At 38.5% G+C, this 72,089-nt stretch overlaps 2 long non-coding RNA genes across 2 annotated transcripts; both read left to right on the top strand.

Annotated features, from left to right (window-relative positions):
• Positions 1-15,779: 15,779 nt before the first annotated feature.
• LOC112843049 (uncharacterized) lies at positions 15,780-30,568 on the top strand. Its single transcript, XR_003215147.1, has 3 exons — positions 15,780-16,074; positions 21,236-21,240; positions 30,558-30,568. It is a non-coding gene; the product is annotated as an uncharacterized LOC112843049 (long non-coding RNA).
• Positions 30,569-68,784: 38,216 nt separating this feature from the next.
• Positions 68,785-69,810, top strand: LOC112846218 (uncharacterized). Its single transcript, XR_003219078.1, has 3 exons — positions 68,785-68,993; positions 69,208-69,267; positions 69,550-69,810. It is a non-coding gene; the product is annotated as an uncharacterized LOC112846218 (long non-coding RNA).
• Positions 69,811-72,089: the final 2,279 nt, after the last annotated feature.

The raw sequence follows: 72,089 nt of genomic DNA, 5'->3' as shown, positions 1-72,089 counted from the left end.
ACAAGCTTTTAAAAAAGATGTTACTGTCTTTACAGATGTGGCAAGAGACTGAAAACATGCTGTTGTTTGCACATATTTAATATTCAGATCTGCACAGAAGCTGCAGCAGCGTGCAGCCTGTTGCTTTTACAGTATAATACTTGTAATAAAAGTACAGTAACAGTAATTAGTGACTGATTAGCCCGGAACGTTTCTCTTGATTTCTTTAGTAAATTCATTCACCTGCACAGATTAGCTAAACGAACCCTGATAGCCGAGTGCTCATCTTAGCTAGCTAGGTCTCAGGACCTAGCAAAGGACGGTGGTTACGGAGTAGCTGACAAACACGTTTAACTTACCGAAAAAGTGCAGCGGGGCCTCGGGTCCTTCTGTCGGGTAGTCCAGTTAACTGAAGAACACCTCAGGCTGTCAGGTTAAAACACTCGGTCGTGTTTTCGTAGCGTAAACGCTGGCCCGCCTCTCAGAGCCTACGCTCTATCTGCTATTCCCGAACAGAGATACGCAACTTTCTCCGTGACTGCAGCTGTCAGTCAAAGCTGTAATGATGACGTTTCACCCAAATTTAACATCACCGCTGTAGGAATTAGAATCAAACTTATGGGAAAGGAGACCCCTTGGACATCAATCAGCATGATGAGAACTATTGATAACAAAAGAAAGAATCTTTGGAAAAAAATTATCTAAGGAGAAAAAATTTATTTCAGTCTGACCCCAGTCCCATCCGCTAACATAGAGGAGGCGGGGTTTATCACCTATACTGCAGCCAGACACCAGGGGGCGATAGAGACGTTTTGGCTTCATTTTTGGGGAGCTGTGGCGTCGTCCATGTTTTCTACAGTCAATGGTAAAAACAGGTGCACCTGTTTTGGCGGGAAAAAGTACACAGCCTCTCTGATTGGTGGATTCAAATTCAGCAGCTCCCAGGCTGTTTGGCTGCTGCTGCTGCTAGTGTGTGTGTGTGTGTGTGTGTGTGTGTGTGTGACAGAGAAAGAGAGGGCGAGAGAGAGTTTTTATGGGAGCATCTTATTGTATGATTTAAATTCAATATATTTAGACTGGTTGACTGAATTTGATCCTTTGTGTCTCTCTGTGTGCTTGTGTGTTTCCATATGTGTCCATATTTTGGATTGTGTGACTGTTATACTTTTTTTTGCTGATTTTTTTTTCATTCAACAATTACATTTGAGGGAGCCTTAGAATGTTCAGCATTTTTTCAGCTGTTCATTTTGCTTTTCCAATTTTTCTATTTAAGTTATTACTATTGTCCTAAGTCATAGCATTTCTGCTGCTTTTCAGTATTTGTGCTAAATACAGCATTTGTGATAAATCTTAGTATTATTGCTTAATCATATTATTTGAGCAAAATCATAGTATTTGAGCATATTCTTTCTATTTGTGCCATAGCATAGTATATTTGCTGAATTACAGCATTTCTGCTATGTTGTAGTATTTGTCCTAAATCACAGTATTTGTGCAATGTTTAGGTATTTTTGTTTAAATAAAGGATCTCCGTAATCTTGTACCATGTTTCCTAAAATCCTGTATTTCTGAAAAGTTATCTTGTTTCTGCTAAGTTACAATATTTATTCTAATTTCTGCTGCTAAGTTCTGCTATGTTATTGTATTTCTGCCAAGTATTATGTTTTCTTTACGTTATTGCAGTTCTGCTAAGTAATTACATTTTTGCTAAGTTCTTATGCTTCTGCAAAGTTATTACAATTTTTTTGCTATTTTTCAGCTTTTTCAGCTATTTTTAGGAGACAGCTTCAGCGTTACAGCATCCACACTGCATTTTCGCAGGAAATGCAAATTTTTCTAGTTATTATTATTCTAGTTGCCACTTTTTGTACTTTTTTTTGGCACTTAACTACTTCCACAATTTTCAGCCGATTTTTACCGTTCAAATTTTAAACTATTCTGCTATTTCTGCTAATGATGGCTATGACTTTTGGTATTTTTTGCTATTATACTTTTTAAAATATTAAGCTTTTTTCCTTTAATTTGTCCCATTGAAATGAATGGGAAACTTCCGCAATTCTGCTAAAACTTGCTTGTTTTTGAAACTTAACTACTTCCTCATACTTTCACCTAGAACAACCATTCAAACTTTAAAATGTTTTGAAATTATTGGGCTATTCATGTATGATTCAGCTTTTTCATATCTGTTACCGTTTTCATCTTATCCCTCTTTAAGTTTTGAGTTTCATTTTTGTGATTTTTCACAAAATACATGCGTTGTTATGGTTGCTATGCACTTGGCTTTCAGTGTGCCACTCTAAGTTTTGCACTCTTCTCTTCATGTCCGAACAACTTCTTGCTACTTGCTCAATTTTCACTGAACTTCCACAAATTATACATCAAAACATCAAAACGTAGGTATTTTTGCTGGCTTTCAGAAAATGTCACTATCATTGTTGTGGGATTTATAGAATTTTGGCAAATTTCCTCAGACCAACACAAAGTCTGGAAACTCTCCATAGAAAGTCAATGGAGAGCTTGTTCAAAATCACCGCTGGATTTCTCTAATGAGAGGCATTTTCGAATCGTCATATCTCCTGAACGCAGCGAAGTTAAGACATGAGGCTTGTGCCAATATATCTTCAGACACTCCTGACGCTCACAATTCAAGAATTTCTTTCTCACCTATTACCATTTGGCCATCAATTGGGTTTGTTTGAGGGTAGGAAATTCGTTCCTCGCTCAGATTTCTTCAGATTTCAAACTCTGGAAATGAACCACTTTTTTCTCTCGTCATATCTTTTTGATGGATTTCCACACAGACCTGAAAATTTCCATGACTGTTCACCAAAGCCTGCTGTCTCTTACGGTGAAAGAATGATATCGATACTCCAAATAGATTTAGAGTTAGAAAGCATTGTTTGAGGGCAAGTCAAGGCAGTTTTCGCTTTGCCTCTACTCAGTTATGGTGCATTACAAGTCAAATATCTTTAATAATTCATATTGTAATGATAAATCGTGAACACCTTAAGATTCCCCCATCTCTTCTGAACAAAACGGTGTAAGAATGACTGTTCTAGCCCCTACGGTTAGGAAATTATAGCCATATCTCCGCGACGGAGGTACAAAGAGCTATGAAAATCGCAGTGAAAGTTCACCAAAGTCCGCTGATTCACCCAGTACAAGAATTATGCTTTTATCCCACCTAGTTTTTGAGTTACACGACGTTTTGTAACACCAAAAAACGGCGTTTTTCGCCTCTCACCGCGATCTAATTCTGACTGGTGAAGTCTCTGTCTTTCAGACCGCCGCCCCCTTTCCAGGTGGCGCAATCAGTAATGACACGGCTCTGCAGCTCAAAGGTCGTGGGTTCAATCCCACCTTGGTCCACATGTTTTTTTTTTCACTACAAATTTATACACTATCACAGACCTGTAATTTATATTGCTAATTTATTACAATTTTGCAAAGTTTTATGATTTTAGCAGCTTTTCTAATATGAACCTCAGATTCTTGTTAACGCTCCATGGCAGAAACAAGTACACAGCCTGATGAAGCAGACAGAGGCAGTACCTCTGATTGGTGAATTTGAGCAGAACCGGGTTGTTCTTACATTTCATTTCTTTATTGATTTCACACATGGTTCAACAGTGTTTCTTTTTCTACATACAGAACCTTCTGCCTCTTTTCAGCAGAAATTCTGCTGATTCACCTCTTTTCTGCAAAATTTTCAGCCTTTTCATCTCTTATCAGCACAACTCTCAGCAGCTTCTGCTAATTTCAGCAGAATTGTCAGTCTGTCCACCTCTTCTTTGAGAGAATGAGTTTGGCTCAGTGAGATGAGTAGTTTCCTTGAGACCAGTAGGGTCAGGTTCAAATCCTGCTCGTGGCAGAATTTCTTTTCACCACTTTTCAGCAAAAATTTCTCAGTATTTACCCCTTTTCAGTAGAATATTTGGCTTTTCACCACTTTTCAGCAAAAAATTGTGCTTCTTCACCTGTTTTCAGCAGAATTTTCAGTTCTTCACCGCCATACAATTTTTTGCAACTTTTCATCTTTTTCAGCTATTTTCAGCAGACAGCTTCGGCGTTAAGGCATCCACACAGCATTTTCGCAGGAAATGCAAATTTTTCGAGTTATTATTATAGATTCCGTACGTTTTTTGTACTCCTACTCCTTCAAAACCATTCAACTTAGAAAAACCATTCAAACACCGTTAGATTCCTCTTCTTTAGGACATGACTGCTTCTATTTTTTCATTTATAACATTTATATTTTTAATTTTATTCAACTTTTTTCAACAAAAATTTCCATGTATTTCAATGGGGAGACCCTTCAAATCCTCATTCAACTTAGTCATTTTTAAACTGTATCTACTTCCACATACGTTAACATAGAACCACCATTCAAACTTTAAAACAAAGACAAGACATTCAATTATTCAACTTGTATTTATCTTTTCAATATCTGTTATACTTTTTCTTCAGTTCCAGTTTAAGTTTCATGATGTTTTTTCAGCCATTTCAGAGTTTATAATGGGTGTGTATGGGACGGAATGTTGGGGCTAGAGTGAGACAGCTCAACTGCTAGAGTGAGAGGAGCAAAAAAATTAATCTTAAAATCTTTTTTAAAACTGCTGCTGTGTCCGCAGTGTTTGTTCTACAGGTATGATTTTACCCTCAAAACGTAGCCATCGCTGTCCTCTTTCATCCAATGTGTTTACTATTGTACTAGGTGTTATGGTTCTTTCATAAATGTCACCAAAGCACAGCCTCCTCCCTCCAACTCCTCCATAGACTCTAATGTTAAAATGGCTCAGAAGGTTTATTTGAAAATCAGAAGAGCATGGTGTCTTTCCACAGTCACCACGTCCATATAATAAACTCCACAGGCATGAAAACTGAGAATTCAGTAGACTAGACATGGCTGTCGCTCACGGTGAAAGAATTTCGTCAATACGACTTGTACTTTTCATTTGGGAACGATTTGTTTCGGCCTGACTTTTCAGTTCATTTTAAGGAGCAAAAGTGAGGTGCATGTCTGTGCGTGTGTATGGAGCCTTTGGGTGCAGTCACTATAGTAACCAGGCTCACACCTGCCTGCCTAACGAGCTCTGTCTCGCACTGTGCCAAGATTAATCTTAAACACTTCTCTTTCAACTGCTACTGTGTCCGCGGCGTTTGCTCTACAGGTATGATTTTACCCTCAAAACGTAGCCATCGCTGTCCTCTTTCACCCAATGTGTTTATTATAGTAATAGGTGTTATGGTTCTTTCATAAATGTCACCGATGCACAGCCTCCTCCCTCCAACTCCTCCATAGACTCCAATGTTAAAATGGCTCAGAAGGTTCGTTTGAAAATCAGAAGAGCATGGTGTCTTTCCACTGTCACCACGTCCATATAATAAACTCCACAAGCATGAAAACTGAGAATTAGGTAGACTAGACATTGCTGTCGCTCACGGTGAAAGAATTTTGTCAATACGACTTGAACTTTTCATTTGGGAGCGATTTGTTTCGACCTGACTTTTCTGTTCATTTTAAGCAGCTAAAGTGAGGTGCATGTCTGTGCGTGTGTATGGAGCCATTGGGTGCAGTCACTATAGCAACCAGGCTCACACCTGCCTGCCTAACGAGCTCTCTCTCTCTCACTGTGCCAAGATTCATCTTAAACACTTCTCTTTCAACTGCTGCTGTGTCCACAGTGTTTGCTCTACAGCCATCATTTTACCCTCAAAACGTCGCCATCGTTGTTCTCTTTCCAACACCGTGTCTTTCAAAGCTCAGAGATGTAAAGTTTTTAAACTGTGTGGATCCAAGTGGAGGGATCACATTTTAGTCATTCAGTGATTCAAAGAATATGAACTTTTAATATTCATTCAGATGTTTTCTGACTCTAAATTTTCTTTTCTCATTACTTAGGTTTTTCTAATTTACATTTAAAACATTTTTAGCTATTTTCCAACTTCTTCTCTGTGCTTGTCAGCTTTTAGCAGTTCAGCACTTTTGTTTTCAGGTGAAAATTTCTGTATTTTTCATCTCATTCAACATTTTTAACTTAAAATTCAGCAATTAATTCTTTTCAGTGCATATATTCAGATTCAAGCATTCACACTGCAGTTTCTTCAGAAAATGCACTTTCTACTTATTATATTTTATTCTTCCGTACGTTTTTTGTAGTCCTACTCCTTCAAAACCGTTCAACTTAGAAAAACCATTCAAACACCGTTAGATTCCTCTTCTTTTGGACACGACTGCTTCTATTTTTCTCATTTTTAACATTTATATTTTTAATTTTATTCAACTTTTTTCAACAAAAATTTCCCATGTATTTCAATGGGGAGACCCTTCAAATCATCATTCAACTTACTCATTTTTAAACTCCTACTACTTCCACATACATTGACGTAGATCCACCATTCAAACTTTAAAACGAAGACAAGACATTCAACTATTCAACTTGTATTTATCTTTTCAATATCTATTATACTTTTTCTTCAGTTCCAGTTTAAGTTTCATGATGTTTTTTCAGCCGTTTCAGAGTTTATAATGGGTGTGTATGGGACGGAATGTTGGGGCTAGAGTGAGACAGCTCAACTGCCAGAGTGAGAGGAGCGAAAAAATTAATCTTAAAATCTTTTTTAAAACTGCTGCTGTGTCCGCAGCGTTTGCTCTACAGGTATGATTTTACCCTCAAAACGTAGCCATCGCTGTCCTCTTTCATCCAATGTGTTTACTATTGTCCTAGGTGTTATGGTTCTTTCATAAATGTCACCAAAGCACAGCCTCCTCCCTCCAACTCCTCCATAGACTCTAATGTTAAAATGGCTCAGAAGGTTCGTTTGAAAATCAGAAGAGCATGGTGTTTTTACACTGTCACCACGTCCATATAATAAACTCCAAAGGCATGAAAACTGAGAATTAGGTAGACTGGACATTGCTGCAGCTCACGGTGAAAGAATTTCGTCAATAGGACCTGTACTTTTCATTTGGGAGCGATTTGTTTCGACCTGACTTTTCTGTTCATTTTAAGCAGCAAAAGTGAGGTGCATGTCTGTGTGCGTGTGTATGGAGCCATTGGGTGCAGTCACTATAGCAACCAGGCTCACACCTGCCTGCCTAACGAGCTCTGTCTCTCAATGTGCCAAGATTCATCTTAAACACTTCTCTTTCAACTGCTGCTGTGTCCACAGTGTTTGCTCTACAGACATCATTTTACCCTCAAAACGTCGCCATCGTTGTTCTCTTTCCAACACCGTGTCTTTCAAAGCTCAGACATTTAAACTTTTTAAACTGTGTGGATCCAAGTGGAGGGATCACATTTTAGTCATTCAGTGATTCAAAGTATATCAACTTTTAATATTCATTCAGATGTTTTCTGACTCTAAATTTTCTTTTCTCATTACTTAGGTTTTTCTAATTTACATTTAAAACATTTTCAGACATTTTCCAACTTCTTCTCTGTGCTTGTCAGCTTTTAGCAGTTCAGCACTTTTGTTTTCAGGTGCAAATTTCTGTATTTTTCATCTCATTCAACATTTTTAACTTAAAATTCAGCAATTAATTCTTTTCAGTGCATATATTCAAATTCAAGCATTCACACTGCAGTTTCTTCAGAAAATGCACTTTCTAGTTATTATTATATTTTATTCTTCCGTACGTTTTTTGTAGTCCTACTCCTTCAAAACCGTTCAACTTAGAAAAACCATTCAAACACCATTAGATTCCTCTTCTTTTGGACACGACTGCTTCTATTTTTCTCATTTTTAACATTTATATTTTTAATTTTATTCAACTTTTTTCAACAAAAATTTCCTATGTATTTCAATGGGGAGACCCTTCAAATCATCATTCAACTTACTCATTTTTAAACTCCTACTACTTCCACATACATTGACGTAGATCCACCATTCAAACTTTAAAACGAAGACAAGACATTCAACTATTCAACTTGTATTTATCTTTTCAATATCTATTATACTTTTTCTTCAGTTCCAGTTTAAGTTTCATGATGTTTTTTCAGCCGTTTCAGAGTTTATAATGGGTGTGTATGGGACAGAATGTTGGGGCTAGAGTGAGACAGCTCAACTGCTAGAGTGAGAGGAGCGAAAAAATTAATCTGAAAATATTTTTTAAAACTCCTGCTGTGTCCACGGTGTTTGCTCTACAGGTATGATTTTACCCTCAAAACGTAGCCATCGCTGTCCTCTTTCATCCAGTGTGTTTACTATTGTACTAGGTGTTATGGTTCTTTCATAAATGTCACCAATGCACAGCCTCCTCCCTCCAACTCCTCCATAGACTCTAATGTTAAAATGGCTCAGAAGGTTCGTTTGAAAACCAGAAGTACAGGCTGTCTTTACACTGTCACCACGTCCATATAATAAACTCCACAAGCATGAAAACTGAGAATTAGGTAGACTGGACATTGCTGTCGCTCACGGTGAAAGAATTTTGTCAATAGGACCAGTACTGTTCATTTGGGAGCGATTTGTTTCGACCTGACTTTTCTGTTCATTTTAAGCAGCAAAAGTGAGGTGCATGTCTGTGAGCGTGTGTACTGAGCCATTGGGTGCAGTCACTATAGCAACCAGGCTCACACCTGCCTGCCTAACGAGCTCTGTCTGTCACTGTGCCAAGATTCATCTTAAACACTTATAGTTCAACTGCTGCTGTGTCCACAGTGTTTGCTCTACAGCCATCATTTTTACCCTCAAAACGTCGCCATCGTTCTTCTCTTTCCAACACCGTGTCTTTCAAAGCTCATAGATACAAACTTTTTAAACTGTGTTGATCGAAGTGGAGGGTTCACATTTTAGTCATTCAGTTATTCAACGAATATGAACTTTTAATATTCATTCAGAGGTTTTGTGACTCTAAATTTTCTTTTCTCATTTCGTAGGTTTTTCTAATTTTTTATTGAAAAACTTTTCAGCTATTTTCCAACTTCTTCTGTGTGATTGTCAGCTTTTAGCAGTTCAGCACTTTTGTTTTCAGGTTAAAAACTCTTTATTTTCCAGCTCATTCAACATTTTTAGCTTAATATTCAGTAATTAATTCATTTCAGTGCATACATTCAGATTCAAGCATTCACACTGCAGTTTCTTCAGAAAATGCACTTTCTATTTAGTGTGAATGCTTGTAAAAGCACTCACAGTATTGTTCTTCTAATCTTTATTAGTGTGAATGCTTGTAAAAGCATTCCCAGTATTGTTGTTGTAATCTTTATTATTAGTGTGAATGCTTGGAAAGCATTCACAGTATTGTTGTTGTAATCTTTATTATTATTAGTGTGAATGCTTGTAAAAGCATTCACAGTATAGTTGTTGTAATCTTTATTATTATTATTATTATTATTATTATTATATCAGATTCCGTACGTTTTTGTGTATCTATCTCCTTCAAAACCGTTCAACTTAGAAAAACCATTCAAACACCGTTAGATTCCTCTTCTTTGGGACATGACTGCTTGTATTTTTCTCATTTATAACATTTATATTTTTAAAATTATTCAACTTTTTTCAACAAAAATTTCCCATGTATTTCAATGGGAAGACCCTTCAAAATCTCCTTCAACTTACTCATTTTCAAGCTCTTATTACTTCCACATACGTTGACATAGAGCCTCCGTTCAAACTTTAAAAGGAAGACAAGACATTCAACTATTCAACTTGTATTTATCTTTTCAATATCTATTATACTTTTTCTTCAGTTCCAGTTTAAGTTTGATGATGATTTTTCAGCCATTTCAGAGTTTATAATGGGTGTGTATGGGACGGAATGTTGGGGCTAGAGTGAGACAGCTCAACTGCCAGAGTGAGAGGAGCGAAAAAATTAATCTTAAAATCTTTTTTAAAACTGCTGCTGTGTCCGCAGCGTTTGCTCTACAGGTATGATTTTACCCTCAAAACGTAGCCATCGCTGTCCTCTTTCATCCAATGTGTTTACTATTGTACTAGGTGTTATGGTTCTTTCATAAATGTCACCAAAGCACAGCCTCCTCCCTCCAACTCCTCCATAGACTCTAATGTTAAAATGGCTCAGAAGGTTCGTTTGAAAATCAGAAGAGCATGGTGTTTTTACACTGTCACCACGTCCATATAATAAACTCCACAGGCATGAAAACTGAGAATTAGGTAGACTGGACATTGCTGCCGCTCACGGTGAAAGAATTTTGTCAATAGGACCTGTACTTTTCATTTGGGAGCGATTTGTTTCGGCCTGACTTTTCTGTTCATTTTAAGCAGCAAAAGTGAGGTGCATGTCTGTGTGCCTGTGTATGGAGCCACTGGGTGCAGTCACTATAGCAACCAGGCTCACACCTGCCTGCCTAACGAGCTCTCTCTCACTCTGCCAATATTCATCTTAAACACTTCTCTTTCAACTGCTGCTGTGTCCACAGTGTTTGCTCTACAGCCATCATTTTACCCTCAAAACGAACCCATCGTTCTTCTCTTTCCAACAGCATGTCTTTCAAAGCTCAGAGATGTAAACCTTTAAAGCTGTGTGGATCCAAGTGGAGGGATTACACTTTAGTCATTCAGTGATTCAAAGAAAATGAACTTTTAATATTCATTCAAATGTTTTCTGACTCTAAATTTTCTTTTCTCATTTCTTAGGTTTTCCAAATTTATTTTAAAAACATTTTCAGCTATTTTCCAACTTCTTCTGTGTGAACATCAGCTTTCAAAAGTTCTGCACTTTTGTTTTCAGGTTAAAAACTCTGTATTTTCCAGCTCATTCAACATTTTTATTTTTAACTTAAAATTCAGCAATTAATTCATTTCAGTGCATACATTCAGATTCAAGCATTCACACTGCAGTTTCTTCAGAAAATGCACTTTCTTGTTAGTGTGAATGCTTGTAAAAGCATTCACAGTATTGTTCTTCTAATCTTTATTAGTGTGAATGCTTGTAAAAGCATTCACAGTATTGTTGTTGTAATCTTTATTATTATTATTATTATTATTATATATTCCGTACGTTTTTGTGCATCTATCTCCTTCAAAACCGTTCAACTTAGAAAAACCATTCAAACACCATTAGATTCCTCTTCTTTTGGACATGACGGCTTCTATTTTTCTCATTTATAACATTTATATTTTTAAAATTATTCAACTTTTTTCAACAAAATTTTCCCATGTATTTCAATGGGGAGACCCTTCAAATTCTCCTTCAACTTAGTCCTCTTAAAACTGTATCTACTTTCATATACATTGACGTAGAGCCACCATTCAAACTTTAAAACGAAGACAAGACATTCAACTATTCAACTTGTATTTATCTTTTCAATATCTATTATACTTTTTCTTCAGTTCCAGTTTAAGTTTCATGATGTTTTTTCAGCCGTTTCAGAGTTTATAATGGGTGTGTATGGGACGGAATGTTGGGGCTAGAGTGAGACAGCTGAACTGCTAGAGTGAGAGGAGCAAAAAAATTAATCTTAAAATATTTTTTAAAACTGCTGCTGTGTCCACGATGTTTGGTCTACAGGTATGATTTTACCCTCAAAACGTAGCCATCGCTGTCCTCTTTCATCCAATGTGTTTACTATTGTACTAGGTGTTATGGTTCTTTCATAAATGTCACCAAAGCACAGCCTCCTCCCTCCAACTCCTCCATAGACTCTAATGTTAAAATGGCTCAGAAGGTTCGTTTGAAAATCAGAAGAGCATGGTGTTTTTACACTGTCACCACGTCCATATAATAAACTCCACAGGCATGAAAACTGAGAATTAGGTAGACTGGACATTGCTGCCACTCACGGTGAAAGAATTTTGTCAATAGAACCTGTACTTTTCATTTGGGAGCGATTTGTTTCGGCCTGACTTTTCTGTTCATTTTAAGCAGCAAAAGTGAGGTGCATGTCTGGGTGCGTGTGTACTGAGCCATTGGGTGCAGTTACTATAGCAACCAGGCTCACACCCGCCTGCCTAACGAGCTCTGTCTCTCACTGTGCCAAGATTCATCTTAAACACTTCTCTTTCAACTGCTGCTGTGTCCACAGTGTTTGCTCTACAGCCATCATTTTACCCTCAAAAAGAAGCCATCGTTCTTCTCTTTCCAACAGCATGTCTTTCAAAGCTCAGAGATGTAAACCTTTAAAAGTGTGTGGATCCAAGTGTAGGGATTACACTTTAGTCATTCAGTGATTCAAAGAATATGAACTTTTAATATTCATTCAGGTGTTTTCTGACTCTAAATTTTCTGTTCTCATTTCTTAGGTTTTCCAAATTTTAATTTAAAATCTTTTCAGCTATTTTCCAACTTCTTCTGTGTGATCATCAGCTTTCAAAAGTTCTGCACTTTTGTTTTCAGTTTAATAAATCTGCATTTTCCAGCTCATTCAACATTTTTATTTTTAACTCAAAATTCAGCAATTAATTCATTTCAGTGCATACATTCAGATTCAAGCATTCACACTGCAGTTTCTTCAGAAAATGCACTTTCTACTTATTATTATTATTATTATATCATATTCCGTACGTTTTTGTGTATCTATCTCCTTCAAAACCGTTCAACTTAGAAAAACCATTCAAACACCGTTAGATTCCTCTTCTTTTGGACACGACTGCTTCTATTTTTCTCATTTTTAACATTTATATTTTTAAAATTATTCAACTTTTTTCAACAAAAATTTCCTATGTATTTCAGTGGCGAGACCCTTCAAATCCTCATTCAACTTACTCATTTTTAAACTCCTACTACTTCCACATACGTTGACATAGAGCCACCATTCAAACTTTAAAACGAAGACAAGACATTCAACTATTCAACTTGTATTTATCTTTTCAATATCTTTTATACTTTTTCTTCAGTTCCAGTTTTGGTTTCATGATGTTTTTTCAGCCGTTTCAGAGTTTATAATGGGTGTGTATGGGACGGAATGTTGGGGCTAGAGTGAGACAGCTGAACTGCTAGAGTGAGAGGAGCGAAAAAATTAATCTTAAAATCTTTTTTAAAACTGCTGCTGTGTCCACGGCGTTTGCTCTACAGGTATGATTTTACCCTCAAAACGTAGCCATCGCTGTGCTCTTTCATCCAATGTGTTTACTATTGTACTAGGTGTTATGGTTCTTTCATAAATGTCACCAAAGCACAGCCTCCTCCCTCCAACTCCTCCATAGACTCTAATGTTAAAATGGCTCAGAAGGTTCGTTTGAAAATCAGAAGAGCATGGTGTCTTTCCACTGTCACCACGTCCATATAATAAACTCCACAGGCATGAAAACTGAGAATTAGGTAGACTGGACATTGCTGTCGCTCACGGTGAAAGAATTTTGTCAATACGACCAGTACTTTTCATTTGGGAAGGATTTGTTTCGGGCTGACTTTTCTGTTCATTTTAAGCAGCAAAAGTGAGGTGCATGTCTGTGAGCGTGTGTATGGAGCCATTGGGTGCAGTCACTATAGCAACCAGGCTCACACCTGCCTGCCTACCGAGCTCTGTCTCTCACTGTGCCAAGATTCATCTTAAACACTTCTCTTTCAACTGCTGCTGTGTCCACAGTGTTTGCTGTACAGCCATCATTTTACCCTCAAAACGACGCCATCGTTCTTCTCTTTCCAACACTGTGTCTTTCAAAGCTCAGAGATGTAAACCTTTAAAAGTGTGTGGATCCAAGTGGAGGGATCACATTTTAGTCATTGAGTGATTCAAAGAATATCAGCTTTTAATATTCATTCAGATGTTTTCTGACTCTAAATTTTCTTTTCTCATTTCTTATGTTTTTCTAATTTACAATTAAAACATTTTCAGCTATTTTCCAACTTCTTCTCTGTGCTTGTCAGCTTTTAGCAGTTCAGCACTTTTGTTTTCAGGTGCAAATTTCTGTATTTTTCACCTCATTTAACATTTTTAACTTAAAATTCAGTAATTAATTCATTTCAGTGCATACATTCAGATTCAAGCATTCACACTGCAGTTTCTTCAGAAAATGCACTTTCTAGTTTATTCTATATTCTGTACGTTTTTTGTAGTCTATCTCCTTCAAAACCGTTCAACTTAGAAAAACCATTCAAACACCTTTAGATTCCTCTTCTTTTGGACATGACTGCTTGTATTTTTTTCATTTATAACATTTATATTTTTAAAATTATTCAAGTTTTTTCAACAAAAATTTCCCATGTATTTCAATGGAGAGACCCTTCAAATTCTCCTTCAACTTACTCATTTTTAAACTCCTACTACTTCCACATACATTGACGTAGAGAAACCATTCAAACTTTAAAACGAAGACAAGACATTCAACTATTCAACTTGTATTCATCTTTTCAATATCTATCATACTTTTTCTTCAGATCCAGTTTAAGTTTCATGATGTTTTTTCAGCCGTTTCACAGTTTATAATGGGTGTGTATGGGACGGAATGTTGGAGGTTAGAGTGAGGGCTTCAACTGCTAGAGTGAGAGGAGGGGGGGAATTAATCTTAAAATCTTTTCTTAAAACTGCTGCTGTGTCCGCAGCATTTGCTCTACAGGTCTGATTTTACCCTCAAAACGTAGCCATTGCCGTCCTCTTTCATCCAATGTGTTTACTATTGTACTAGGTGTTATGGTTCTTTCATAAATGTCACCAAAGCACAGCCTCCTCCCTCCAACTCCTCCATAGACTCTAATGTTAAAATGGCTCAGAAGGTTCGTTTGAAAATCAGAAGAGCATGGTGTTTTTACACTGTCACCACGTCCATATAATAAACTCCACAGGCATGAAAACTGAGAATTAGGTAGACTGGACATTGCTGCCACTCACGGTGAAAGAATTTCGTCAATAGGCCCTGTACTTTTCATTTGGGAACGATTTGTTTCGGCCTAACTTTTCTGTTCATTTTAAGCAGCAAAAGTGAGGTGCATGTCTGTGTGCGTGTGTATGGAGCCAATGGGTGCAGTCACTATAGCAACCAGGCTCACACCTGCCTGCCTAACGAGCTCTGTCTCTCACTGTGCCAAGATTCATCTTAAACACTTCTCTTTCAACTGCTGCTGTGTCCACAGTGTTTGCTCTACAGTGTGAAGGATAGAAATATTTTACTGCTATTATTTGCTGCTATTTTTATAATCATCATTAACATTTCAGTATTAATAGTGATGTTGCATTTAGATGCATTCAGATGTTCAAATATATGGTTATAGTCTTTATTACAGGTCCAAGAAGAACCACTTTAAACGGTTGAGTTGAATCTATAATTGTAAATGTTTTTAATGCTTCTATGATCTCAGTGTTTCTGTGTAGAGGGCAGAGACAGGAAAATACACTCTGTGCCAAAATGAGACAGGAAACGCGTCTGCAAGCCATGCTTTTGCAGAAGTGAAACTGTTCAGAAAGCAGATGCAAACTCTGCACGTACAGACAGACGAGACATACGCATACAGACACAAATAGTGAGAGGTCATGACACGTACGTAGTACACAGCACGCACGCGCCCCCGCACGTGTACGCACACACACATACACACCATAATAGATCTATTTTGGTAAGTGAGAAGTGAAGATGGGTTTTTGCTGCAAATGCAGAATTGTGCCGACGTACTTAGAGGAAGTGCAACAGATGTCCCAGGAGATAAGCGACAGCGAAGACGAGCTGAGGGGAAGCACCGACCCGAAGACAATGTTCTTTAAAACTATGTTAAAGGTTGTTGACAGAACATTTGTGGTTTTGAGTTGACGTATGCTGTATTAAATCTGCCTAGCAACAGAAAAGGGGGCTGTACTATCTTAACCCTATAAAACCGTTGTCTGAATATGGTAAAGACAGTTCAATACTGATTGGGTTGTTGAACTCACACATGTGTTCATTAAAATGCCGTCTAAATTGCACACGCCTGGATCTGTGGTTATTTATGGATTCCTCTCTCAACATTGAACCCTAACATTTGGGGGCTCGTTCCGGTGAGAGAGAGGGAGTGTTGGGGTAGATGGAGAGAACCGGGGTCCGTGGTAATTGGACGGGCAGACGGTAATCAGTGGTGAAAGTGAGCAGGCATTCCCCGGGGCATTTAAAGGTAAGACACTGCCTGTTGAAATATATTTCCAAAAGGTGTCACATTGGGCATGTCAAATTAAAAGCCTGGTCACTGTAATTACTGGTGAATGTCTGTTTTTTAATTTTGGTGAAGTTTTCATGAAGTTTACCGGTTGAAGTAATGATAATGAAGTATAAGTGACAGTACTGAGTAATGAGAATAAAGGAATGAAAAGAGAAAGCAGTTGGACTGCTAAGTGAACTCTTAGAATGATAGGGAATTTGGTCATTGTGTGGGGTGAAGCCCCGTTGGTCATTTGATCTACGTGTGATGGTCAGTTCGTGGGTTCAAGTCCCTTATGTCCACAACGGGAGATCTGCCTCAATCTTAATCCTGATCCGGGTGTAGATTGTTGTTTCAAATTATTATAAATTTTTCTAGGACGACAGCGGCGTCTGTTAAGAAGCGCATTTTCTCGGAGGTAACGCTCCCTCCTGGATAAAGACGTTTATCCTTGACCTAGCGGCGACTAATGGGATAGTACGGCACGACAAGCCGGGGAAAACTGGGGAATTTCCAAAATTGCTAGAGGTTCAAGTCCTCTATTTTTGCGCTTATTGGGTATGCTGGCAAATTAAGTTAGGTTTAGAAATCTGGACAGGACAGTCTGGGACCGCCCTGGTGAATTGAGCACAAAAAGTCTGGGACTGATCGGTTGGAGCCGTTATGTTATATTTATCGAAATTACATAGGAGTTGAAGAGGCCTAAAAAATCTGTGCAGTTGTAATTAATAAGACGTCTGTAATATAAAATATGAGATCTATGAGTAAGATCAGCCTCTGTGTCAGCAATGCACAGCCGGATGTGCACTGATGGTGTGTGTAAATGCAAATGAGCAGCGGTGATGCGCAGAGAGGGTGGTTTCAGTTTCGAGAGTATTGAGCTTTATGACTATTGTTTGCCAATTTTCCTGTAATTAAGAGGCTGGTTTTGCTCATCACGAGAGTATAAATACAGTTTGAATATATTAGTGTGGATGTATAGTAAATGACTGAATTTTGATAGATGTATATATCTTGAGCCATAAATGCTGGTGTGTTTTATTTTTTCAGTTATGTGTGTGTGGGGAGAAGCTGTGAGGACGATGAGAGGTTTCAGTTTTCTTTTTCTTTTTTCTTTTGACTTGCTCTTTCTGATCATGGAAGGCATGTTTAAAATACTCGTATGAAAGTGTATTTCGAGTGATTTTAACCGTGTGAATGCTGTCAGTATTTGATTTGAATGTCTCTGCCTGATTTGTCTGAGTGAGTGAAAAAGGGAGAAGTTTGAGAGAAAAGGCAGTGTGTGTGAGATTCATGGTGTCTGGAAGAGGTTAGAACGTTTAAAAAGTGTGTATGAAATAAAGGAGTATGAAATATATTTCTTTTGTGATGTAAAATAGGATGTTTAAAGTTTGCAAGTGCTTTAATTCAAGAAACGCGTGAGTGAGGTTATGAGAAATTGAGTTTATTTTTTCTGATGGAAAACATATAAGTGTATACGCTACAAACTGATCTAAAGAAGGGTGAAGGGTGATGTGTGTGGAGAAGTGTTAGTTGTTCTGATGTGTGAAAGAGCTCTATTTAAATGTGTGTGAGTGAAATGAAGGTGTATTGTTTTTTAGATCAAGATTTAGTAGAATTAAAGAGGGTTTTTAGACTATAAATACAAAGAGAGACAGACTCTGCAGAGAACAGGAAATAGTGAACAGGAACTCTGCATCCCCATAAAAGGAACTGAGTGTGTACAGAAAAAACACAGAGAGACAGATGAGTTACCTCTAGGCACATGAAGCAAATGAAGCCTTTAAGAAAAAATGAAGATGATACTAATTGTATGCTTTAGTGCAGGGGTCCCCAATCCCAGTCCATGAGGGCCGGTGTCCCTGCAGGTTTTAGATCTCACCTTGGGTCAACACACCTGAATCACATGATTAGTTCATTACCAGGCCTCTGGAGAACTGCAAGATGGTTATGTATCCATTTAAATCAGCTGTGATGGATCAAGGACACATCTAAAACCTGCAGGGACACCGGCCCTCGTGGACTGGGATTGGGGACCCCTGCTTTAGTGTGTCAATACAGGTGGACGTCTCTCAACTTTGGAACCTTGAGTGCAGCACCAGAACAATAGATTAATAGAATTGGGAGAAAATAAGCCAGGTTTTGGCTCGAAATTGTGCGGCTTGATCTCTCACTTTGTCCCTGAAACTGAGAAGAAGTTCAAAGGACAGTTAATCGCCTGATGAAGACCGACAGAACATCGTGGACTTGAATACAGCAGGCAAACGGCAGTGCCACTGATCCAGTAACACTGATGACGACTGATGACCAGCAGCAGCATGTAAGATTAATGCAACATGTACTGTGAAAATACAGGCTGGGCAGTTGAACAGTGGGATAAAGAATTGTGGAAGAGCACTGGACATTGAGTGATATTTTGCCATGCTGGGACTTAACCTAAAAGAAAGACTGTAAAGAAACAGAGAAGAAGACAACAGCTGAGTTGAGACTTTGTTTGCTGGAGCTTTGAAGCACGAACAGGACACTGTGAATGAAAAAGAGACCGGTGAGAGATGAAGTTGGACGAGTTTAATTGCGAGAATACAGGATATGTTTGGACTGAAAATTGAAACCTGAACTCATGAATTGTTCAGGGATGTCCACCACAGCATAACAAAGAGGTAAACATTAGAAAAGGTAAGAATAATGAAAGAAAATAATTGTCATTACCTTAATGAATAGAAAACACATACAAATTGTTACATGTGAGATTATTTTTGAAATGAATCAGAAGTGAGATAGTTTGAATCTAAACCTCAGTGAAAAATGCATGAAGTAAAACTGATTATAATTTAAGATGCAATGAAGAAACAGCTTACATGTAGTGAACATCAACATGAATACATAGAAATGCAACGAAGAACTCAATGAATTAATTTAATGAAGAAGCAGTTTACACTTAATTAACATAAAATGCAAGGAAGAACACGCTGACATGCATGGCATAATTGTGGTGTTTCTGATCAGAGATAGAGAAATGGGTTATTTAACCACTTGTGATAATAATGAAAATGTCTTAGTTTTGTTATTTTCAGGAGTAAAGCAGACTTGGACCAATTCTCCAGATCCAGCAGTCGGAAGAAAGTTAGAGGTTAACATCTATGGATAAGTTAAGGCAAGTTTCTGGTTGAATTGTTCACAGTATGATGTGTCCAGGAACCTGAAAAGCAAGCCCTAACACCTGGCTGAAGACCAGGAGTGCTTTCATTTAAGGTGGGGAATTAAAACAGAGGGTTAGTAATTCGAGGAAAAAAGAAAACTGACTGATTAACTGGAGAATTGGGAAGTGTCTGGGAGACTGTGAAGTCATAGATGCAAAATAACACATACACATACACACACAAACAGAAAAGGCATTGATCTTACAAAGACAAGCTCATGAAGCTTGTCTAATCAAAGCTTAATGCATAGAGGCATTGATTGAAAACCTGGCTAAGAACACAAGCATATGCAATGAAGATCTGCTTGCTGCTTGTATGAGTGAGAGAATGGTGTGAATGTTTCATAAAACAGATGGAAAAAACAAAAGAAAAGTGTTTATAAGAGTGACTCAGGAGTGCTCTCATACCGAGTGATCAAAATCAGTGATTAGTATAGAAAGAAAATGAAAATAATTCAATAATGTGATAAGGTTTAAACATGTATTTCTCTTGTCAAGTTGGCTGTTGAGCTGTGAGTCTATGCAAATTAGCTGGAGCAGAGACACTTCCTGTGTGCGTGTGTGTCGGAGGCTTTCAGTTCAAGAGAGAGCGGTGGCTGTTGAAGATTATTTGGCGAAATATATAATGGTAAAGTATCAGGATATTTGATTACGGTGGTCAGGTCTGCTCAGAGGGGCAGATTTGGACAGGAAATTTATAATTTAGTGAGGGTACGTTGTTGAAATCGGTTTAGATCTTATGCTGAATGAACACATGACAAAGTGAGGAAGGGAGACATTGTGCAAACGGTCTTTGATCTTTTGACGAGGTTTTCGGTGTGTTGAATGGGTGAAATTTAAGATGGTTTAAGATTTTTTGGGGCTGTTGTTTTTCATTTTAATAGAGGGAGTTTTGATAAACATGGACATGTCTAAAAGGGCCCACAGTTTTTGTAACAGTGCACTTAGGAAAAACCTGTCAGGTGATTTTGTTTTGTACTTTGATGAGCTAATAATCAGCTCTCTTTTTTTTTCATTTTTGTTCTAAGCAGGCCTGGAAGAGAGTGAACCGACGGCGCTGACAAAATTACCAAGTACGAAAATCAGGTGGGCTTTACAGAATTATAATTGGCTGAGGAGGAGACCTGATTGGCGGCGAGTCTCTGTCTAAAAATGGATTGTATCGATTCAATCCAGTCAAAAGTATAGCGAACTATTTTCCTAAAAAGGAAAACGAAATAAAATAAATGATTGAGCTTATTTTGCTGATATGGAGCATTTCATTATTTGCGCAGAAGGCTGCAGTATCAGCAAAAAATATCATGTGAGAATGCATTTGAGTGAATGTGAGTGACTAGACTAAGGTGGGGATGAATAAAGGTGGACAAATTTACCATGTGAGGAAAAGAAAGGGGATGCTTTGTTTTGCTTTTGCCATAAACCGGACAAGTGGGAGACTTAAATCTGGGGATGCTGATGTTCCTTTGAGTGAATTTCTGTTTTATTGATTTGGGTTAGACCATATTAATACATTATAAAATGATAAAAGGGAAACATTGTTTGATGAGATTCAAGTTACCATTAACCGAGGTAACTCATGATTAATAACTGTTCTGTTTAAGTTTATTTTTTGTCATGACACAGACTGGATCATAAAGGGGGAGAGTGAAGTACAGGTTTTGTTTTCAGGAAATTTCAAGGATCCAGAGTTCGATGGAGCAGGAGTTTGAGAAGATTTGACAGGATGATGAAATTAATTTTGTTCCTTAAACACAGGTTTTCAGGGCTGGAGCAAAATACCGGAGAGGAGGATGGCTGAAGTGTTCTGAGAAATGATATGATATGACTAATCTTTTTTCCCTTTTTAATTTGTTAAGCTTGGGTGAAGCATGTTGAGTTTTTTGCCACATGAGATGTGTCAAAAAAGAGAGGGATTTAAGATTTAATTTGTTTAATTTGAAATGGGTTTTACTAGGATTTTTACTAGATATAGTACAACTGAGGATTTGTTAAAAGAGAGGCGTAAAATGAACTGAATTCTGTTTAGAAGATAAATTGCTGGTGTTAATAAGAAGTTGTACACCAAACTTAGAGGGAAACTGTGGGAATAAAGGATATGCTTTGGGGAAAATAGTGAACATTTTATGAGAAGAAAATGTGGGATCTCTTTTTGATTTTTAAAATAAGTTGTTATAATGTAGGCTTTAGAAACAGATAGTAAATAGATTTATTTCTAGGGTAGAGGAGAGCTTTTATGAGGATGTTAAAAGTCTCGCTGACTCAAATGAATAATATTGGAGATTATATATGTAGAAATGATTTTTTCATACACATTGCATTTTTGTGCCTTTAACGGAGTTGTGGCTCAGAGAGTCGTCTCTTGAGGGTCACAAACTTTTGGTTAACATTATGATTAGCCAATCTACTGTGAGAATGACCTGAGTTATTGAAGGATTGCACACGCTTACAGACATATAGAGCTCATTAAGACACATGACAGTATTGATTCCAGGCAAAAGGCCTGAAATCCATTTAGCATTTAACTGAATAGGAGTTTCGCTTGTAACTAAATTGGGTGACATGTAAAATATGGAGATAACACATGCAGCTCCAAATGGGTCCTCTTATATAAAATGCAGTTACAGAATAACAAATGCTTGTTGAAGTGACCAAGTTTTTGTTTAAAACAGAAGCAAAGGGAGAAAGCTTATATATTTTGGTTAAGTCTGATAAAGTATAAGTTAGAAGGAGTCATTGCATTAAGAGCAGCAAAAATGAAATAAAATGCTGTACCAAAAAAGGGTAAAACACAGGAAATGTGAGTTCTAAAATACAGGTAGAGTTAAGCTTTTAGCTATGGTGAAATTTATTTAGGAGCAATAAACTATGTGCTTACACGGAGTGATTAAAGTGGTTGTTTAATGATTTTGCTTGAGACATTTTTCTTGTAATAGGTGACTTTAGATGAGAGGTAGGCCCTTGCAGCAGTGACAGTTTTGTGCGCAGGATGTTGATGATCAGATAAGGAGCAAGAGGAAGCACATGCAGAGACGTGCTTCCTTCGATTCTCTTAAAGGCAGTGCTTTTAAGAGTTTTACAAATGCTGAGTACGGTTGATTAAGATATAAAAATAAAAGTCAAAAACCAAATACGAAATTAGGTTCATGTTTTGAGTAATATTAGGTTGAATCAGGTTTGAATAAAGAGAGCACTTGAGGAACAGAGTAAGTTAGAGCATAGTAGGGAGAAGGTTTTTATCCATTACAGTTAAGGTGAATCTAGTCTTAGACTAGGATCTACTCCGTGAATTATTAGTTTCGGTCATGCTTTTCTTTGTTTTGGTGACCTCTGGATGTTATCCAGAGGTCAAGAGGGGAAGTGTGAAGGATAGAAATATTTTACTGCTATTATTTGCTGCTATTTTTATAATCATCATTAACATTTCAGTATTAATAGTGATGTTGCATTTAGATGCATTCAGATGTTCAAATATATGGTTATAGTCTTTATTACAGGTCCAAGAAGAACCACTTTAAACGGTTGAGTTGAATCTATAATTGTAAATGTTTTTAATGCTTCTATGATCTCAGTGTTTCTGTGTAGAGGGCAGAGACAGGAAAATACACTCTGTGCCAAAATGAGACAGGAAACGCGTCTGCAAGCCATGCTTTTGCAGAAGTGAAACTGTTCAGAAAGCAGATGCAAACTCTGCACGTACAGACAGACGAGACATACGCATACAGACACAAATAGTGAGAGGTCATGACACGTACGTAGTACACAGCACGCACGCGCCCCCGCACGTGTACGCACACACACATACACACCATAATAGATCTATTTTGGTAAGTGAGAAGTGAAGATGGGTTTTTGCTGCAAATGCAGAATTGTGCCGACGTACTTAGAGGAAGTGCAACAGATGTCCCAGGAGATAAGCGACAGCGAAGACGAGCTGAGGGGAAGCACCGACCCGAAGACAATGTTCTTTAAAACTATGTTAAAGGTTGTTGACAGAACATTTGTGGTTTTGAGTTGACGTATGCTGTATTAAATCTGCCTAGCAACAGAAAAGGGGGCTGTACTATCTTAACCCTATAAAACCGTTGTCTGAATATGGTAAAGACAGTTCAATACTGATTGGGTTGTTGAACTCACACATGTGTTCATTAAAATGCCGTCTAAATTGCACACGCCTGGATCTGTGGTTATTTATGGATTCCTCTCTCAACATTGAACCCTAACAACAGCCATCATTTTACCCTCAAAACGACGCCATCGTTCTTCTCTTTCCAACACTGTGTCTTTCAAAGCTCAGAGATGTAAACCTTTAAAACTCTGTGGATCCAAGTGGAGGGATCACATTTTAGTCATTCAGTTATTCAAAGAATATGAACTTATAATATTCATTCAGAGGTTTTTTGACTCTAAATTTTCTTTTCTCATTTCTTAGGTTTTTCTAATTTTCAATTAAAATATTTTCAGCTATTTTCCAACTTCTTCTGTGTGATTGTCAGCTTTTAGCAGTTCAGCACTTTTGTTTTCAGGTGGAAATTTCTGTATTTTTCATCTCATTCAACATTTTTAACTTAAAATTCAGCAATTAATTCATTTCAGTGCATACATTCAGATTCAAGCATTCACACTGCAGTTTCTTCAGAAAATGCACTTTCTAGTTACCTTTTTCTTGCCATTTTTGTAGCAACACACTACTTTCCGCAGTACAATACTGTTCAACTGATGCTCACGAGGGTATGGTATCACAGTGTGTTCCAACACACCATCCAGAAAAGTTGGAACACCTGTAGGAATTAGTAGCACCAGCTTCCAAGGCTTGATCAACCTGCATTGCTGCAGAACAGCTTTAAATTGTTAACCCATTTCGCGTTTCCTGAAAAAGGCCTTTTTGTATAATTCTGAAATGTAGATTATTTTTCATTTTTGGGTAATGTTACCTTTTTTTTAACCTCTAGCAGTTCACCATTTACCTTTGTACCATTTCAAACTATTCGTTGGACTTGAACGATTTCAAAACTTGAGGTGTTCCTAGACTTTTGACCGGTAGTGTAAGTATAATTCAAGTGATCTGATCATTGCTTTGTGATTATTATTATTTGATTTTGCTTTTGCTTTGCTCTTGCTAAATTGCTGTAATAAAATATCATGCAATTAAAGTCTAAATTGTGGGCATTCACGTTTTAATCTTTTGTGAAACAGTAAAGGTAAAAACCTGAGGATTAATCAATTTTAGTGTAAATAGCTCTTACAGGTTACTCCAGCCTCTTAAATGTAACAGATGCTTGAGACCTACTCTTCAGGTCCCTAAAATTAACCTAATTAATTACTAAGTGCACTGATCAAGAGGGGAGCTGCCGTTAAAAGGCATGGCTGGTAGGATGTGACCTGCAAGGCTACTATGGTTTTTTCTTACTATTGGAGGCAGGGAAGACACCTGGACTTTGACGTAGTTAAAGTTGGGCGAGTCCCCTCACCCATATCGACTCCATCTGAACTCTGCATTGCCTGCTCGGTAAGACCAATAGGATCAGAGGTTAGGGCTATGGCTGTATCCCAATTCAGGGTCTGCAGCCTTAAAGGCCGCATTTTAAATGGTAAATGGCCTGTATTTATATAGCGCTTTTCTAGTCCCTAAGGACCCCAAAGCGCTTTACATATCCAGTCGTTCACCCATTCACACACTGGTGATGGCAAGCTACGTTGTAGCCACAGCCACCCTGGGGCGCACTGACAGAGGCGAGGCTGCCGGACACTGGCGCCATCGGGCCCTCTGACCACCACCAGTAGGCAACGGGTGAAGTGTCTTGCCCAAGGACACAACAACCGAGACTGTCCGAGCCGGGGCTCGAACCTGCAACCTTCCGATTACAAGGCGAACTCCCAACTCTTGAGCCACGATCGCCCCAAAGGCCGTTTACGTCACAGTGACGTGACGAAGGCTGTCCCAATTTGAAGGCTGCTCGTCCCTCAAATGCGTCCTTCATTTCCCTGAATTTTAAGGATGTGGCAGTGTAGACTTCATGGCCCAACATATCCCAGACTTCATAGCGCAGCGGTGGGTGTGGATAATTTTGCCGAAAAAAAAAAACGGCGGAAGCGGAGCGGCCAAAGAGTAAACTTTTAAAAGTAAGTACTGAATATTATGTCACTTATTTATGTGCAAATGTTTAATAATGAAGAACATTAAAACATTACTGTTGGACACATGTCGGCAGAGTTATGTGACATTTGTGATGTTTGTACTTTCAGCGTTTACTTGGTTTTAAAGCCTTTACTTTAAAATATATGCCGTCCAATAGTTGACTTTAATCTTACAGAGAATGTGATGATTTTATGGATAATTAAAGTCAGTCATATATCCACAAACACAACAAGCTGAAAGTCAGTGAATGCTGCTTGGTTTGCAGTCCTGAATATCACGGCACAAGCAGGATTCACTGCACTGTGTTAGCCATCTTATTCTGCTGCCTCTGTTCGGTGGTGTCAAGCCAAATGGACTTTAACGTGTGTTTGAACGAGCTGACGGTTCACTCGTTAAGCTGAAAGAAAGATGCTTTAATCACAGGAGTCACACATGTCCACTGTACCATCTGGGAACTCTTCTTGTTTAGCACTCGTAATAACACAAACACTAAATCCTCCTTCTCTTGTGCTGTTTTGTAGCAGTGTATACACCTGAGACTGTCACCTGTCTGTCTGTCCTGCACTCTCTCTGTTTCTCAATGATTGTGTAATAAAAGTATGAACATGTATTTATAAGTTACACTTGATTTCCATCTGTGACAACTGCAAGTGTCCAGAGTGAGGACAGACTGAGGGACCCACTGCTGCACATCATCTGTGAGGCTTTGCACCCATGATGATCCACCAGGACAAACTCAGCAGTGTGTGAGGAAGAGGAGGAGGAAGAGCCAGCAGCAGCTGACAGATGGAGAGAATAGACAGACTGTTCCCTGTTTGTGAAGGACTGCTAGGAAAGTTTAAAATAACTAATTGTCTGTCCTGAATCAGTCTTATTAGGTAATGTTCAAATAATTTTATCATTCCAGTGTTTTCAGTGTGAGGGGGGGTCAGAGTGTGACCCTATAAAGACTTCCCTAAATCTGCTGGTCTGGAAGTCCAGCAGTTCATCTAAACAAAAGGCACTTAGGATAAACGTATCTATGTCTGTTTTAAGCTATCATAAAACAATAACAGAAGGTATGCCCTTTTCCCATGCTCCCAGGATGTCGGTGTGAATGCCAGAACACTCTGGAATGCACACAAAGCCTTTGCAGCCTACTAAAGGTCACACATCCTATCACTACACAATCAATTAAACACCTCTAAGCATATATGGAAACTTATATCATTAAAAGATTATACTGACTACTAAGTACAATTTTCCATTGACAACATGGTATGATTTTCTCACCCAATAAAGGAATATTTAACATATCAGTCTACTCTTCATTTTATCAGACACAGTTATCACAGCTCGTACATTTTCTTTTTACACATATATGTATGCACTGAGCCAAATTTAGTAATGCCAACATACTGAAAGAACAGTATTTGTCTCTTATATATAATACATCTATATATACACACTGTCAAAGATACTTGTCTTTGAGTGAAGATTTAAGGTGATAGGACATATAAATAAATGCAACTTGAATCTTTACTGAAGCTCAGTATTTGACACGGAGTTCAAACTCACTGCTGTAATAACTAATAATGATTAACATAATAACTATAATATTGGCCATATTATATTTACATTACCAAAGTGAGATGACTTTAGTCTCATGAAAAACATTAGCTAATTGTTATTTGCTAGCTAATCTTAAAATGACTGTTCAGTACAGAAATCAAACCCAACAATCATGTTTTACAGTCCCATGGTCTCAGCCTCAGATACTTATCAAATCACACAGAGCTCATGTAGAAACAAATGAACAAACTATGTTCTCCTTCATTTGTGTCAAACAAAGCTGTATGAAACGTTTCCAGCGGTTAGTATCATGGTTGCTAGGCAACCTGGGCAGCGCTGCGGAGGCTAGACCGTCCCATTTCACAAGCCTACAAGCCTCGCACTTCCGGCCTCAGCGGTCTTTGAGTACGCGGCCCTTGAGGACCGTTAAGGCTGCGTACTTTAAGGCTGCAGACCCTGAATTGGGATACAGCCTATTTAAACAGAAAACCGACCGACCCAGCTAACTAAGCGACAGAGCCCTCTACTGGACACTACCCGTAGCTGTACAGGCTTATATCAATAAACAAAAAACAGACCTTTACAATAAATATTTGTCAAACATGTGGAGGCAAAGTTATTGCATGGGCATTTGACTGCTAATGGAACTTCTACATTAGTGTTTCGTGATGATCTGAATGTTTATAGGTTACATGGTTAGCACTGTTAATAGCAAAAAGGTCCTATATTCAAATCCTCCATCTAGTCAGGACCATTCTATGGGCACATCAGGCTGGGCTACACCAGGGAGAACCCAGGGTCCACTGCATCACCATAAGGCCTGACAGTGGGTCTCAGGATTTCATTCTGGTGTCTAACAGCAGTCACTGTACTATTGGCTAACACTTGGAGGTCTGTGCTTCCCTCCAGGGACACAGCTTCACTGACCATGCCAAACTGGTTATGCTGGGCTGGATAATGTTGCAGGAAGCATAATGTTCAGCGAGACATCTCCAGGCTCTTTCACTTCTGTCACATATGCTGTCACCAGTAAAGAGAACAGCATCCACAGAAAACACTGCTAGTCCAGTTCTGTTTGCACTGATCCCACTAAAAGATTTCAAGGCCTCATACCACCCTCAAAGATTCAGAATCTGGGTCTCAGTAGCATGCTAGAGGTCTTTTTACAGCTCTTGCAGTGCTCTTCAGACTCTGCTGGTGGACACAGCAAAACCTTCCTATGATGGCATGTATGGATGTGTCATCCTGGAAGAGCTTGAGTACATGGGTTCACAATGGTTTAGGCTTCCTAACTGAACAGATGGATATCCCTGAATTTAGGTGGCTTTGTGTTTATAAATGATGGTCAAGCATCCCTACTAATTTTTTTTCGAACAGTGCAATGGAAATATTTGTGCCATCCAGCCCATTGTGTTTTTCGTATCATTAAGTCACAACATGTTCTCTACTGTCCTTCCTCCTGTACATTGCATTTGAGGTTTCTGTTCCAGAATTTTCTAGATAAATTCATTTGAAGCTAACTGATTAGTTGTATGTTGCTAAGTAAGTGTAAATTAGTTAAATGAACTGGTGGCCACGGTGGATGGAATTTAAACCTATAACCTGCAAACCGCTCGTCTGTATCCTGCACTGTTGCACTTACATTGTTTTTTTAAATTAATTGCTTCAAGGACTACAAGATTGGGTATTTTAAATGGAAACACCCCTAGCTATTATAGATTCCTGTGAAATTTTGTTTTAATAATTTTAGTCCCACATGTGGAATGATGCCAGAGTACATCATTCCACATAAATGAGTGAGGAAAATAATGTATTGCAATTTTCCAGCTCTAGATAAATTGATCATTTGTCAAGAGATGCTGCAAAGATTAAATTAGTGGTGAAAGCTGTGCCATTTAAAGTGTTTTGTTTTGGTTGATTCACAATAGCACATAATTCAATTCAATTCAATTTTATTTATATAGCGCCAAATCACAACAAAAGTCGCCTCAAGGCGCTTTATATTGTACAGTAGATAGCACAATAATAAATACAGAGAAAAGCCCAACAATCATATGACCCCCTATGAGCAAGCACTTTGGCGACAGTGGGAAGGAAAAACTCCCTTTTAACAGGAAGAAACCTCCGGCAGAACCAGGCTCAGGGAGGGGCGGCCATCTGCTGCGACCGGTTGGGGTGAAGAAGGAAAACAGGATAAAGACATGCTGTGGAAGAGAGACAGAGATTAATAACAGATATGATTCGATGCAGAGAGGTCTATTAACACATAGTGAGTGAGAAAGGTGAGTGGAAGGGAAAAACTCAATGCATCATGGGAATCCCCGGCAGCCTACGTCTATTGCAGCATAACTAAGGGAGGATTCAGGGTCACCTGGTCCAGCCCTAACTATATGCTTTAGCAAAAAGGAAAGTTTTAAGCCTAATCTTGAAAGTAGAGATAGTGTCTGTCTCCCGAATCCAAACTGGAAGCTGGTTCCACAGAAGAGGGGCCTGAAAACTGAAGGCTCTGCCTCCCATTCTACTTTTAAATACTCTAGGAACAACAAGTAAGCCTGCAGAGCGAGAGCGAAGTGCTCTAATGGGGTGATATGGTACTACAAGGTCATTAAGATAAGATGGGGCCTGATTATTTAAGACTTTGTATGTGAGGAGCAGGATTTTGAATTCAATTCTGGATTTAACAGGAAGCCAATGAAGGGAAGCCAAAACAGGAGAAATATGCTCTCTCTTTCTAGTCCCTGTCAGTACCCTTGCTGCAGCATTTTGGATCAGCTGAAGGCTTTTCAGTGAGTTTTTAGGACATCCTGATAATAAAGAATTACAGTAGTCCAGCCTGGAAGTAATAAATGCATGAACTAGTTTTTCAGCATCACTCTGAGACAGGATATTTCTAATTTTAGAGATGTTGCGCAAATGGAAGAAAGCAGTCTTACATATTTGTTTAATATGTGCATTGAAGGACATGTCCTGGTCAAAAATGACTCCAAGGTTCCTCACAGTGTTACTGGAGGCCGAGGTAATGCCATCCAGAGTAAGAATCTGCTTAGATACCATAGTTCTAAGATTTTCAGGGCCGAGTACAATAACCTCAGTTTTATCTGAATTAAGAAGCAGAAAGTTAGCGGCCATCCAGGTCTTTATGTCTTTAAGACATTCCTGCAGTTTCACTAATTGGTGTGTGTTACCTGGCTTCATGGATAGATAGAGCTGCGTGTCATCTGCATAGCAGTGAAAATTTATGCTATGTCTTCTAATGATGCTGCCTAAGGGAAGCATGTATAATGTAAATAGAATTGGTCCTAGCACTGAACCCTGTGGAACACCATATTTAACCTTAGTGTGTGAAGAGGACTCTCCATTTACTTGAACAAATTGGAGTCTATTAGATAGATATGATACAAACCACTGCAGCACAGTACCTGTAATACCTACAGCATGTTCTAATCGCTCTAATAGGATATTATGGTCAACAGTATCAAACGCAGCACTGAGGTCTAGCAGGACAAGCACAGAGATGAGTCCACTGTCAGAGGCCATAAGAAGATCATTTGTAACCTTCACTAAAGCTGTTTCTGTGCTGTGATGAGCTCTGAAACCTGACTGAAACTCTTCAAATAAGCCATTCCTCTGCAGATGATCTGTTAGCTGTTTGACAACTACTCTTTCAAGGATTTTTGATATGAAAGGAAGGTTGGAGATTGGCCTATAATTAGCTAAGACAGCTGGGTCTAGAGATGGCTTTTTAAGTAAAGGTTTAACTACAGCCACCTTGAAGGCCTGTGGTACATAGCCGATTATTAGAGAGAGGTTGATCATATTTAAGATCGAAGAATTAATTAATGGCAGGACTTCTTTGAGCAGTTTTGTAGGAATGGGGTCTAAAAGACACATTGATGGTTTGGAGGAATTAATTATTGAAGTTAACTCAGAAAGATCAATTGGAGAAAAAGAGTCTAACTTAACACCGATGGTACTAAAAGTAGCTGTAGATAATATTACATCTGTGGGATGATTATTGGTAATTTTTTCTCTAATGATAAAAATTTTATTTGTGAAGAAGTTCATGAAGTCATTACTAGTTAACGTTAAAGGGATTGTTGGCTCAGTAGAGCTCTGACTTTTTGTCAGCCTGGCTACAGTGCTGAAGAGAAACCTGGGGTTGTTCTTATTTTCTTCAATCAGTGACGAATAGTAAGATGTTCTGGCTTTGCGGAGGGCTTTCTTATAAAGCAGCAAACTATTTCTCCAGGCTAAATGATGATCCTCTAAATTTGTGACACGCCATTTCCTCTCCAGCTTACGAGTTATCTGCTTTAGGCTACGTGTTTGAGAATTATACCACGGAGTCAGGTACTTCGGATTTGAGGCTTTAGTTTTCACAGGAGCTACAGTATCCAGAGTCGTACGTAGAGAGGAGGTAAAATTATTAACAAGATAATCGACCTCTGTTGGAGTAGCGTTCAGATAGCTGCTCTGCTCTATGTTGGTACAGGGCATTGAAGATGATAACAGTGGGTGGATTATATTCTTAAACTTAGTTACAGCACTTTCAGAAAGACATCTACTTTGATAAAGTCTACTCTCCACTGCTGTGTAATCAATTATTGTAAATGTAAATGTTATCAGGAAATGATCAGACAGCAGAGGGTTTTCAGGAAACACTGTTAAATGTCCAGTTTCTATGCCATATGTTAAAACAAGATCTAGAGTGTGATTAAAGTGGTGGGTGGGTTCTTTTACATTTTGAGAGAAGCCAATTGAGTCTAATAACAGATTAAATGCGATGTTGAGGCTGTCATTTTTAGCATCTACATGGATGTTAAAATCACCCACAATAATTATTTTATCTGAGCTGAGCACTAAATCAGATAAAAAGTCTGAGAAATCAGAGAGAAACTCTGTGTAAGGCCCAGGTGGACGATAGATGATAACAAGTAAGACTGGTTTCTGAGTTTTACAGCTGGGGTGGACGAGGCTAAGCATCAGGCTTTCAAATGAATTAAAAGTCTGTCTTGGTCTTTCGTTAATTAATAGACTGGTGTGAAAAATTGCTGCCACACCGCCCCCTCGGCCTGTGCTTCGGGATTTCTGGTAGTTAGAATGACTCAGGGGTGTTGATTCATTTAAACTAACATACTCATCCTGCTGCAACCAGGTTTCTGTAAGGCAGAGTAAATCGATTTGTTGATCAATTATTAAGTCATGTACTAACAGAGACTTGGAGGAGAGAGACCTAATATTTAATAATCCACATTTCACTGTTTTACTCTTTGGTTCAGATGTGGATACTGTATTGTTCTTTCTTTGTGATTTTTTATGTTTAAGTTGTTTATTGCTGGTTTTTAGTTTGTTTTTTGTCTTTTTGGGAGCTGACACAGTCTCAATGGAGATGGGTTTTTGGGGGGGTAGCAGGAGGAGAGAAGCTGCAGAGAGGCGTGTAAGACTGCAACTCTGCTTCCTGGTCCCAACTCTGGATAGTCATATTTTGGGGGGTTTAATAAATTGGTCCATATTTCTAGAAATGAGAGCTGCTCCATCCAAAGTGGGATGGATGCCGTCTCTCCTAACAAGACCAGGTTTCCTCCAGAAGGTTTGCCAATTATCTATGAAGCCCACATCGTTTGCAAGTAAACGTTCCACCTTTAGATTTACTGGACGACCTTTAAACTGCACTCTGAATTAGTTTTTTCCTGTAGTCTTTTTATTAACCAACACATATTTGTCCCCCAGGTTTTTCCACTTCTTTGTACATTCATTTACATTCATTTTGGTTGTTTCAGTAATCTCCTTCCAGGAATCTATATTTACACTATAATTATGCTTACACTTAGGTGATTATTATTCTCTCACTGATAAATTCAAACACAATCACTGATTTTACAGTTTAGTATATGACGCACACCAAACAGGAGACTATCCGAGTAAAACAGGAAGCACTAAGACACAGACTAATTCACACAACATGGCATGGGAGCTGGGAGGAAGGCACACTCGGGGAAACGAGCTTCAGAGGCTTAGTAAATATCACTATAAATATAAATTAGATTAGCCTGATAAAATCTATGAATATCCTTTTAGTAATTATTTGAGTTTGATAAGTTGAAATAAATGTCTAAAATGTTAACGTATGTGTTAAATTAAGGTGTTTATTTACATTTATCTCAGACAAAAAATTCAGTATGTGGTTCACAGAATACCTTCTTTGCATGTACTTAATATTTTTGTTTAAAATTGAATCAAAATATTTGAGAAATAGGTATCTATACTCATCAGTATCTTGTACTAAAATCATTAATTATTCAAATCAATATTATTTATTGTCAGCAACTACAACTGAAAAGTGTAAGTAAAACACGATAACGTAGAGCAGGGGTCCCCAATCCCAGTCCATGAGGGCCGGTGTCCCTGCAGGTTTTAGATCTCACCTTGGGTCAACACACCTGAATCACATGATTAGTTCATTACCAGGCCTCTGGAGAACTGCAAGATGGTTATGTATCCATTTAAATCAGCTGTGATGGATCAAGGACACATCTAAAACCTGCAGGGACACCGGCCCTCGTGGACTGGGATTGGGGACCCCTGACGTAGAGTAATTGAGTACCATGAGCCTTTTTCATTGTTTTGTTCATTTTGTTTTTTAAATACTCTGAGCTTTTGTGTTTGCTCTCCTGGTTTGCCATTTATCCTTCAAGTATGTAAGGCTTTGAGCTAAAAGGGAAAATGCTCTTGTCTTTTTAGTGCTTGTTTATTTCGAGTTATTGCCATGTTTATGAAAATTAAATTTTCATTTCGAAAAATGTTTAACATGTGGTCATTTTTCATACATGTATTATGAAATACACAACTACATATTAGTTTGTTTGGTTTTTTTAGACTTAGACTACCAGGGCAGCTGTGGCTGCAATGTAGCTTGCCAACACCAGTGTGTGAATGACTGAATGATTCACACACACATTCAGGATGACTGAATGTAGTGTAAAGCGCTTTGGGGTCCATAGGGACTAAGTAAAGAAGTACAATTTTGATTACGTTCAGTTTACAATATTAAGTAAATGGAACAAAATTCGGGATTAACTGACCATCTATATTTCAGTTACATTGACCGAGCATGTCAGTGTTATTTACTCAATTTTTTCATGTTTGTGTAACAACTACAATTATTAATTTCAACTTAATATGTTTAAGCTTTAGTTATTCAATTGATCAAGTATATTGAACAGATTTGACTGGTTTCCAATCTACTCAATATTTTTAAGTGTAAAAGTGTTGCCTCAAAACTCATAGACATAGAATAATTCATTAATATGTCATCACTTAACAAACTGACAGTACATCTTTGAGCTGCAGGAACATGCTAAGGTGTTAACAGGACCACAATGTGTCGAGTTTTATTGCCCTGTGTTTTACAATCCACATACTGCTGAAAGGTCGGTAGAGTGAAGTACCAGACCAATCACCAATCAATATAGTGGAGGAGAGTTTGATAACAAATTTGGGCGCATACTCAGAGCTAAAAGTTCACTGTCAGGCAAGCAGAGATATTCCTTTAAGGTAACATCTCCTGCATTTCACCACATTTCATTAACAAGCACTGCAATACCCAACCCTTCTTCTCATCACTCATTATAATATGTCATACTATCTAGAATTTAAGAAAAAAAATTAATGTGTGCCTTATTACTTCATAATGATCTGACCATTAGTTACCTTTTTACTAAAGTAGTAAATAGTTACTTCACAGGACATTTAGCATTGGGTTCTTAATAGCAATCCAAAATCATTTTCAGGCCACATAACTGCCTATTGATATTTAGATCCCAGTCTTGTTGATGATGAATACTCCTTGAAAATCTAATGAATGGAGTTTGTACTAGTGATCTGAATCAGAATCCTTTATTGATCCCTGGGGGAAATTATTTTTCGTTACAGTGCTCCATTATAAACAAAGTGATGAGTGATAGTGATGTGTCGGTTCCGAACGAAACGGCTCTTAGAGCTGACTCTTTGAAGTGAAGGACGTGAGCCGGCTTCTTATTGGGAGCCGTGGTTTTTGTTTTTTTTTCTCTCACCCTCTCTCTCACACTTTTTTTCCGCTTCACTCCGCACGCGAACCTTGTGCTCAGTGGCGGTCCTAGCCTGTTTGGCGCCCTGGGCGAACACTCCCTCTGGCGCCCACCCACCCACACACACAAAACATGTTAAGGATTGTACATTAACATAAAACTGTTGTCCACACACACATATGAAGAGAGAGAAAGAGTATGCATAGTATGCAAACGGCTACCAAACAGCCATCATAATTCGTCATACAATGAGAACAGGACAAATCAACAATTGACAATGACTAATTAATATTAAAATCTGTAACATAATGTATTGTTTGGAGTTTAGTCTGTTACTGTTACTATTTTTACCATTTCTTCTTGGGGCAACTGTAACCCACATTATTTCCTTAGGGATTAATAAAGTATTCTGATTCTGATTGTTTCAGGATGACCTGCCATTATCCAATGACACATCTGTTTACCTGTATCATTTGTTCGTTTCTTCTCTTCTTCTTTTCTCTTTTTTCTAAACTGAGCACCTGATGGCTTTGAACTTTTCTTGTCCATCTTCCATTGGTTTTAATTTTGCACTCCAGTATGAACACCCATCCCTCAACCAGAGGATCACCACAACATAACCTAATAAACCTACACCTTAGTTCACAGATTAACTTTGTCTAGGGTGTATTTCTGGGATTTCACACAACCCAGGATTCAAATCATGAATACATAATGGGCTTGGATTTACAACATTATGAATGAAATGTGCTCTATTTGGAAGCAGCAGGTCTCCCTCCCCTTTCGACGGGTTATGTGTGAGACTTTAAACCATCAAACTGTAAATTATAAATTTTAAATTGTTATTGATCCCTTTACCCCGAGTCCTAAAGTGTATATTTATTTTCTTACTCTACTATATTTATTGTTCGTTTATTTGCACTGCTGTAACTGGAGCCTCGTCGTCTCGTCTCTCTATATACTGGACTGTATGTAGCGGAGATGACAATAAAGTTTACTTTGACTTCAGCAGCGCGCAGGCGCACCGAGGGCTCTCGCGCTCAGTTTTCGTGTATAGAATTTCGAAAAAACATCGGTGCAAATTATAAGTCTGTATCATAATGTCCGGTGTTTTCGTGTTTGTTGTTTTGTTTTTATTTTGTTTTATTTTGTGAGTTGGTTATTAGATGCTGCTCCAGCCAGCCAGAGAATCCCCGCCGCCCCGCCCTCTCCTCCCTGTGCCGCAAGCAGCAGGCGCACCTCGCAAACGGATGGCGCCCTTACTCCTAGCAAATGGGCGATAGAAAACCGATCGGTGCCTATGACATTCCCAATATGCGCTGGCTGCCGTCGGGGCAGCATGAGTACGAGCATTTTATTATTATTTTTTTAAAATGTATTTATTTATTTTTTTGTGCCGATGCCCGTGATGCCGCCCCCCATCACGATGCCGCCCCGTATCTAAAACCGCTACTGCTTGTGCTTTGCACTGGGACGAGGGGGGAGGGGCGGTAGTTACACTCGCAGTAGCACAGGAACAGAGCAGGAGGGAAAGAGAGAGAAAGAGAGCCAGGGACAACAATGTCACATTAGAAAGGTATAGTAATGGTCCACAACTATTTTCAGTCGTGGATGATAAAGGATTCAGAAAGTTCATTCATGCATGCCCATATGACAGAGAATGTACATCTTCTTTTTGTTTTCATATTTTAATTTATATTTAATTGTGTTGTGGTTTGCAGTGTTTTTCTGTTGTTTCACTTTAAATTTGTTTAAAAGGAACAAGCAGAAAATTTAAATAGTTAAAAGTTGAAATGTAAATAGTTGGTTTTTGTATTATATGATTTATTTATTACATTTTATGTGGAGTGAATAAATAAAAGTATATTTACAGTGGCCCTTAGAGACAAAGCACATACGAACTCCAAAATACGTACAAACCCCAAAGCACGTACAAACCCCGAAGCACATAAAAACTCCAAAACACGTAAAAACTCCAAAACATGTACAAAACACAACAGAAGTGCTCCAGGATGCTAGGCGCAGTGTTGAGCTTTTGTTACCTAGTGGCTACACAAGCCAGGACATACCAACGACCGGATTTGGTATGTGGTAGTAACAGGTAAATGAACATTTTTTTTAATTATTTGAATATATATGAATGCTTTGTATAAATACGCAAACAATACAGAAATGCTTTCAATTGTGTAATTTAAGTGATCTAGGTAGCTCTGTTTTGGAAGTTCAGTTAACGTTAACATTTTGGAGTTTGTACGTGTCTCTAGGGGCCACCGTATACATTTATATATAAACATATATAAATAAGACCACTTTTTTTTTTTTTACATTAGTAATTCCTTTTGTGCATAATTGTATACTGTTGTTAATAATAAATTAAAGCAACAAAACAACCTGAAGAGCCAGTTGGGAGCCAAAAGAGGCGGCTCTTTTTAGTGAGTCGAGCCGAAAGAGCCGGTTGTCTAAAAAGAGCCAGAAATCCCATCACTAGTGTGTACCTGTGTAATGGGCTTTAAGTTATGGAGCTATATGGAAAGGCAATTAAAGCACTAGTACAGAATATCAATCAGTAAGGGGAAAAAGAAAAGGAATAAAACCATTCAGCATGGTTTGTGATGGGTAAAAACAGGATATTAAGACAAGATCAGACAAGATATCATCTATCTCGAAATAAGCTTTAAATAGACTGCTCTGGCACAGTGTCAGACTTTAGTGGTCACATTAATGTTGGGGCCCTGTGGGGAATCATCAGTGTTTTGCATTCCTCGGCACCTGCTTTAGACTTCAGAAACTGCATATGGCAAAAGTGGTCCTAACTATTGTTCATTATTAAAGTATACCACAGTCTGTGTTCTGCAAAGTTTCTATAGAAAATAGACTCCAACAATTCATTGTTGATAATGCAATTTGTGATTGATGAATTCCTGACTCTCATTTTTGTTCTGAACTGTAACATGTTCAAACAGACTGCAAACGTTTGGATATTTGACAGCTAACCAGCAGACAGCCACTGGATTTATGAGGTGAGAGGGGAAAACCCCTGATGAGAGACACGACTACAGCTGACCACCCTACCACTGAAATAGGTGAAACCAGAGCTACAACCTGTTCAACATTGAGTTTTGGTAGATTGATATTGTCAAAAACTTTTTTTATGGCAGTACCAACCAAATGGATAATTTTTTATTTGTATGAAATTAAAGTCTATAAAAGATTTATTAATTTGTTGTAGATCATCAGTAATATTCTTGGTCAGGTTTTTAAGAGCATAAATAGTTTTTTCTTTACTTAGCTTAGTCATTTATTCAGCATGTATATTGCCAGTGTTCTGTAGTAGGGCTTTGGGGGCCACAACCAAGAGCTCTGTTTTATTACTGTTGAGCTTGAGTAGGTTATTTGACATCCATATTTTGATTTCATGCAGACAGTTGACAAGTGATTGTGGGGGGAGCAAGGTGGAGGGTTTGTTAATGAAATAAAGTTGTGTGTCATCCCAGCCAACATGTATAAATGGGCCCCACCTGGTTTTTGCTCGGGCTGGATGGGTACCATCACTGTAAAAAAAAAAAAAAATGTAATATAAAAGTATTTTACTGTGTATTTTACAGTTTTGTACAGTTTTTCTAGAATATCATTGAATTTACATAAATAGACTGTGATTTTACATTTCAAATGTAAAATAACATAAAATCACTGTAAATGTAATAAAACATAATATATTTGTCTGTACATATGCATATTTAGATTGTTAAAATACATTCACAAATATATCATAATTTCACAAATATTTGTCCGTTATTTGAAAGATTGAACTGTTAAATTCAAAAGTAACACTATGGAAAAATATATAAAATAATTCTTATAAACTTTTTTTTTTACATCAAATAATGTTATTGAGGGCGATCGTGGCTCAAGAGTTGGCAGTTCGTCTTGTAATCAAAAGGTTGCCGGTCCGAGCCAGTCTCGGTCGTTGTGTCCTTGGGCAAGACACTTCACCTACCAGCTACTGGTGATGGCCAGAGGGGCCGATGGCGCGATATGGCAGCCTCGCTTCTGTTTGTCTGCCCCAGGGGAGCTGTGGCTACAACTGTAGCTTGCCTCCACCAGTGTGTGAATGTGAGAGTAAATGAATAGTGGAATTGTAAAGCGCTTTGAGGGTATCAAAAAGCGCTATATAAATGCAATCCATTATTATTATTATTATTTAAACCAACTGTTAACTGTATATTTCTGTAATTTAAGTATTATTATTCATATTGCCGCATTCATTGACCTTGTTTATAGGTAATTTCATTGTTTAATCACATTAAAATGTTCCTAATTTACTGTTTAAAAGCACTTGAAAAAGGCAAAATCCCATGTAAAATTAGAGCAACAAACTGTATTGTCATTACTGAAAATTACCGTATTTTTATGAGAAAGTTATTTTCTGTTATTTTCTGGTATTATTTTGGCGCCCCAGCTGACGGAATATTACTGTTTTTTTAGGATTTTTTCTTTTTACAGTGTGTGGGCATGGGCTCAAACTGGGCTTTTTGTATGGGGCCTACTTGGGTTTTTCACATTAAACCCATATGGGCAATCCCAAGTGGGCACTTTTAGTAGGTCCTAGCTGGGTCAAACATGGGAAACACTTAACTTGGTCCAAAATGGGAAACACACGTAGGACCCACTTGGGTTTTCCACCTGGGATAGACATGGGCAAACACAGTCATTTAAGAATAGGCTGTTGTTGTGTGCCCCACGTGCGGAAAAGTGAGGTAATCAATATATGTTTTAGTATCGATGACACAGGTGGGGCCCACCTGGTCAAACTATATGGGTCACACATGGGCAAATGCAAGTCAGACCCTGAAAACATGTCTATGTGGGCCCCATATGGAGCAAAGTGAGGTAATCAATATATTTCTTTAGCACTGATGACACAGGTGGGGCCCACCTGGTCAAACTATATGGGTCGCACATGGGCAAATGCAAGTCAGACCCTGAAAACATGTCTATGTGGGCCACACATGGGGCAAAGTGAGGTAATCAATATATTTCTTTAGCACTGATGACACAGGTGGGGCCCACCTGGTCAAACTACATGGGTCGCACATGGGCAAATGCAAGTCAGACCCTGAAAACATGTCTATGTGGGCCCACATGTGTTATGTTAAGTTAATATGGGCATATATTTTACATGGGCTCAAGATTGTTTAGTATATATGGGACCCACTTGGGTTTCTAACATTAAATCCATATGGGTGGGCATTCAATGTAGGTCCTAGTCAGTGTTGGGAAGGTTACTTTTAAAATGTATTCCACTACAGATTACAGAATACATGCCCCAAAATGTATTTTGTAACGTATTCCGTTACGTTACTCAATGACAGTAACGTATTCTGAATACTTTGGATTACCTATTATATTATCATGCTTTTTACAACTACATGAATGTACTATTGCTGTGTGAATTATTACTTTTACTGAAGGTTAGTCACCATACCAATACTGACTAGATTTTTAAATCTTAATATAAAATGAGTAACAGTAGGGTGGACAGTAGGTAAGGCTGCACTTTTTGCAACGATCTCATATAGAAAACTATTCCGCGCGTATATAAAACAGGTCCGTGGCTCCGAACTGGGACCTCTGGCTAATACATCAGGTTCCGTGTCGGGCTCGTAGCTGAAAACTAGCTTTACTTTGTTGTCTGGGTCAACTTTGCTAGCGAGAGACAGAGAGAGGCGTTGAAAGGCTGCTCCAACGGAACTTATTGTTTGGAGGAAAACACGAACACAGTGTACAGTTGAGTCTTAATAGCTTACTTACAACTGGGCTCGTCAGGCACTCTTTTTGGCTGCAGTGGTTATTATTATATTTGCATGCTTCCAGCTCCTGTTTCTGCACGGTGACAACTCGTACTTTTCCTTTTTCTCCCTCCCTCACTCACACATAACAGGTATGGCAGTCCATTCTCCCTGCAGCACTACACTACACTGCCCATGAGGCTACATTCTTTAGTGTAACATGTCTGTAACACTCTGCCTATTGCCTTCATATTAAATCATTTTTGTGAACAATTTTTTAAAATATTTCTTCACGTCATTATGCGAGCCGCAAGTAGAGGTGACATGGGCCGCGAGATTGAGACACAGACATTAGAGCCTCTTAATGCGTGTTTTGTTTGGGGCGTGGAAACCAAAAATAGAGAGGGCATAGCTGAACACATGAAACAGGAAAATACTGCCATGTAATCCCTTTATTTCAGCAAAGTAACTGTATACCACATTTTTAAACGGTAACTGTAACGGAATACAGTTACTCATATTTTGTATTTTAAATACGTAACAGCGGAGCATGTATTCCGTTACTCCCCAGCACTGGTCCTAGTTGGGTCAGTGATGGTAAATGTGTACATTGGTTCAAAATGGTAGCACATGCTTATGTGAGGATTCTTCTTCTGTGAAGAGCCTGAGAAAGTGTTATTTGAATAAAGGAGGACTTATTCCAAACAAGCCCATCACAGATTGCACACAATCCAGGGAGTTGTGAAAGTCAAATTGTAAAAAGAATCTCAAAAGAAAGTATGAACATAACTCTCTTTTATAACCTGCAGACGGCACCCATGGGGTGATTCTCTAACAAATCACCCTAACTTTAAAATATTTGGCACAACCTCAGTCTATCACTTCTGCTATCCTTAGGCACAGTCAAATTTTCTTTACTTTTCATTTTTGACCCTCTCAGTATTTAGCCTCAGTATTTGAACTTTCAGTGCTCTGCATGGTCAGGCTCAGATAAGATAAAATAAGAACTTAATTGATTCCTCTTAGGGAAATTCACTGTTTCCTTATGACATTTAGATTCTTTGGGATCTCAAACACCATCTTAGACATGTAAGTCATTTTCATATTATTTGTATTACTTATTAGCCATATTCAATAGCTTGCACAGATTATTTTGAAAAGTGATGGTTAATGGGGCATCTGTGAAAGGAGTGCATTACTATTTTTTTTTTCTGGTAATCGGTATAAATGTTTATTTAGGTGCAGGAGTCAATTGCAATTTCATAATTAGATATCTATTGAAATTGAACTTTGGACTTCATGGTGTTGTTGCTCCCAATATTCTCTTAGGCTGTGTCCCAATTCAGGGTATGCACACTTGAAGTACGCACACTACGCGTACTACGTACGGTGCGTACTACAAGTACGGGAAGTGCGGAAGTGAGAGGCTTGTGAAATGGGACAGTCTAGCCTTCGTTGTGCTGTTCAGGTTGCCTAGCAACCATGATACGAACCGCGAGAAATGTTTCATACAGCTTTGTGTGACAGAAATGAAGGAGAAAAAAACGTTTTGTTGGTCATTCATTTTTGTCATGACATCACTTTGATCAGTTGAGACCACAGGACTGTAAAACATGGTAGTTGGGCTTCATTTCTGTACTGAACAGTCATTTCAAGATTAGTTAGTAAATAATAATTAGCTAATGTTATTCATGAGACTAAAGTCATCTCACTGTGGTAATGTTAATATAATATGGACAATATTATATGTATTGTCAGATTATATATATATATGAGTTTGAACTCTGGGTCAAAGATGCAAGTAGCAGTTAATTATATTTCCTATCACCTTAAATCTTCACTCAAAGACAAGTATCTCTGACAGTGTATATACAGATGTATTATATATAAGAGACAAACATTGTTCTTTCAATATGTTGGCATTACTAAATTTGGCTCAATGCTTACATATATGTGTAAAAAGAAAATGTACGAGCTGTGATAACTGTTTCTGATAGAATGAAGAGTAGACTGATATATGAAATATTCCTTTATTGGGTGAGAAAATCAGACCATGTCATAACTGCTTTAAGTCACACAGAATAGATATCAGAGCCTTAAACAGGCTGACTTCTGCTAAGTGGGTCAAACTGGACAGAAAGTATACAAACACATAACATCCTTATAGAATATGATGTAACACTATAGATAAACTTACCTCAGAATATATAAAGCATATAAACAATTACAGCAATATGATGCAACAAACACAGCAGTACTACTAATCCAAAATACTCAAAGCTTCATAGAACTGAAACAAACATTTATTTTCAGCTCCATTCTGCTGCTGATACATACTTTAGGTTTCTGAATATTAAACTTGTTTCTGCCTTTCATAGTGTGTAACTTGAAGGCCCTGAGTACTTTCTCCCACACTGAAAACACTGGGATGATAACATTATTTGAACATTACCTAAGACTGATTCAGCACAGACAATTAGTTATTTCAAACTTTTCTAGCAGTCCTTCACAAACAGGGAACAGTCTGTCTATTCTCTCCATCTGTCAGCTGCTGCTGGCTCTTCCTCCTCCTCTTCCTCACACACTGCTGAGTTTGTCCTGGTGGATCATCAGGGGTGCAAAGCCTCACAGATGATGTGCAGCAGTGGGTCCCTCAGTCTGTCCTCACTCTGGACACTTGCAGTTGTCACAGATGGAAATCAAATGTGTGATAAGCTGCAGGATTCAAACACAAGTGTATTTTATAAACACATGTTCATACTTTTATTCCACAATCAGAGAGAAAGAAACAGAGAGAGAGTGCAGGACAGACAGACAGGTGACAGTCTCAGGTGTATACACTGCTACAAAACAGCACAAGAGAAGGCGGATTTAGTGTTTGTGTTATTACGAGTGCTAAACAAGAAGAGTTCCCAGATGGTCCAGTGGACACATGTGTGACTCCTGTGATTAAAGCATCTTTCTTTCAGCTTAACGAATGAACCGTCAGCTCGTTCAAACACACGTAAAAGTCCGTTTGGCTCGACACCACCGAACAGAGGCAGCAATATAACAAAGCTAACATTAACAGTGCAGTGAATCCTGCTTGTGCCATCATATTCAGGACTGCAAACCGAGCAGCATCACTGACTTTCAGCTTGTTGTGTTTGTGGATATATGACTGACTTTAATTATCCATAAAATCATCACATTCTCTGTAAGATTAAGGTCAACTATATATGTATTTAGACATAGAGGCTTTAAAACCAAGTTACCGCTGAAAGTACAAACATCACTAATGTCACATAACTTTGCCGACATGTGGCCAACAGTAATGTTTTAATGTTCTTAAACATTCGCACATAAATAAGTGACATAATATTCAGTACTTACTTTTGACAGTTCACTCTTCGGCCGCTCCCTTCTGCCATATTTTGCGGCAAAATAATCCACACCCACCGCCGCGCTATGGATTGTGGGATATATGGGACCACGAAGCGTGCACCGGACCACGCTTGATATTTGGGGAAATCGACGGCGCATTTGGAGTATGCATTTGAAGTACACTTTGAATTGGGACAGCCGTCGTCACGTGGCGGTGACGTACTCGCACTTGAAATGCGTACTTCAAGCGTGCATACCCTGAATTGGGACACAGCCTTAGACAACCTCAGAGGCCATCACAGAGCAGCTGTATTTGTACTGACATTAGATTACACACAGGTGTACTCTATTTAGTCATTAGCACTCATCAGGCAATGTCTATGGGCAACTGACTGCACTCAGACCAAAGGGGGCTGAATAGTTACGCACACCCCACTTGTCAGTTATTTATTTGTAACAAATGTTTGGAATCATGTATGATTTTCGTTCCACTTCTCACGTGTACACCACTTTGTATTGGTCTTTCACGTGGAATTCCAATAAAATTGATTCATGTTTTTGGCTGTAATGTGACAAAATGTGGAAAAGTTCAAGGGGGCCGAATACTTTTGCAAGCCACTGTATTCCTCTTCAGAATATGTTCTGCAATTTTTTGGATTGCAGTATGTGTGAAAATGGCTCACACTTCTATTCTGCACACAATCTTCTGTGTATTTTAGTGAAATGGATTGCCTTGCCAAATCACGGACGAGGAGAAGGAAAATTAAAGTTAGAGTTCAGCAGCATTTAAAGAGCCTTGCTTTAGATGCTGTGGAACTTGCAGAGAAGGCCGTGGACCAGGCTTTGCAATACACTGAAGGTGTGGCGAACAAACATTCGATTGTGGATGAAGCAGTGGAAAATATTGAAGATATAGAAAATAAAGATGAGACTATCAACAAGGCAGAGGACAATGTAGAGGAATATTCAAGTAACAGCTTGGATGAAGATTTACCTCTGGATTTTGATAGTGATGACTTTTACATGGATAGTGAAGCGGATGAAGAACCAAACTGTGACTTTCCTGATGTGGAGTCAAACTCTGATGCCAAGAGGAAACTTGCTGAATGGGCAGCAAACTGAAATGTGTCTCATTCTGTGTTGTCAGAGCTCTTAACCATACTTTTGGAGCTTGGTCTAGATCTGCCAAAGGATCCCAGAACTTTGCTCAGTACATTAAAAGACTGTGAAGTGAAACAGATTGGCAGGGGAAGTCACTACCGTTTTGGTCCTGAAAGTGCAGTATTGTCAGAACTGAAAATGATAAATCAACATGAACTGAAAATTGATACATTAACCATTCGTGTGAATGTTGATGGTTTGCCTCTCTTTAAGAGCTCTAATATGCAACTGTGGCCTATTTTAGGTAAGATAGTTGAACTACCCCAAGCAAATGTTTTCATGATGGGTATATATGCTGGTCCCTGCAAACCTGAGTCAGTGACCGACTACATGCATGATTTTATAGAAGATGTAAAAAAGGTCACAAAAACTGATATTGTTTTCAATGGAAAACACTTCAATGTACCCCTTCCAGATGCTTTTATCTGTGACACCCCAGCTAGAGCTTATTTAAAATGCATGAAAGGTCATGGTGGCTACAGTTCTTGTGAGCGCTGTACACAGTATGGTGTTTATGTTGATGGGAAAGTTATTTTTCCAGATATGGATTCAAGTCTCAGATCAGATTCTCAGTTTGAAGAAATGTTAGATGAAGATCACCACAACTCCAAATCACCTCTTCAAGAGCTAGGCATTGGCATGGTTTCAGCCTTTCCCTTAGACTATATGCATTTAATTTGCTTGGGTATTGTACGTAAATTACTTGCCCTGTGGATTAAGGGACCTTTACAGTGTCGGGTTCCTACATCTACTCTGTCTGCCATTTCTGATCACTTAAAACAGTGTAGGCAAAGTCTGCCATGCACGTTTTTCAGAAAGCCACAGTCCCTAATGGAGTACAGACAATGGAAAGCTACAGAATTAAGACCATTTTTATTGTATGCTGGACCAGTTGTGCTTTTCCAGAAACTGTGCAATCCACAGTACAAGAACTTCTTGGTTTTGTCATCTGCTATGAGGATACTTTTGTCTCCTTTGTGTAAAGAGTACTGTAATTATGCCAAAAATTTATTAAGATGCTTTGTTGCCAACTTTGCTAAGATTTATGGGACTAAATTCTTAGTTAACAATACACACAGTCTTTTGCACCTAGCAGATGATGCTAAAAAGTATGGCCCTCTGGATTTGGTTTTATGTTTTCCATTTGAGAATTATTTGGGACAGTTAAAAAAGATGATGAGAAGACCACAGGATCCTGTACAGCAAATTGTCAGACGAGTTTGTGAAAACCAGTTGTATCCTCACAGGTCTTGCAAAATGCCAGAGGGTGAACTCACACAGCCACATACATCTGGACCTATGGTGACTGAATTTTTTGTCCATCGTTCTTTTCAGTACAAGATGTACAGACATGGAAATCAAATCATCTCCACCTCCAATGGAACAAATTGTTTTGATCTTGAAGGCAAAGTTGCAGTTGTGCGGAACATTGTGCTGTTCATCGGAGAAATACATGTTTGGTATGAACTTTTTGAGACTGGAACAGCGTTTTTTAACTACTCTATTGATTCAACATCTCTGGGTGTACATTTGTTGTCAAAACTGTCAGGTCATCTTGCTAGTGCTCCTGTAACTACACTTACAAAACCAATTATTTTGTTACCTTTTCGTAATGCATTTGTAGCTTTGCCTCAGCTACACAGCATGTAACTTAATGGCGTTTACAGGATGTCTTCATTCAGTGTGGTCGAGTTTGTGGATGAAGTTGACTCTGATGGCTGCAAGAAGGTAGACATCGTTCCATCAGAGTGGTTCCATGACACAGAGAGAAAAATATGCTGGTGGCCTCCTGCCTCATTGTTGAATGTGACAAAGGCTGTAAAAGAAGGAACACCACCAACCAGCAACTGGATACTCTGCAATGTCCGTGTTATGGGAAATGCAGGTAAGTTTGACTTTATTTGTACACTACTTCTGTATTTTATTTTCTTTAAAAGTTTATACATGCACTTTTTTTTTTTACTTGGAGGCTTTTGTAAATGTATGGCCCTGTATTACTGGAAACCATTTTTTCATTGTCATTGTTTTTGCAGATTTATTTCTTCTTTACATTGTATCTTACATGTGGTATTCTGTACAATTTATGTTATAGCAACTTATGCAAATGCCAGGGCAAAGTTGCATCAAGCAGAGTATTCATCAGACCTGACGGACAATGAGAATGGCATAAGAAAAAGAAAGTAAGTGGTTCTAGCATACAAACAAGATGAAGTTTATTTCCTTCTGAAACATGTGTCATAAATGTTCTGTGCTTAACCTTTCTCGGCCAATGTTCTGTGCTTAACCTTTCTCGGCCAAGTGTTAAACTGATGAAGAATCAACTGAGCAGCCACACTGAATCAAGTGAGCCTTCTGATTCAGATGAAGAACTTCCACCCACGCCTCCAGAAAAACTCCTTAAGCAACCCTCTGGAAAAAACATGAGTGTAGTCGCCAGCCCCGCTGCCCGGAGTGTCGCCAGCCCCGCTGCCCGGAGTGCCGCCAGCAACACTTGTGAAGCCATGTTCTCGAAAGTCCTTGACATTATAGAGGAAGTGAAGGAGACTCAACTGGTTCATAGCAAGATGTTAAATGGCTTGCTGAAGCAGAAAAATGGTTCAGTTACGGAGATCCCTGTAGGGCTTGTTTTACCTCTTAAAACCCAAGATGATGTTGAGGCTGTTAATGGAAGACTGGAGGACTCCAGTCTCATGTCTGCTGTAGTAAGTTTTTTTTCCTCCCCATTCTGCTTGCCACTGTTCTTTATACAGTAGTCGGAAAACATTCTTTGATATATTTTCTGAAAGACATTCTCCTTCATGATTTTTTTGGTATACAGCATAATTGGTTTCATTTAACACAGCAAGTTTTACTGGTCCTGAGGCAGCAAAGCAGGCCAGAGACCATCACATCTGCTACCATGTTTTTCTGTTGCTATGATGTTTTTTTTCTGAGATGTTACTTGAGATGTTTACCTTCCAGAAAGTTACATTTTTTTATTCTAATGAAGCATTTGATTCTGATTTTGATAACGGATAGATTTCTTATTTTTGTTCTGCTATAATAGTTTATACAAATTTTGGCCAGTTCTTATTTATTTTAACCCTTTAGCCCCAACCTGTCACCGGCGACAGGTTTTTCCAACCTGTCTCTTCCAACCAGAGCTCTACCAGGGGCCCTTTTACAGCTAAAACAACAAAATAATTCCAGGTGTCCTGCTTAACATTATGGGTAAATGATAAAGGGGTAAGGAATAGGGGTGGGTTTTGATTATCGATTTATCAATTAAAACCTATTTTAGTTTGGAGAAAGTAAATGAGAGCAGGCACACGCATTCTGCACACGCATTCTGCACAAAGATGTAAACACAAAGCGCGGACCCGCCGACGGATCAGAATCAGTGAGATGTGGCCTTTCTCAGCCGACGGCACTTTGTATTTTTTGCGCTAGATTCTGAAGCTGCAAGTTTTATCTCTCTTCAAACAATATTGACTTAACCAGCAGCAAAAGAAGATCCAAACTACACTGAAAATTTCGCTTCACGTAAACATCGTCATGAATTCCCTCTTACTTTTGCTGTTTTGGTTTTCCACCACGGTAAAATCACACTTCACGCAGAGCTCGCCGTCTCTCTCTTACTCTCTTTCAGTGTACTTCAAGAACAGTTTCCCGTCTACAAATCTGTGTTTTCTGCATTTACAGCGCTGTCGCTTTTTTTCCCCTTTCACTTACGAAGAGAAAGCCTTTCTGCCTTTCAATAGGCCTACTGAACAAATTTAAACTTTTTAAAATTATGCAAAATTGCAAAACGCTTAGCTGTGTCTCTAATAAAACCTCTGTGACTTTGCTCTGCTTCACTTCAGCAGCATCAGGTAATGTTCAGATGTTGATCAATGGTTTTCTTTCGTTTTTGATCTACTCCAGAATATTTTTAAGGTCATCTGCTATAAAACCCCAGGCCAGAAAATTGGCCAGTCCTATATGGGGCCCATTTTTCAGCCCATTTCCAAACCATGTGGGCCCCACATATAAATGTTGGCTGGGATAAGCATAGGAATGGAAGCAGAGACCATGGTGATGGATGATCTGACCAAGGGGAAGCATATAGATGGTAAAGATAAGGGGTCCAAGCACAGAACCTTGGGGCACACCATGGTTAACTGGAGCAGAAGTGGAGCAGGAGTCTCCCATGGTCAAAAACTGTGTTGTGTTAGAGAGATATGACTGAAACCAGGAGAGTACGGTACCAGTGAGACCAAGATAGTTGGTTAGGTGGGAGAGAAGGATAGTGTTAGAAATGGTGTTGATGGCTGCAGAGGTCCAGGAAGATGAAGATGCTGATTTGGCCTGAGTCAGGTGCCATAGGAAGGTTATTTTAATAAAAGCAGTCTCAGTGATGGTGGAGAATAGCAGTCTGTGATGATTTTGCTGTTGGTGAATGAGGAAAGTGTAATAATCAGTCTTGGCCTAAGAGAGAGAGCTGCTTTATAGGACCTCACAGTCACTTTTTTCTATATATTTATACACCTCTCTGCATTTAATTATTAGTTATTATTAATCTCTGGCTCTCTTCCATTTTTATCCTGTCGTCCTTCTCTCTCCCAAACCAGTCACAGCAGATGACTGAGCCTGGTTCTGCCGGAGGTTTCTTCCTGTTAAAAGGGAGATTTTCCTTCCCACAGTCGCCAAAGTGCTTGCTCATAGGGGGTCATATGATTGTTGGGTTTTTCTCTGTATGTATTATTGTAGGGTCTACCTTAGAGTATAAAACACCCTGAGGTGACTGTTGTTGTGATTTGACACTGTATAAATGAAATTGAATTGAAATGAATTGAATTCTTAGAAACAATTAAAATAGAATGAGAATACAATATTACTGACAGTTTTCAGAGGTTTGGGTCACCAAAAATCTGTTATTTCTGGTAATTGCATTTGAAATTTCCCACTTTTTTCATCTTCTGCTGCAGAGCAAGAGTCCAACATGATGAACAGACTAGCTACCTCCTCTTGGAGCAGGTGTGGCTTGGTTTAACACTAGAAGACTGTTAAACAGCAGCAGCATGTTACATGCTTTTCAACATGTGGCACCTGCCACTGAAGCAAGAGATATCGACTACCATCAGGCATGTTACCTTGGCTCTCTAAAAATAACAATAATAATAAATGGACCAGTAGTTATAAAGCACCTTTCCACTTAGTTTGAACACTAAAGGTTCTTTATACTACTAAGTCTGACACACAATTTGATTTAATCAAGACCTAAACACTTTTATCTGACATTCACACACACACACTGATGGCTGCATTTTGTCCAAGTTATGCTTCAACCCATTGACAGGAGGAAATGGGGATCAATCCAATGATCTTCTAATTGGTAGATAAGCTGAGCCACAGCTGCCTCAAATAATAATTAAAAGCAATTGCTATCTCCAGGCCCACAAAAATGTTGTAGAGCACTGTTTAAATTTTCTGTAGAATTACAAATTAATTCTTCTACATCTTTTCAAAGTCACCATGTACAATTGATTTTAAAACACATTTGCCCTACATTCTGTTGGGATTAAATAATTTACAGTGCCTCAATAATGCTATGCTTTTTTATTAATAAGTGTTATAAAGTTATATAGTGTAGTATTAAGTGGACACAGCCCTGAAAAATAAAGGCATGAAACCATGTGTCCTTGGGGAGTAGAAAGCTGGAGACTCTCGCTCACGCTCGCCTGGGAAAATGTAGATAAGAGGGAACCATCTCTAGTGGAAAGTTACTGAGACACTGTTGTTTAGACTAGAATGAGAGAGCTTCTGTAATAAAACTGTTAGGGGCACACCACCATTTTGAGATCCGCGGCAACATGTCATGCAGGACGCATCTCCCTTCTAGACGTAATGTGAAAGAGAAATAAAGTGTTAAATAGTCTACTCAGCAGTGTTTTGTCTTCCATTGGATGCCTTTGAGGAATCAAAATAACTCGGTGAAGTGTTGATATTTACAATTCCTCAGTGAGTGGCTTTTGACTTTTTAATGACTTTGAGCCTTTATTTTACTTGCATACACAGTTTCATGTCAGTGAGCGAAGTATTTCTACTGCTGCAGTAATCTTCTTTGAACTCAGTTGTTTGCCAGATAGCTACACTCACACACTCAAGCACGAATAGCAATGCAAAGTGATATGCCGCCCATCCCACAGTATACAGAGTCCAGTGTCCCGAAGCCCTTTTGGTCTCTTTGCTGCTAATTTGAGTAGTCAGTCACGTATTATTTTCCTTTCCAGCAGAAACAAGTGCTTGGTTCTTTGACGTAAAATCTTATTACTGCTGCAGCTCTTTTGCATGATCACTGCCAGTATGTGTGTCTGCGTGTATGTGTGTATGTGCATACACCAATCAAAACTCCCTCTGGTGAACATGACAGAAGAGATGAGGAGAAAGAACAAGCTGTTCAATCCTTCTTTAATCTTCTCCCACCTGTTACTACCTAAAATCTCAGCTCTGAAACAGAAAAAAAATGTGTTTGTGTGTTTGCATGCGAGACGTTGTCAACAAAATTAATTTGTTGATTACTGTCTTGGTTGCCATTCTTTGCATAGCTGAGTGTTTGATAAGGTAGCACTTTGTCTGACAGAGAGCAAGCATGCATTTTTCTTTACCATTTGAAGCAGATTTGATGACTCGGCACATTGCGGGTATATGATATTACTGGTGTGTGTTTTCATTTAAAGGTGTTATTACAGTGGTTGTAGCTCTTATTTTTATGTTTGTTGGGAATGATCTTGCTGAATGATGAAAAAATATTGTTTCCATGTTTACCACAGTGTATGTTTTGTTAGTCATGAAGCTCTCCTCAGCCAGCACCTGTGTCTCATCTCTTCTGCTGATTGAGACAGATAGAAAGTTGGGAATGCCTGGCAGCAGGATATGAAATATGCTAATGAACTTATATAATAATAACCTGTCATCACACATACAGTGGAAAGAAAATGAAAAATTTTGCAAAGGATTTTGTCTCATTGTAACCTTAAATCAAGACAAAACTGAAATTATCCTCTCCCAGGGCAATGTTTGCTTGTTGTGAGAAATTGCATTTATACGAGGCTAATCTAGGCTGCGTAAAGACATCAACCATAAAGAAAAGAGGTATTTTTTTTATGGGATGCTCTCCAAGTCTTCACATACATTAATAACATTTCTGGCTTATATCCAGATAAAGGAGCCCCCTGTCAGGGTTCCTGGGTCGGTGACCCAGTGTTTTCAGTTTTGTCACGTTTAGGTTGTGTTTACATTATGTTGCCACATCTGTTTTCACTTCCTGTTTTTCCTGTGTCAGCTCGTCTCTTGTGTTATTAGCCAGATTATGTTCAGCTGTGTACTCACCGGTCTCTCATTATCATCCTCATCAGTCTGTGTATTTAAGTCCTCTGTTTCCACTCGTTCACTGTCGTGTCATTGATGTTATCTTGTCGCTTCCGCCTGTGTTCAGTCAGCTAGCCATTCTGTCTTTCAGCCAGTCAGTCCTTCATTCATTCATCCGGTCAGTCGTCCAGCCAGCCAGCCCTGTCCTACTTCAGTTCTGTTTGTTTATTCCGTTGACAATAAACACCGACCTTCACCTACCAACCTGTGAGTCCAGCGTTTGGGTCCTCCTTCTCTCATCCACGACACTATCCTGACACCCCCATTCAAAAAACCTGTGTACCTCATTATGCAGGAATAGCCAACAGAGACAAATAAAATCAGTTTTAATTCAAAAGTCATTATATATATTCTGTTTAAAACGGCAATATGATTTTAATACCAAAATCACTTTTTTACTGGGTCCACTAAATTATCCAAGGAAAACAACACTGTATTAAACAGAGCATGCTAATGGAAACTAGAAAAATTTGCATTTCCTGCGAAAATGCAGTGTGGATGCTGGAACGCTGAAGCTGTCTGCTGAAACTAGCAGAAAAAGCTGAAAAGTTGCAGAATTTGTAAAAACTTTGCAGAAGCAAAGGAACTTTGCTAAAATGTAGTAACTTAGCAGAACTGCAATATCTTAGAGGAAACATAATACTTGGCAGAAATACAATAGCATAGCAGAACTTAGCAGAAATATTGTAACTTACCAGAAACACGATTACTTCTCAAAAATACAAGAATTTCGGAGAAATAGTATAAGATAACAGAAAGAATATATTTAGCCAAACATTCTTAAACATTACAGAAATACTATGATTTAGAAAAACAGTACAACATAGCAGAAATGCTGCGATTTACCAGAGACACTGTAATTTACTATTAATATTGAAATTTTAAAAAAAAATACTATGTTTTAGCACAAATACTGTAATTTGACAGAAATACTATCATTTGGCAGAAATACTATGTTTCAGCAGAAATACTCTGGTTTAGCACAAATATTATAACATAGCAGTAATACAATTATATAGCAGAAATGCTATATATAGAAAGAAAAATATAATATAGTAGAAATACTATGATTTAGCAGAAATTCTATGATTGAGCAGAAGTACTAAGATGTAGTAAAAGTACTTTGATTTAACAGAAATACAATTATGGAGGAGTAATACTTTAAAATGGGAGAAATATTGATACACACACACATACACAGAGCCTAAAGGGAACAGTATTTGTGCCATGGAGTGTTAACAAGAATCTGAGTCCATATTACAAAAGCTGCTAAAATCATAAAAGTTTGCAGAATTGTAATAAATGATGAATATGAATTAGTGGTCTGTGATAGTGTATTAATTTGTAGGGAAAAAAACATGTTGCCCAAGGTGTAATTGAACCCACGACCTTTGGGTTGCAGACCTGTGTCATTACCAACTGCGCCACTGGGAAAGAGAGCGAGCGCCTGGAAAACACGGTGATGAGCAGTCAGAATTAGATTGCTGTGAGAGGCGAAAAACGCTGTTTTTTGGAGTTACAAAACGTCGTGTAACTCAAAAACTAGGTGGACTAGAAGCATATTCTTGTACTGGGTGAATCAGCGTACTTTCGTGTACTTTGACTGTGATTTGCATTGCTCTTTGTACATCTCTCGCTGAGATATGACGAGAGAAGAAAGGGCAGACCTCAGATATGATTGGCTGGCTGGGAAGCCGTGCAGGCCCTGATATGTATTTGTATGTATCAGTCCTCACAGAGGATTAGCTGCCTGGGACCTGCAGAAATATATACAAATAGTATGATTAAGCATAAATACTACATTTAGTAGAAATACTATGTTTTAGCACAAATACTATAAAATGGCAGAAATACTATAATTAAGCAGAAATATTATATTAAGTACAAATCCTATAAAATAGCAGAAATAGTATGATTCAGCACAAATGCTGTATTTAGCACAAATCTTATAAAATAGCAGAAATAGTATGATTTAGCAGAAATGCTGTATTTAGCACAAATACTGAAAAGCAGCAGAAATGCTATGACTTAGCACAATAGTAATAACTTAAATAGAAAAATTGGAAAAGCAAAATGGACAGCTGCAAAAAGTCCCACAAGCACAGAGAGACACACACAGGATCAAATTCAGTCAACCAGTCTAAATATATTGAATTTAAATCATACAATAAGATGCTCCCATAAAAACTCTCTCTCGCCTCTCTATCTCTCTCTCTGTCTCACACACACACACACAACACACACACACACACACACACACAGGGAGAGAAAATCAAGTTTCTAGGTCAGTCAAGCAGCCTGGGAGCTGCTAAATTTGAATCCACCAATCACAGAGGCTGTGTACTTTTTCCCGCCAAAACTGGTGCACTAAGTGCAGGCTTTTACACACGCAGCACAGAGAGAAACAGGATTTTTGCAGTCTATTTCTCATAGTGAGAATTCCCCTCAAACAAACAGCCATAAATTTCTAACCGTAGGGGCTAAAACAGTCATTCTTAGACCATTTTATTCAGAAGACATAGGGGAATCTTGAAATGCTGACCATTTAAAATAAAATATGAAATATTAGAGATATATGACATAGATGATTGGTGGGCTTAGAAGCCACGAAGGTCCCAATATGCAAATTTAAATGTGCCAGGACTCAGATATGATTGGCTGGCTGGGAAGCCATGAAGGCAACAATATGCAAATTTGAATGTGCCAGGACTCAGATATGATTGGCTGGCTGGGAAGCCATGAATGCTGCAATATGCAAATTTGAATGTGCCAGGCCTCACATATGATTGGCTGGCTGGGAAGCCGTCCAGGTCCTGATATGTCAATTTGAATATTACAGTCCTTACAGAGGACTGACTCCCTGGGGACCTGGCAGAAATATATAGAAATACAATGATTACCCAGAAATACTGCATTTAGTAGAAATACTATGTTTTAGCACAAATACTATAAAATGGCAGAAATATTATAATTAAGCAGAAATATTATATTAAGTACAAATCCTATAAAATAGCAGAAATAGTATGATTCAGCACAAATGCTGTATTTAGCACAAATACTGAAAAGCAGCACAAATGCTATGACTTAGCACAATAGTAATAACTTAAATAGAAAAATTGGAAAAGCAAAATGGACAGCTGCAAAAAGCCCCACAAGCACAGAGAGACACACACAGGATCAAATTCAGTCAACCAGTCTAAATATATTGAATTTAAATCATACAATAAGATGCTCCCATAAAAACTCTCTCTCGCCCTCTCTATCTCTCTCTCTCTGTCTCACACACACACACACACACACACACACACACACACACACACACACACACAGGGAGAGAAAATCAAGTTTCTAGGTCAGTCAAGCAGCCTGGGAGCTGCTAAATTTGAATCCACCAATCAGAGAGGCTGTGTACTTTTTCCCGCCAAAACAGGTGCAGCCGTTTTTACACACACAGCACAGAGAGAGACAGGATTTCTGCAGTGTATTTCTCATAGTAAGGATTCCTCTCAAACAAATGGCCATAATTTCCTAACCGTAGGGGCTAGAACGGTCATTCTTACACCGTTTTGTTCAGAAGAGATGGGGGAATCTTAAAGTGTTGACAATTTATCATTAAAATATGAATTATTAAAGATATTTGACTTGTAATGCACCATAACTGAGTAGAGGCAAGCGAAAACTGCCTTGACTTGCCCTCAAACAACGCTTTCTAACTCTAAATCTATTTGGAGTATCGATATCATTCTTTCACCGTAAGAGACAGCAGGCTTTGGTGAACAGTCATGGAAATTTTCAGGTCTCTGTGGAAATCCAAAAAAAGATATGACGAGAGAAAAAAGTGGTTCATTTCCAGAGTTTGAAATCTGAAGAAATCTGAGCGAAGGACGAATTTCCTACCCTCAAACAAGTCTAACTCATTTCAGAACGGTAATAGGTGAGAAAAAAATTCTTGAATTGTGAGCGTCAGGAGTGTCTGAAGATATACGGGGACAAGCCTCATGTTTTAACTTCGCTTCGTTAAGGAGATATGACGATTCGAATATGCCTCTCATTACAGAAATCAAGCGGTGATTTTGAACAAACTCTCCATTGACTTTCTATGGAGAGTTTTCCGACTTTGTGTTGGTCTGAGGAGATTTGCCATAATTCTATAAATCTCACAACAATGATGGTGACATTTTCTGAAAGCCAGCAAAAATACCTACGTTTTGATGTATAATTTGTGGAAGTTGAGTGAAAATTGAGCAAGTAGCAAGAAGTTGTTCAGACATGAAGAGAAGACTGCAAAACCTTCAGTGGCACACTGAAAGCCAAGTGCATAGCAACCATAACAACGCATGTATTTTGTGAAAAATCACAAAAATGAAACTCAAAACTTAAAGAGGGATAAGATGAAAACTGTAACAGATATGAAAAAGCTGATTTATACCTGAATAGCCCAATAATTTGAGAACATTTTAAAGTTTGAATGGTTGTTCTACGTGAAAGTAGGAAAAAGTAGTTAAGTTTCAAAAATTAGCAAGTTTCAGCAGAATTGTGGAAGTTTTCCATTCATTTCAATGGGACAAAAAATTGCATAAAAAGCTTAATATTTTAAAAAGTTTAACAGCAAAAAATACCAAAAGATATAGCGCACATTAGCAGAAATAGCAGAATAGTTTAAAATTTGAACGGTGAAAATCGGCTGAAAATTGTGGAAGTAGATCCACGGCGAAAAACGTACGGAAGCAACTTGAAGAATAATAATAATAACTAGAAAAATTTGCATTTCCTGCGAAAATGCAGTGTGGATGCTTAAAGCTGAAGCTATCTGCTGAAAATAGCTGAAAAAGCTGAAAAGTTGCAGAAATTGTAAAAACTTTGCAGAAGCAAAGGAACTTTGCTAAAATGTACTAACTTAGCAGAACTGTAATATCTTAGAGGAAACATAATACTTGGCAGAAATACAATAGCATAGCAGAACTTAGCAGAAATATTGTAACTTACCAGAAACATGATAACTTCTCAAAAATACAAGAATTTAGGAGAAATAGTATAAGATAACAGAAAGAATATATTTAGCTAAACATTCTTAAACATTACAGAAATACTATGATTTAGAAAAACAGTACAACATAGCAGAAATGCTGTGATTTACCAGAGACACTGTAATATACTATGAATATTGTAATTTTATATAAATACTATGTTTTAGCAAAAATACTCCATTTTAGCACAAATATTATAATATAGCAGAAACACTATTCTATAGCAGAAATGCTATATTTAGAAAGAAAAATATAATATAGTAGAAATACTATGATTTAGCTGAAATCCTACAATATAGCTTAATAACAATGATTTAGAACAGATACTATGATTGAGCAGAATAGTAATAACTTAAGTGAAAATACTGGAAAGGTAAAATGATAAGCTGAATAAAAAGGAACATGGTTAAGTTCGCTCAAAACTAATTTTTGTTCACCTGTGAAAAAATAAAATAAAAATACATTTAGAAAAAAAAAAAAGAACAGCCAACAGATACACAAAATCAAATATGGATACACAAATCACCAAATACACAAAAAATCAAATATGGATACACAAATGTACAGTGAGAGACACACACACACAGGATCAAATTCAGTCAACCAGTCTAAATATATTGAATTTAAGTGATATAATAAGATGCTCCCATCAAAAGGCTCTCTCTCGCTCTCTCTCTCTCTCACACACACACACACACACACACACACACACACACACACACACACACAGAGCCTAAAGGGAACAGTATTTGTGCCATGGAGTGTTAACAAGAATCTGAGGTCCACATTAGAAAAGCTGCTAAAATCATAAAAGTTTGCAGAATTGTAATAAATGATTAATATGAATTAGTGGTCTGTGATAGTGTATTAATTTGTAGGAAAAAAACACATGTTGCCCAAGGTGTAATTGAACCGATGACCTTTGGGTTGCAGACCTGTGTCATTACCAACTGCACCACTGGGAAAGAGAGCGAGCGCCAGGAAAACAGGGTGATGAGCAGTCAGAATCAGATTGCGGTGAGAGGCGAAAAACGCCGTTTTTTGCAGTTACAAAACGTCGTGTAACTCAAAAACTAGGTGGACTAGAAGCATAATTCTTGTACTGGGTGAATCAGCGGACATTCGTGTACTTTGACTGTGATTTGCATTGCTCTTTGTACATCTGTCGCTGAGATATGACGAGAGAAGAAAGGGCAGACCCCAGATATGATTGGCTGGCTGGGAAGCCGTGCAGGCCCTGATATGTATTTGTATGTATCAGTCCTCACAGAGGATTAGCTGCCTGGGGACCTGGCAGAAATATATAGAAATAGTATGATTAAGCATAAATACTACATTTTTTAGAAAAACTATATTAAGCACAAATCCTATAAAAATCAGAAATACTATATTAAGCAATATAAATATCCTCTAAAAATCCTATAAAAAGCAGTAAAACTGTACTATGATTTGGTAGAAAAACCCTAATTAATCAAAAATACTAAATTTGGCAGAAATAGCAGAAACACTATATTTAGCACAAATCTTATGAAATAGCAGAAAGAGTATGATTTAGCAGAAATGCTGTATTTAGCACAAATCTCATAAAATAGCAGACATAGTATGATTTTGCAGAAATGCTGTATTTAGCACAAATACTGAAAAGCAGCAGAAATGCTATGACTCAACACAATAGTAATAACTTAAATAGAAAAATTGGAAAAGCAAAATGGACAGCTGAAAGAATCCTGAACATGCTAAGGGTCCCTCAAATGTAATTGTTAAATGAAAAAAATCAGCAAAAAAAAGTATAACAGTGACACAATCACAAATATGGACACATATGGAAACACACATGCACAGAGAGACACACACAGGATCAAATTCAGTCAACCAGTCTAAATATATTGAATTTAAATCATATAATAAGATGCTCCCATAAAAACTCTCTCTCGCCCTCCCTTTCTCTCTCTCTCTGTCACACACACACACACACACACACACACACACACACACACACACACACACACATAGGGAGAGACAAGCAAGTTTCTAGGTCAGTCAAGCAGCCTGGGAGCTGCTAAATTTGAATCCACCAATCAGAGAGGCTGTGTACTTTTTCCCGCCAAAACAGGTGCAGCCGTTTTTACACACTCAGCACAGAGAGAGAGAGGATTTCTGCAGTGTATTTCTCATAGTGAGGATTCCTCTCAAACAAATGGCCATAATTTCCTAACCGTAGGGGCTAGAACAGTCATTCTTACACCGTTTTGTTCAGAAGAGATGGGGGAATCTTAAAGTGTTGACAATTTATCATTAAAATATGAATTATTAAAGATATTTGACTTCTAATGCACCATAACTGAGTAGAGCAAAGCAAAAACTGCCTTGACTTGCCCTCAAACAACGCTTTCTAACTCTAAATCTATTTGGAGTATCAATATCATTCTTTCACCGTAAGAGACAGCAGGCTTTGGTGAACAATCATGGAAATTTTCAGGTCTCTGTGGAAATCCATTAAAAAGATATGACGAGAGAAAAAAGTGGTTCATTTCCAGAGTTTGAAATCTGAAGAAATCTGAGCGAAGGACGAATTTCCTACCCTCAAACAAGTCTAACTCATTTCAGAACGGTAATAGGTGAGAAAATAATTCCTGAATTGTGAGCGTCAGGAGTGTCTGAAGATATATTGGCACAAGCCTCATGTCTTAACTTCGCTTCGTTAAGGAGATATGACGATTCGAATATGCCTCTCATTACAGAAATCAAGCGGTGATTTTGAACAAACTCTCCATTGACTTTCTATGGAGAGTTTTCACACTTCGTGTTGGTCTGAGGAGATTTGCCAAAATTCTATAAATCTCACAACAATGATGGTGACATTTTCTGAAAGCCAGCAAAAATGCCTACGTTTTGATGTATAATTTGTGGAAGTTGAGTGAAAATTGAGCAAGTAGCAAGAAGTTGTTCGGACATGAAGAGAAGACTGCGAAACCTACAGTGGCACACTGGAAGCCAAGTGCATAGCAACCATAACAACGCATGTATTTTCTGAAAAATCACAATTTTGCAACTCAAAACTTTAAGAGGGATAAAAGTAAAACTGTAACAGATATGAAAAAGCTGAATCATTCATGAATAGCCCAATAATTTGTGAACATTTTAAAGTTTGAATGGTTGTTCTACGTGAAAGTAGGAAAAAGTAGTTAAGTTTCAAAAACAAGCAAGTTTTAGCAGAATTGTGGAAGTTTCCCATTCATTTCAATGGGACAAATTAAAGGAAAAAAGCTTAATATTTTAAAAAGTATAACAGTTAAAAATACCAAAAGTCATTGCCATCATTAGCAGAAATAGCAGAATAGTTTAAAATTTGAACGGTGAAAATCGGCTGAAAATTGTGGAAGTAGTTAAGTGCCAAATAAAGCGCAAAAGTGGCAACTAGAATAATAATAATAAAGTAGAATAATAATAAAGAATAAAGAGAAACAGGAACTCAATAGTGTGGATGCCTTAAAGCATCCACACAATAAAGTATAAAGAATAAAGAGAAACAGGAACTCAATAGTGTGGATGCTTAAAGCATCCACACAATAATAATAAAGAATAAAGAGAAACAGGAACTCAATAGTGTGGATGCTTAAAGCATCCACACAATTACGCAGAAGCTGTTGCTTAACAAAATATCGAGTGAGCCAATAAAGCAAGGTATAAAGCCACTCTATTAGCTTGCCTTTCTTCTTATAGGGATGGTAAAATAAAACAAAGGTGATGCCTCAACCCACAGGAAGAAAACAGAGAACAGAGTTCCAAATGAAAGTGAATATTTTTGTGTCTTATCCATGATGCTACAATGTCTGCTAGTGTGAAGACACAAGACATGCTGTGGAAGAGAGAGAGATAAATAACAGGTATGATTCAATGCAGAGAGGTCTAATAACACATAGTGAGTGAGAAAGGTGACGGAAGAAGAAACAAAAGGGATCATGGGAATTCCCCAGAAGCCTACACCAATTGCAACATAAATAAGGAAGGATTTAGGGTCACATGATCCGGCCCTAACTATAACTAAGATGGAGCCTGATTATTCAAGACCTTGTATGTTAGGAGCAGGATTTTGAATTTAATTCTGGATTTAACAGAGAGCCACTGCAATATTTTGGATCAGGTCACACTCACTCGAGCCTCAACAGGAAACTTCTGCAGTGTCTGCCACATGTTAGCAGAGGATCCTTTGGATTGTGTGCATTGGAGGTTGATGCTTCAGTGGATTGAGTATATTTCCACAGTGGTTTTCTGCAGAGCTTGGAGGGTGGGTGAACACCTTTCGCTCTTTGTTGTGTTTCCTCAACCATTTTTGCACTGTAGTAGGGCAGAAACCTCTTGTTTGGCTGTTGCCCTTTTAGCAATGTCTTATGCATAATCTGCAGTGTTAACATAATTGGTAGGTGTCAAAGTACCATTCAAATGAATGCCATAATCTAAGGTTTCCTAGAAGGACGTTATGATGTTATTCCAGGTATCTAAGTAACTCACTGAACTTGTTTGTACTTTCAATGTTGTAGATCAACGGGGTGTAGTGGAAACAAAAGATAGTGTGAACAAGATTTAGTTCAGGTTTAGCAGCTGGGAAAGAGAAAATAAAACTTGATTCAACAAACTGATTGACATTTTAAAGAAAGCACTGTGCGTAATTTGGTCTGCACAAAAAGGGTAAAAAAACAAAACAAAAAAAAACCTACTTGCACCAACTGCTTAAATCATGATTTTTTTTTTTTTTTCCGGATGTGCCCTTACAGATGAAGGTGTCAAGTCAGCATGTGATTGTTTTACATCCTGTTTCTCAGACGTAAGACATGAAAATGGCTCGTCTCACAGTGGGTTTTCTTCTGTGGGTTTCAGCAAAGACAGAAGCAGCTTGTCTTAAGGCATTTCCACATGACGTACCTAAATATAAAGGACTACTCAACAGCTAAAGCTTGGAGCAAAGGAGTTTGCAAAAATATATTAATTCACTGCAAACCTGTGATTATGATTGATCTGTCATTTATATAGTTGTGTAGTGTACAACAATGGCTTCATGATTACCTGTGTTACCTATGAATAAAATTGTGTGTATTTATTGTATCAAAAACTTGCATACTGCAGTTTTGAGTGTTTTTGTTTTTGGCAGAGGGAGAGTTAAAAATAAAAAGAAAGAAAAATTAAATCAATACATAAGCTCTGTAAATTATCTGGTGGATCTAAAAATTGTACTTATTGATTTTTCAGAGAGCAGTGGGTAGTGTGAGGTGTTGGTATTAAGCCTGTTGTGGGCTAAACACAATGGCTGTTTCACTGGATCAACCTTACCAAGAGAGAAACAGAAAAAATGATGTTGAAAATGGAAGTGAAAAAAAAATGGTTTTACGGAAGATCCTGTGATCCTTAACCATCCACACCAACCACACACATAACCCAAAATGACAGTTTCATATTTTTTCGTTTTCACATGTGTAAGATATCGAAACCCTCAAAATCTCAACAGAAGAAGTTTTTAGTTTCTCAGCTTTAAGTTTAAGTTCAAGTTTAAGTTCAAGTTTAATTACTTTAAATTACTAGTCTTATTTGGAGTATTTTTTATCATTCAAGAATTCTCATGTTGTGTAGCACTTGGGTCCTGGGTTCAAATCCTGGCTGGGTCTTTTTGTATTGCTTTTACATGTTTTTCCCATGTCTGCATGACCTCCCTCTGCAGTCTTTCTCCATGCATAAAGTTGTGTTACTTAACATATTCTTCATTGAGTGTTTGCTCTACAGCAAGATGACAGCCTGTATGGACTACCCCCTGCTTTTTTGCCCTATGACAACTGGATAATTTGACCATAAATTGGATAAGCAGAACAACATTGTACCCTGGTATAGGAAATTGCATCTCAGTGGCACGTCACCATCCAGAGTTACCACATTAGTGACTTTTGCCTAGTTGTTTTTACATTAAATCACTCTCCTACTGATCATAACATTTCATCTGCATTATGTACTCACTTGATGATTTTATTTAAATTAGTTGCACAAACTTCAAACTTAGTGTTTGATTATAAATGTTTTATTAGCAGACTGCAACACTGCTTTGGTCTGGATTTGCACCTGTAATAAAATAAATCCAGTTTTTGCTACAAGAATTTTATTATCCATTCATAAACAAAGTTTATGTTTAGGCCACAAAGATCCACATATGAATGATCAATATCATTCATAATCAAAGTGCCTTTCAGTCAGAATATGTGTTTGAGGAAAAAAAAATCTCGCTGTTCAGTTGATGACCACGGATCAGCACATAGTGACGAGGCTTCTGCTATGCTGCCATCTAGTGTTTACTACTGACATTGCTGCAGAAGATGAGGTGAAGTAACGAATTGTTCAGTGAAGCAGGAAAATGCTACATCATCTGCAGACTTCTTTTTAAAACTCCAGCGTCTGTGGGTCTCTGGCTGAGCAGGTTTCTACATACTTATGCAGTTAGTAAAGTTTGTCCTCTGCAGTCATTACAGTGAAGATAAGCCTTGAGGGATCTGTATTTTAAGAATTTTTTTTTTTTAAGCGCCATTGCTCACATTAAACAAACTTAAGATCTACTCCTATTCACCAGAATTACCATGAACCTTTTTTATTGTCATTGTTCCTTGCACAGCAAAATTAGGTAGCAAGACCACAAAGGTGTGAAGGTAAAGAAAGCAATATGTTGTTCTTCTTTTTTTCTATAAGAACACTATATACAATATATACGCAATGTTTGAGTTACAGGAAACATTGTGGTCTCGCCCACTGGGGCCTGAACTGGGGGCTTCAGTGGTGTGTGCCACCTGGAGTTATCAGAGGATCCTTTTGGGTTGTGTGCAATACAGGATGGGTCTTCAGTGGGTGAAGTGTTTTCCACAGTGTTTTTTTCAGAGGTTGGGGGGTGGGTGAACACCTTTGGTTCTTTGTTATTTCCTCAAGCAGTTTTGCAATGGGGGAAATCTCTTGCACGGTTGGCTGTGGTCCTTTTAGCAATGCCTTGTGCATAGTCTGCCGTGTTCACATAATTGGTAGATGTCACATGAATGCCATAATCTAAGGTTTCCCACAAGAATGTTATGATGTTATTCCCGGTATCTAAGTAACTCACTGAACTTGTCTGTGATTTCAGTGTTGTATTCATCTTCATAGAAAAGCCATTCTAGCTACTGAACTTTGCTGTTATGGGTTGCATCCTTCTCCCATATGCTCTTCCAGTATTGTGCTATCTCCAGCCTTGGTGATGCTGTCCTCATGTTGCCCCTCTGCCACTGAGAGTACACCTTGGATGGTTCTGTGGATCTGGCTGTTGCCAGGTAAGTGACGGAAGTGAAAGACAAGGTAAGCGACTCATGTTGTAACTGACGTCAGACGCCGGAGATTTTGGCGGAAAATTAAAGCAAATGGTAGTTTAGATTTGAACAAATTCCTTTAAGCTTCAGTATTACCAAATACACTTATCAATTGTCTCATAACTAACAATATTTGTCTAAATAATCTCCAACACCCTGGAGAACAACAGGGAGAGTTTAGAGGCTCTCCAAGATTACATTGATCAGTGCTTTCAGGGTCTCGTGATGAAGAAGGCCCAGAGTGCAGCTTCCCCGGCTAAACCTGAGACGCCATTGTCGAAAAGACTTCGCCAGGCAGATTCCCCCGGCACAACATCGCCAGCTGGCAAAGATATTGCCAACATACTGGAGTCAATCGACAAGCGATTGTCCAGTTTCGAAGCAAGGCTGTCCTTGGTGGAGATTCTTCACCGGGAATTTAAATCCTTGCGAGAGTCCCTGGAGTTCAGCCAGCAGCAGGTGGAAACGCTCGCTGCTGAAAATGCCACGCTAAGGGAGTCGGTGAAATGTCTCACAGAAAATGTTACCCAGCTCAATAGAGAAAATAAAAAAATAAAAGAAACAGTTATTGATCTACAAGCCCGTAGCATGCGTGATAATCTGGTATTTTCTGGTATTCCAGAAGCCGCTGGAAAGGACGCGGAGACCACGGTAAAAAGCTTCATCAAAACCCACCTAAAGCTGCCGGAGGACACGGTGAAGAACATCGTCTTCGATAGGGTGCATCGCCTCGTCCCTATTCGGGCTGCGGCCGGGAGACCACGTCCTATCGTGGCCAAATTCGGCCACTTCAAACAAAAGGAACATGTGAAAAGCCGCGGCAGGGAATTAAAAGGAACGGACTTCAGCGTGAACGATCAGTTCCCCAAAGAGGTCCTGGAACGACGAAGGGTCCTCTTCCCAATCCGACGCGGCTTCATCCAGAAGGGCTCCCGCGCTGTCATCGCTGTGGACCGGCTGTACGTGGACGGACAACTCCACCGCGACCCCGACACCACTCCGTGGCTGTATTAACTTCACACCAGATAAGAATCCGCTACACCCTTTCCCCATCCACTCACACTAACTTGCATTAACATCTGTTTAACTTACTAGTATCAAATCGCATCTTAAGTGTGATATCATAGCAGTATTAACACCGTCACTCTCCGTCAGTGGTTTAATTGGAATGTTTCCGGGGTTTTTTTTCCTTCTCGGTTTTGTTTTTCTCTTTTTCCCCCTCTTGTTTTTATGCTGCTCACACTTGTCCTTGGTTTCTTTCTTTCTTTCTTTTTTCTTTCTTTCACTGCTTCGATCACCTGCTTCCACACTCATCCACAAACAACATCCTTTATTTCGACACATACGCACAGCACGATCACGCACAGTCATGCGCTCAACGGCAGCACATTTACATCAGTCAGACAGCGCAGACAGACCTACAGGATACACACACTTAAGCCAAGCGTACTCATATTAGTAAATATGCAAACACATAGTCAGACTCAGGGAGCATCTCGCCACACATTTTTTCTCTCTCTCCCTCTCTTTATTTATGAACAAGTGATGTCTAAGCGACACATACATTACACATACATATAGGACCTTGGGGGTGGGCACGCTACACAGAATCCAAATTACCATCAGGGTGTACACCTCACCCCTGGCGTCGTTGCCCACCTCTCAATTTTAAATACACGTAGACATTGAGGGCTAGCAGGAGGGGCTATGCGCTTACCTGCTGCTCTCTGGCAGGTAGCTTCATGCCCTCCTGGGTTTTAAATGCACCTTAGAACACACATACATCGACACTACATATGAGCGGGCGGAGGGAGGTTTGGAGTCTTCTCACACCCCCATTCTCTGCGGCCTGCTGGAGCGGGGGGGCTAGGAGGAGGAGCTGGCCGTCCGACTGGGGTCTGGTATGTGGGGCCTCCCTGCTGCTGCGGAGTCGGGGCGGTCTGCTTCTCCCCACCACAGGGAAAAGGGTAACACCACCTGGGTCTGGGTGCAGTTTCCCCCTCCAGCGGCAAGGGTACCTAGACCCGGGGCTTAGAGTACGCTTGGGGAGTGTGATTGTGTGTACAGTGTCTCTTTATGTCTGTCTCCACGTTGGTTGAGTGTGGAGTAATTGCTTATGAGAGCATGAGGGTGGGAATGGATGTTTGTATCTGTGTGTGCCTGTATGTCTGTGTCTATATGTCAGGTCGGGTATCTGACGCCACCTCTCTGGGGACATCTCAGGCCCTCCAAGGTATGGAGGCCTATCTCCCCCCACCACTTCCCCTGCCGGTGGTGGACGCCCTCAGACATCGGTGCGTTGGTGGTTCTTTGTGTCCGGGGATGGGCGCCCAGGTACACACCGGCTCACTCCTTGGCGGCTGCTAATCGGGGCCTGGAGCCTGGGGCTCGCTCGGGCCACTTCGGAGGCGGGGTGCCCTCGGCCTCTCGGCCCGGGGCTCGGTCACTCAGGCACAGCTGGCTGCCGGCGGAGCTCATGGGCACGTCACTGCAACCCCCCCTGGCTTCTGCTCCGCGGCTGCTGGGTGACCCCTCATCTGGGACTCTCCTCAGCTCTTTCTGGGATAGTGGCGCGGCTGCCCCTCTGTTGGTCTTCCTTGGTCTCTTGTGTTCTGGGGGCCTCTGGATGTCTGGAGTTTTGATCTCCTCGATACCTGCTTCATGCCCTGGAGGATGGGGCAGTGGCCCCCCACACCCTCTAGTAGATCATTACATGAAGGAACCTTTTAAAAAACAAGCGCGTCCATGCTCACAGGTGTACACACGGGTGATCACACACACTAACTACACCCTTTTTGGCTCCTACCTCAAAGCACACTGTGTGCTGTTGATCTTACGTGCTGCACAATAATGTTTAATATTTAGTATTTACTGTCATATTCCCATATATCATCGTGATGTTGTTTATTCTATTACTCTCATTTTCTTCTGCTTGTTTTCTTTTTTCTTTCTCAACAGGTGATCCAGGTGATTGATATATGTATTTTTTGTCTGCTTATTCTGTTGGTTTTTGTTTTTTGCCCTTTTTCCCCGTCCCTCTTCTCAGCTGTTTTTCTTTCCCTCTTTCTTTCTCCCCTTTCTTTCCTCCAGTCAAGTCTGTCCCGTATTCAGCAAGTGAAAATAAAATAAACAATAAAAGGTGAATCAAATGGACCATTACAGCAAGGCTGGGATGGTCCATTTGGTAGAGTAAATCCGTTGGGCATCTTTCTTCGCCTTTAGAGAATAATTCTGATGGCAAAAGAGCCAAACGGGACAGGCAAGAAGAAAAAAAAAAAAAGGAGAACAGCTGGTTTATTCTCCTGTCCTTTATCTCTCTGGTGTGTCTCTTCAAGTGAGTCTTTGCTTGTGCACCTTTCTGCAACTCAATAGCTCTGATGCTACCTTTATCTTGGCCTCCAGGCCAAGATGTGTATATATATATATAGATAGATATACACACATACACACTCACACACACACACACACACACACACACACACACACACACACACACACACAGTGGGATGCAAATGTTTGGGCAACCTTGTTAATAATCATGATTTTCCTGTATAAATCGTTGGTTGTTACAATAAAAAAATGTCAGTTAAATATATCATATAGAAACACACACAGTGATATTTGAGAAGTGAAATGAAGTTTATTGGATTTACAGAAAGTGTACAATAATTGTTTAAACTAAATCAGGCAGGTGCATAAATTTGGGCACCACAAAAGAAGAAATGAAATCAATATTTAGTAGATCCGCCTTTTGCATGTATATGAAAGGGCTAAAACAAATAGTAGGCTGCAGAGAGATGCTACCGCTTGTGACTGAAGTGGAACCCTGTTGGGCCTCAGTCACCACAGAAACAGAGGAAGAGGAAGTTCTGATATAAGAATATATCCTCAGTTCAGTCTGACACTCACACAGTTAGCAGCAAGACAACATGGAGGTCAGATTTCCCACCATCAGACTCTGTGAGTACTGACATTGTCTGTTTATAAAAAAGATATTAAGTCTGTAACAGAAGAAATGTACGCAAGGGAAATTAATATGTACAAAATGCACACATATATTTGCATGTATTCATTTTGGACATTTCTATCTCACTAACAAATGCATCGGACTTATTACTGCAAAAACCATTAAAAACATGTTAAATATTAAAACTGTCATTCTCAATCTTTTCAGTGCTGAATGTTCTGTTGCTGCTGGTTATAGTAGCTGAAATCAGTGATTCTCAAACACATAGTAAGTTTTTAAATATTGTTTATCTATTATTATTATTTTGTGTATTTTTAAGTGTGTGTGTATAATAGTGTGTTTAATATATCTCTTAACAATATAAAGTTTCTGAAACTTCTGCAGTTGTTATGTTCCAGCTAAAAATAGAGCTACAACATAAACCTCTAAAACACTTCTGAAATAACCACATGCATATGTATATTTACTATTACAGTAAATATATATCTATAAATCTTTATCATTTGAAAGCTTACATGCTTTAAAAACGTATTGGATTTTCTGTCTCAGATTCAGGTTTTCCTGAAGTTGTTCCAAACAGACAGCAGTTCTTTCAAACAGAGCCTATCACTATCAGCTGTGAAGGGCTAAATGGGCTGACTGGATGGAGAGTGATGAAAAAGATAAATGGAGATGTTAGAACATGTGCTTCAACCTGGGAAACATCGATTGGACCTTGCAAAATTATTGATACATATCCATCAACTGACAGTGGAGAATACTGGTGTGAAAATGGAGAAATACAAAAAAGCAACTCTGTCAACATCACTGTAACTGGTATGTACATTGAAAAAACATTAATAATGCATTGATATATTTAGTACATCAACCGTTTTTTTCTGTGTAGTACATCACTTACAGCAATGCATAGTGTCATATTTGGTACTGTAGTTTTCATTGGCTGTAAGGTGTGTTTTTTCCTGATAAAATTCATCACAATCATAGTAAAATAACATATATATATTTACTGCATCCTGAGCAAACCTTGTGAGCTATCATCTGTCATAATTAATTATTTCTATGTATGTATAATTTTAACGAAAATCACATTTTACACAAATTACCCATATGGAAAAGAAATAGAAAAAAAGTTATAAAAAACCTGCATCAGATTTGGCTTGCTTCATATAGGGAATCATATAAAGCTTATATGATTTACTCATGAAAGTGGCCACTTTCTCATTACTTTCATATATTGTTTTAGTAAGTATCCAAAACATACAAGTTTCATTTATATAATTTTTCAAGGGATCTTATATCTGTTTTCACTCTTATATGCTTTTCATACACGTTTCACACAAGACAGATACAAACTTTATAAGATTTATATATATCTGTTCCATATGGGTAACTGCCATATCTTCTGCCATCGAGGTTTAGAGAGTCATGTGATCCTGGAGGTTCCTGTCCAACCTGTGATGCAGGGAGAAAATGTGACCTTGCATTGTAGAAAAAAGGATGCAAACTCCAACTACACTGCAAAATTCTATAAAAATGGCATCTCCATTGGGAGCAGCTCATCAGGAAACATAATGGCTCCCATTGTATCCAAATCTGATGAAGGACTCTACAAATGTAGTATTGCTGATGCTGGAGAATCACCAGAGAGCTGGCTAACTGTTGGAAGTAAGATGCATCAATATTTTCTAACTAAATAAATTTTAACATTTCATTAAAAAGTGTGTAAGTGAGAAACATTATTTGGTCTATGATGAATATAGCCACTGTGCGAAACGATGTCAGAGTGATGATCTATTTTTCATTTTTGGACGTTCAGTTTTGGTCCACTGAAGAGGTTGTTTTGTAACATAAGGCAAGGACTTATTATCTCTACTGAACGTCTGGTGTTGACGTCCATCAGACTTCTGTGCACAGGCTATGTGTAGTCCAAATGTGGCCGTTTTTTCAACAACACTTTTTTTAAACATTGGGTCTCTACATAATTGTATTGAATGGGATTTATTTGAGTGTTTACATGACATAAACATAAAAATATTTAGAGTAAATTACAACATCATTGTAATCATTTCTAATACACAGTGCATTCATCTTTCTGGCAGGTCATCCTACAGTGCCTTACTTAGAGATCTACCTGGGGCTCTGCATTGGTTTGGGTGTTTTATTGCTGGTCATTCTGCTCATACTGTTAGGAGTGTTTCAACGTAATAAACATCAACAAACCATCAGACGTCACACAGAAGAAACTTCTTTGACACCAAGTATGCTGACAGTTGGCTCATCAAAACATGAACTTTTATTTTATAACAATAAGCATGCTTAGTGATTCCTGGTGGCCGTCACTAATTAACCTTTTTCTTGTTTATTTTTGTCTTTTTCATAAGCAGGCGCTCCAAATTCTACTTCCTCCTTCCAGTCTCACTCTTCTGCACGAACAGGTGAGGAAGGCCAACATCTGTATAAGAAAAAAACATGAACTTTAAATGTACAGGATCACAGAAATCCAAAGTAGAAACACAGCACTTTAGTAAATTATACACACTAGCACACGCCTTGTTATGGCATTGTTTGGTCTGTGATTTTAGTCCCTCGGCAGGTTTTTTTAAGTGATATTTAGGGACTTTCTCCAGACAACTTATTTTCCTTGAGATAAAATGTAAAATATATATCTGCTCTTCATATTTTGAGTCTAACCTTACTGTGCAAGCAAGATTGGTCAATTAAATTAACACTAGTTGTTATTAGTCAACAAGCAGATGTCAAAATATATCACGCACAATAATCTTTTTTTGGAATATAAATCGTATGTAACTAATGTGAAACAAACTGTTGTGCTTTCATAAGCATAAATGCTACAAATTGGTCATTTTAGCCTGCAACATGATAGGACTCTTCAGGGTTGTATGATGTATGTAATGTATGTGTTAATTTTGTTTATTTTAGTAACATTCAATTTAAAACAGCCAGCTTTTTCAACTTATTGACCAAAAAACAACAACAAAATGTTTTAATTATCATCTCGGTTTTGCTATTTCTCATTTTACTATCTTAACTTTGAGATTGTTATCATACAGAGAAAGTGCTAGATACTC

Source organism: Oreochromis niloticus, linkage group LG3, assembly GCF_001858045.2.
Source record: "Oreochromis niloticus isolate F11D_XX linkage group LG3, O_niloticus_UMD_NMBU, whole genome shotgun sequence".
Taxonomy (NCBI): Eukaryota; Metazoa; Chordata; class Actinopteri; order Cichliformes; family Cichlidae; genus Oreochromis; species Oreochromis niloticus.
This window is presented reverse-complemented; position numbering and strand designations above follow the sequence as displayed.